This window comes from Primulina huaijiensis, chromosome 8 (genome assembly GCF_012295235.1).
Source record: "Primulina huaijiensis isolate GDHJ02 chromosome 8, ASM1229523v2, whole genome shotgun sequence".
Taxonomy (NCBI): Eukaryota; Viridiplantae; Streptophyta; class Magnoliopsida; order Lamiales; family Gesneriaceae; genus Primulina; species Primulina huaijiensis.
This window is the reverse complement of record NC_133313.1, coordinates 6,156,507-6,212,734: the sequence shown is the minus strand read 5'-3', so window position 1 is coordinate 6,212,734 and position 56,228 is coordinate 6,156,507. Positions and strand designations below refer to the sequence as shown.

Below are 56,228 nucleotides of genomic sequence, written 5' to 3'. Positions count from 1 at the left end.
TTTTGGTTCTATTGTTGAGTTTTGGTTCTATTGTCAAATTTAAGTAAAGATGATTTTATTTGCATGTGTCACGTGTTAGAGTTAAGTCGTAGCAAGCCTGGGAGCGATCCAACTCATCCGGTAAAAATAAGGTTTTAATTATATTACGTGCATAAAAATATAAAATGTTTATTTTTGAGATATATGAGATATGTCTTGTGGCCACCTTACGCTTATGGGTTTGGAAGTCGGTAGGCGCAACCGAGGACCTCTCCACCCGGTGACTTACGACCGGTTTATGATTATGTATGGGTACGGACATCCAGTCCAAGGGCTGTGATTGATCTCTACCGCCCAGTATACTGTGGTTTAGTCTGATCAGGCGCTTACGTTATGTTATGGGCCACTTGCTTAGAAACATTATCTCTACCAGAAAATTATGATATGACATGACAGAGCTCTATTGAGCAAAGCTTTTACGTATGATTTTCAGATATGCACGTAGTTATAATTATTCATGATACGATTTTCACCATGCGCTTTACGATACTATATTTTTACGTTGCATGCGATTTTATGATATATTTACTTGTTATTCACGATATATACATGTTGAGTCTTTAGACTCACTAGACTTGATTGTTGTAGGTACTGATGAGGTCGAGACGGAGGGCGTAGACCAGTGAGCGATCTTGTGGAAANACGTTGGATTATTTTTAAATTGTTGTTTGAAAACAATATTTGCTTCCGCTGTTATTTTAAAGTTAAAATTATTTACATGTTTATTTTATAAATTGGGCAAGTTATTTATTTATTTAGAAAATTTTTAATAATTCCGCAAAATTATGAATACGAAATACGGGCCTTTACACATGCAATATATATATATATATATAAAGAAACGTTAATTCTTCAAAAACCATCAGAAAGAATCGAGAAAAGTTTCTGTGAATGTGTTGAAAATCCTTACGTCTTTTTGTGAAAGATCCGGCCGTCAGAATTTCAATCTGACTTCAGTACTGTGTTCCTATCGACGCAGGCTCCAACTGGACGTAAGTTTTGTTACGTTTTGATATGTTTTGAAATTATGCTATTGTCAGAATTGAATAGGATTCATATATGATGTTCTTGACATGCTAGACATCATAGAATCGAAGTCAGATTAAGAAACAGATTGATTACGGATTTGTTATGATTTTTCAGATTATATTGAGTGGTATTGGACATATTTGGATTATGGTTGTATTATGGATTATATTGGATAATTGTTAAGATTGGTAATTGATATCTGTTGAAATGGTATTGACGGGAATATCGGGATGGTACCGTTATGCCGTTGATTTTGAATTAAATTCAGATTGATCAGATTCGGTATTGAATTGTGAATGGAATATTGATATTGCTATTCTCGATATGTCATTTCAGATTGACAGAGACAATCTTGAGTTCAGAACTTCCGTTTCTTCAGACCGAGACTACAAACGAAAGGTATAAGTCAATGTGGTATTGGGAGATCGACACAAGTAGGATATACTTGTGTTTCCCTAAATCACATACTATTTGTTATTATTTGCATTGATTTGATTTGATATGCTTGTTCTATTGATGTATAGAGAGCATGTGTTAGACGACTATTAGACGAGGGATCTTGTGACAGAAGTACCTGATAGTGGCGAGATCGTCACGGGCACATTGCACGATGTCACAAGATAGTGTATTGGCGATAGTGCCACAGTCTGTGACGGATAGGTCAAGACACTGGATGTTTGGTTATATCGACGTGGATAGAATCGGAGTTTCTTCTATTACTGTTGGTCGATATAGGAATACCAACGTCTGGAAACCGGGATCCCTAGACTAGGATTGAGTCTAGTCTGAGTCGTGGAGTCACGAGTATGATTGATAGTTTGATATTAATTATGTTTGAGATTTTGATATATATCTGATATCTGCTTCATGCTTTATATTAATTATATGATTGCATGTTTCGTTGATTTATACTGGGATTTATTCTCACCGGAGTTATCCGGCTATTGTCGTGTTTGTATGTGTGCATGACAACAGGTCGGACAGGTTCAGGGTCGAGGAGCTGAAGAGAGAGATCGTGATTAGAGTGGAGACTACGGACTTGATCTGAGATAGGGCTGGACACTTGATATTTAGTAGTTGAACCTTAGTTTGTAAATGATTGTATATAGTACAAGACTTGTACTTTACTTTTATACTGATATGTATAGTATAGTGATTCCATTACGTTCCGCATTTGATATTATATTTAAAAAAAAAAAATTTTAGACCCTATTTATTATAATTGATTAATTAGTCCCAATGACGATTAAGAACATGATTAGCGTCCGGGTCCCCACAGATTGGAACCCAACTGAATTCTAGAGGTAAACTGAACTCTGTAGTCTAACTGGTTAATAACCTAACTGATAATCAATATGAAGAATATCGTGAGCTAAAATGTTGATTGATTTAGATTCATCGAAAATCTATCATTCAGGATAAAATATTTCACTTTCTGGCAAATCAGTCTGATAAGTGATTAAGGATCGGTGTCAACTGATAAAGCTTTTCCTTTTCATCAATTAGTGATTAAGGATCAGAGCTGCAGTCATAATTATGCATATATGAAAAAGGACGACGACCTGAAAACAAAGACATCCACAGTAATGAACGGATATATTTGGAACATGTTACCATTATCAATTGAAGGTATAAATAGATCGGTTGACTTGAATCAAGACATAGTTCTGACTTTCAATCATACAAAGAAAACTGATAATCTCTTGATAAATATTTTAAAGCCAAATCGAAAATCAGCATAGTCAGATAATTAATTATCAGATCAGATAAGATCAAAGATCACATTCGTGCTTAAAAGTTTTCGGTACTATTTGTAATTGAAAGTAAAAAGTCTTACTTCTCAAAATTCTTTAGATCAGTGTTTGTAATTACCGAAGTTTATTAGTGCAAGTCTTCCATGAGGAAGAAGGGTGTCGTAGAAATATTGAAATATCCGAACATCCATAAACAATTTCACATTCTATCTACTGCACCCACTTTTATTGAGTCATTTGTTCAACCATTTTCAACAAGACCACTTCCGCACAGGTCAACTGATTGACTTGCTGAAAAACTTATTGACAAAAATCAAATTTTAGTGTTGTTAACCCAAACGAAATATTTTTGGCTAAATTTATTCAACCCCTTTAAATTTTAGCTTCGATCTTAAAAAGTGGTATCAGAGCGATTCATTCTTGTCCCTGAACAAAATATCATTTATTGCATCATTATTAAAATTACAATGTTCTCTAAAGAAGATTTTGATGGTTGGAAGATTAGGATACATGTTCATTTAATTTCTCAAGACAACGATATATGGTTCTTCATCATAGATGGACTAATGAAGATACTGAAAGCAAATACAACTATAGCTATCATTGAAGGTGCTCCTCGAATGCTGGAAAAACCAATGTGCGAATGGACGAATGATGATAAGAGAAAGCAAGTCTTAACAATGTGGCCAAAGATATTCTATACAAAACTCTTGACAAAAACATATTCAGCAAAATCAAAATGTGGAAAACCACAAAAAATCTGAGAAAAATTGATTCAGCTATGTGAAGTAAATGAGCAGGCCAAAGAAAAAAAGCTCTACGTGGCCATACAAAAGCTTAACAATACCAAGATGAAGCATGCAGGCGAAAGAAAAAAAGCTCTACGTGGCCATACAAAAGTTTAACAATACCAAGATGAAGCATGGAGAATCAATGTCTGATTTTGATTGTCATGTCCCGAGACCGAGGCGTCGGTGACATCCGACATTGTTTAACAATTTCATGAAAACAATAAGCATCGTAGCAAATAGCCAAAAATCCGTCTTTTTCATAAATAAATATTGTCTTATACAATGACAATGGAATGGAAATTACATCAATAATGTTGCGAAAGTGAAATACAAAAATTGAAATCCATGATAATTATTGTTATCGGAAAATTCAATCAAAGGTGGGTGTTTACTTTAATTTCCTCTGAAGTCTATGGCACATGCCCTAAAAATATCTTCAAGAGCCTGCATATTTATTCTCAGTTCGTCCATCAGTTTGGGATTGACAATCCATGCTGAGAGTGATCTTGGTACCCATTGCTTCCTGAAAACATTTCCAAAATCGGAAAGAACTTTGGATCTCTATTGGACAAAATGCTTGTCGTAACACTATGTAGTCCTTTTGGCTTAGTGCATCAGCTATCTTCTTAGCCTTAGGTCATTATCTTTCAATAGTTCGATCCACCGTCTTTGCCTCATGTTTTATTCTTTTTGTGTGAACGGTATTTGAGGCTTTGATGATCAATAAATATCTCACATTTGGTACCAAAGAATTTGATTCTATAGATCTTTCGCACAAATACAATTGTGGTTGATTCAATATCATGTGTTGGCTAATTTTTCTCACATGGTTTTAATTTCTTCAATGCATAGGAAAATACTTGCCCCTCTTGAATATGAACATATCACAATCCTCATTTGATGCATCATTGTAATTGTGAAATTCTTGCCTTTTTCGGGAAGTACTAATACTAGCATAGAATTGAGTTTCTTTTTCAGGATTTAAAAAAACTCTTCTCACATTCTTCACTCTAATTGAATTTAGAGTTCTTTTGAGTGAGCTTGGTGAATGGAAGAAAACCTTCAACACATTTTCTTAATAGCCAACTAATCCTAGAAAGTTTTGAACTTCTATTCCAGTTTTCGGTAAATGTCAGTCCATGATTGCCTCCACCTTATTGGTGATCCATTGATATGCCCATTTCAGAGATTATATGACCCAGGAATGTGACTTTTTAGTCAAAATTCACATTAATATTTTATATCTTGAGCTTAATTCCTTCTTTTTCTTCTCTCATTATTGCTAGTTAGACTTCTTTGTCATGCTCCATGGCTTTTTAGATATGAGAAGCAGAAAGGAAGGATTTATGTTCTTTATCCTTGTCATGAAATACGATTTATTCTTGGATTGGAGTTTGGCATTCTTACTCCGACAATCTACCATTGCATGATTCTAGTCCAACCAATCAATTCCCATAGTACACTGAATAAAATCGTCACTGAATATTCGTATCCATGCTTATTTTATTCTATCTTAAAATTATCACGATTAATATCTCAAAACTATTGAATCTTAGAACATAACTCATTATCTGCCTATTGACTTAAGTCCCAATAATTATAACCTAGTTAAAATTTCTTTCAACCTTGTATGGAAGAAACTAATTCCTCGAACAATTCTTCTTTTACTAAATCTTTCTTTAATCAAGACTATGAGCCTATCATGTTTTAATACAAACAAGTTTCGTTGGATGTCTTTCTCCTCAAATCTTTTCCCCCTTTTTTTTTGTACTATAAGATGAGTCAAAACTTATTATGTATGCTACACTTTCTCAACAACCATCAATATCTTACTTTATTTTCATAAGGAAGTGACCTAAAAATAATATAAATTCCTTAATAGAAATTATTTCTTACCTTCATAAGATATTACAAAATCCTACATATTTAAATTTAGCACTTAGCATCCCAAATTTAATATACATACCGTTAATTATTGACACAAAAATCAACTTCTAAATCTGAATATTAAAGCTTATATAATTTTTATCTTATATTTTCATAAATAATTTATTATCCCCGAGTCAAATATTTCATCTTAAGTCAGAAGCTTATCTTCGATAGGTAAATCCCCAAAAATGTAAGTTAACTTATATCATATAGATGTATTCTCAAAAATATAGGTCAACTTATATCTGATTGGTACATCCCCAAAAATATAATTCAACTTATCTTTGTACATTCCCAAAAAAATGTTACATTTCTTTCTTTTCGTATTATATAACCATAATACCAGTCTAGCCTACCTTATCATCTCTCATCATTACTGTTCTTTTTCTACTACATCCATTGGTGCTTCTTCGTCTTCTTCCACGTTTTCCATGACAAGATGCATATAGTTATTTTGTTCTTGCAATCTATCCATAGCGCCATGAAGCTTGGCGATGTAACGTTCTTGCTTGCTAGCAAGGTCTTCATGTTGATGATGAGATCGGTTAGCAAGATTCTTCTCAGTTTCAATCCTCACAATCAACTTTCGATCAGGGGAAAGTAGTCATACCACGTGAGATGGGTTACGTAGTGTTAGGGCGAGCTGGCTCTTTTCTCGATCAAGGGAATGGGTGAGACATTGTATATCATTTTGAAGCAGGTTCTTAATCGCCATGAGTTCTTGTTTCTCTTGTTTTTCTATAGCGAGTAGAGCCTTTTGGGTTGCAATATCTCGTGTTTGGTTTTCAATGGAAAGTTGACGCATGCGAACATGAGGCGTAGCCATTTCCAACACATATCGAATGAAAAAAGGATCAAAGTTTCATTATCAGATAAGCATGATATTTGGATCGAACATAGTGGGATTTTACAAAAGTAGAAAGTTTAGCAATTTTTGCATAGATTGCAAACAGTTGATGAGATTGAATTTCGAGATTCTAGGCAAAAGTATAAGCCATCCAATTATGGTGATAGCTTGAATTTGAAGATTTAAACAAAACGAAAATTTTGTCTATCGTACTTCCAGCCGGATTATGAACATGGCGGCTCTGATACCACTTAAATGTCACGTCTCGAGCCCGAGGCGTCTTTGACATCCGGCATTGTTTAACAATTGTATGAAAACAATAAGCCTCGTAGAAAATAGCCAAAAACCAGTCTTTTTCATAAATAAATATTGTCTTATACAATGACAATGGAATGAAAATTACATCAATAATGTTGTGGAAGCAAAATACAAAAATTGAAATATTGAAAGTACACGAATGATCGTCAGTCCTTCACTCTTGTCACAATCCCCAGAACGTCTCATGTTCCTCATTGTTCAATTGCTCCTCATTCTTATCTGGAGAGATAGGTAAGGGGTGAGTGCTTTGGGAAATACTCAGCAAGTGGGGGTCGATCGATTACCACAAATACATATAAAGATAATTTAAAAGCATCTTTTAACAGACTTTCAAAACTTATCATATCAATCATTAACCGAATCAGACTCGAAAGGTGAAATAGAACTTATCAGAACAATTCAGAACAGAACAGATCAGAACAAACGGAACACTGTTATTCATCTCGTCATCCATGATCAAATTGTCCCCCATATGTTAGTCCTCTAAGGTGTGAGACCAGAACACAGTTTTAGACCCACTGATGGGGGCCAGACAGTACACAGTTTTATACCCACTGATGGGGCCAGACAGAATTTACAATCGTCGTTCCATATCCAACTCGAATCATAACAGTGTATTACAAAATCAGATTCAACATACAGTATTTATCAGAATTGCGAGAGGACTCAGCAGAATCAAAGAACATCGAGACCAGAATTAACATATTGTACATCGATCGAGATTTCAAAAAGGTATCATAGTAATTTTCGAAAATGATCTGACACACATATAAGCATGTCATTATATACTTATACAAATTTTAAAATATAAAGGAATACATAGCAAAAACCCACTTACAAATTTGAAGCTGTGGTTCGAAACTTGCTTGATTCTTGAACGAAAACTTGGCCGAACAAGGACAACTCTTGGGTGTGAATCAGGTATTGTCTTGAGTAGGTTTGGATGAAATTCTTGAGCAGAATAACCCTTGGGGTATCCCTTAGTTTCTACCTGAAACGGACTAGCACAACAGCTCCTTCATTGCTTGAGAGTGGCCGAAATTTGGAGGATTTTTGTGGGAGTTTTTTATGTGTCATTTCTCAACACATGATGGGGTATTTATATGTGAAAAAATGAATTTTCCCATTATCATACATCAACAGAAATTGGCCTTCCAAATTCCCACAAGTGATGGTCCAAATAACCTCCAAATGGTCAAAGTTTATCCAAATCTATTTTTTTGTTTTTTTAATAAACTCATTTTCACGTTTAATCTATTTGTATATTAATTACTTAAAAGCATTATAATTTTATAATTTATAAGATTTTTGTTCGTTTTGATATTTGAAACTTTTTGGAATTTTTGTATGTATCGAAATACCGAACAAAAATTTTAAAATATACACAATAAATTTCGTTGTAGGAAAAAATCCTGATACCCATGGAAATTTTGATACATGACGAAAAATTATTTGGTGTATGATCGATTCAATGTGGTATATCAAATTTTCGAAAAAAACTGTATATCCTGCCAAAAATTTCGTTTTAGGAAAAAATATGTACATATATCATATCAAAATTTCGATAAAAATAAATTTAATATCATTCATATGAATAATTTCGGTACGCTATCGATTTATTATTGTTTTTATTGTTATTAATTATATTTTTTGTTTTTTTAAACTCATTTTCACGTTTTAATCTATTTATATATTAATTATTTAAAAGCATTATAATTTTATTGTTTATTAAGAAATTTGTTCGTTTTGATATTTGAAACTTTTTGGTATTTTTGTATGTATCGAAATACCGAACAAAAATTTAAAAACATACATAATAAATTTTGTTATAGGAAAAAATACCGATATCCTATCAAAATTTCTATACGGAATAAATTTCATATCATTCATATCAACAATTTCGGTACGGTATCGATATAACATCGTCTCTACCTTTATTAATTGCATTTTTTGTTTTTTTTTTATAAACTCCTTTTCACAGTTTAATCTATTTGTATATCAATTATTAAAAGCATTATAATTTATAACGATTTTGTTCGGTATAAAATTTGAAACTTTTCGGTATAAACAATAATTTTAAAATAAAATAATTAAAATCAAGTCTCATGAGGCGGGGTCGGTTAATGACATGCTACATTTAATATAATACCTCAATCATATATCTAAGAATACATATATCAACACACAGAGTAATATTAGTGTTGATAATATTAATGTGGTGAAATCCGAGTCATTAGATTAACAGTTAAGTTAGCTTGAATTAAATACTTTAATCATTATTTTGCTTTCTTTATAGCATATCAAATTTTTTTAAAAAAAATTCGGCAATTTAATTTCACAATAGTTTGGTAAATTTTTTAAAAAACACATAACTTTGATAAATTTTTAAAAAAAACCATGAAAAATTAATAAAAAAATCATATATATATTTATTTATTTATTTATTCAAATATTATTTTATTTTACAGGGAGTTAGAGAACTGTATGGACTCAAAGTATCTACATTTGTTTTGAGTTGTATCGTTGTAATCATGAGTTTATTTATTCAATTATATTTGTAATTCAGTTCTGATTTCGAGAACGAAATCTTTTTAAGGAGTGGAGGATGTAATGACCCGATTCCTTATTTTGAATGAAATATTAATTAAGATATGATTAAAAAGTTGTTAATTAAGCATTATTAAAAAATTAATTAGAGGATCAACATGTCGGGATTCATCGAATTTAAAATGGATCACCCAATCTACTTCATATAACATTATCTCGAGAAATCCAACTATATGAATGAGATTGTAACACGTGACAAATAATATTGTGTACGGATCTTCTGAACTAGTCTGGATGCAGCCTATAAATGGAAGTCGATTTCATTAGGTTTGTTGACCAGTTTCTAGGGCAATTTAGTATCGGGAAGCTTCGGAGCTAGTTTCGATTCGAGGAGGGGTCGGTGAACCGGGAAACATAAATCGAGACATTATCAGCGGGATGAAGACGGGCGTATGTATAATCTTAAAGCCTTAAATAGTGATTTAATGATCATTAGGAAAAACTTTGAAGCATGTTTATTAATTCTGGATCTGACATGATAGTAATTTCAATATGTTGTTATTGTCTAGTTTCAGACGAGTAAACTTTATGTCAAATATGTTTAACTGAGGTACGTGATGTACTGACTAAGATATCCAAGCGTAATATACACAATTATATGTTGCATTTTTTTCTGTTGCATAATAGATGTTTTACTACTTTGATATATTATGCATGACATATCACGTCGATATCTTTTGAGATGCACCTCGTTTTTTGGGGCCGTTCAGCCCTGTTCTGTATTGTGGATGGTTGGGTATCGAGTGCTACATTGTCCGAAAGGACCCTCGGGCTTTGATGACCCTGGACATTGTAGGTCCACGTCTTGATGATAATTGTGAGAGCCAAAACATACCTAGGACAGATTAGAGACTACACACTCACGCGCCTTTAGATTGAGCATGAGATTCTTAATTTGATCCTTGATATCCAAGCATATTGCATTCCACATGCATCGTATCAGTTTGTATACTCATACATTATCGTATTGGGCGATTGCCGCTCACGTCCTTGTTTTGATCTTGGACACCCCATTCCACTGGGCAGGTCTTAGGTTGGATGGTTCGGATGGTCAGGGCAGAAGTCAGAGCAGTTGGGTTTTCTGTGGTGATCAAGTGGAGATTTTATTTGGTTTCTCATATTCTCGTGCATGATTATGATTTCGATTTGGTTGTATTAACGGTTAAGATAGACATTATTGTTCTGTTTTCGTTTGGGTTGTAAGATGATTAAGTTATTTGGTTTCTGATGTTTAATTATTGTTATCAAGTTTAATTATGCATGCTTATTAGTCTTTGTGTTTAGTAGCGGCTTGGGTGAGGACGCTACAAAGTATAAAGTCGATGGAAAAAAACACGAGGCTAGATCCACGATGAAATCTGAATTTATAGAACTAGATAAAGGTGCGGAAGAAGCAGAATGACATCTCAACTTTTTAGAGGATATTCCTTGTTGGACCAGACCAGTGTCTGCAGTAATGATATATTGTGACAGTTAGTCGACAATTGCAAGCACAAAATAATAAGTATAATGGTAAGTCTCGTCATATTTTTTGAATACATAATATTGTACGACAATTGATCTCAAGTAGAGTTATCACTATTAGTTATTTCAAATCAAAGGATAACTTGGTGAATCAGTTTACAAAAGCCTTGACTAGAGATAATATATTGTAGCTTGTCAAGAGAAATGAGTTTAAAACATACAAAGTAAAGTTTTCATAGTGGAACCCAACTATGTTGATTGGAGATCTTAATATCTTGGTTCAACGTGACAACTAAATTATGAGAACTAGTGCTAAAACTTGAAAATTACTTCCTTCTCATTCCTAGATGAAGAGTGATGCTTCCTACAAATGTTGTGAGGATAAATTTTTTACTTTCAATGATTCATTTTCTTGTAAAAGACGGAGTATGATAGGATACCTTAAAAAAAGATCATCTATGTAAGTGTGAAGACATACAACCTCAACGAAACACTTATGAATCCAAGATGTGCTTTATGACTAAAACAACACAACCAAAACAACCAAAAGAAAATGATAGAGAAATCATCATGTAGGTACTATTGTCTAGTTATACACAAACCGCCAAGAAGTTCAAAATATCATGTTCAATTCGTGGCTTAGTAAATTTGATAATACTCTGCTAAGGAATGTTCAAAGCCAAAAGCTACCTATTTCTAATACGATAATTATTCAGTGTAATTTCTCTTTTGACATCACGGTTATTCATGCATTAAGTTCATTCATGTGGGGGATTGTTGGAATGTTTTAAGCTTAACGAATAGAAATTTAAAAAATGAAAAGACGAAGAAAACTCGAACGAAAAAAAAAGTAAAAATGAAACATGCACCTTAAAGCTGCTTGTGAAGAAAAATCAAAAGAAAAAAAAACGGAAATGAAATTTGTGCTTTAAATTCTCATGCAACAAAGGAGGCGTTGGGGTGCCAAAAAAAAGGGCCCAATGCCACATGTATGGCACGGAAAATTCCTGGTCGTAGGCAAGGCGTCAGGGCACCCAAAAGTGGCGCCACCACACCCCATGTGCAAAGGCAAGGCGCTGAGGCACCCATTTTAGGAGACTCAACGATGCAGGTGCGACTTGGGTTTCTGCCTTGGCGAAAAGGGAGGAGCCTACTGGAGTGCTGTTTAGCAACTGATACGAATTTTCATGGATCAATGTATTTCAAATTGTGTGTTTTAATGTTTTTCATCAGATTTTTTGACCAAAAGACACCAAAATGATGAAATAATATGCCCCTACATATTAATAACATTAAATAAATGATCAAATATCATTCAGAATATACTTCTTATGAATTTTTATGAATGCATATTTGAATTCATTTTGTCTGCAATTCATCTATCATAAATAAAGAGAGTTTATACCGTTTTCTGATTATAGAACTTGCGATTTTCTATATTGATATCACAAATAAAGCTATTATATTTTCGGAGAAGATTGTCAACTATCGAAACACCAAGAACGGGACAAATTCTTGACACAGTCTTTCAACATTAACCTCAACATTTTATTGTTGTTCATTGCATTCTTTGAATATTCGTAATCCAAAACTTTATACCAACAAAACTAAGGTACAGTACATGTCAATTTCTGAATGCTGCTCTACGTTTCAACATTCCAAATAAATATTGACCATCATACATACAACTTATTCTCAACAAACTGAAAGGCAACTCAATTTCTGAATGTATATTGAAAATTAAAGCCAAAAATTCAAAACTCTACTCCTTAATTTTATGCCCAACAAAATTTAATCTTTGCCATCTTCCAAATTAGCATCTAAAATTTTACTTCGAGCATTTCTCATAAATATGAGTTTTCTTCATCTCTGCACAAATCCCACCCACCTAAAACAATTAAATTACAAATATGAACAAATAAATTGAAACAATTGAGGTAAGTTTAGTGGATGATATTCAGAGTGGGAAGAGAGAGAGAGTTGGAAAAATCGCTACAATTATTGTGCAAAAGGATTTTGGAAATTAGCTCGCTTCCAACAGACATAGCTCTCATAAGAGACAGAAGCAGAATATAGTAATGTCAAATTCAAAGTCGAAAGTTGCGTTATGATAAAACTTTTGTTAACTACGTGTATAATAAATCTATACTATATATAATTAGGGGTGTTCATCGGTCGGTTCGGTTCGGTTTTCGATTTTTTATTTCGGTTTTTTCGGTTTTCCAAGTATATAATCAGATATCCGAACCATTTTTCTTCAGTTCAGTTCGATTTTTTACCGAAATGGTTCGGTTATTTCGGTTTTAATACAATTATTTAAATTAATAAGATAAATATATTGTAAAATATAATATGCTATCTTTTTACATGATTTCTTAGTAAAATATTTAAATATAAAGTCTAAATGAATTACATAAACAACAATGAACTAAATATTATTCAAAATAATTCATCATTCACTGATATTATCTCAAAAAATATATAATAAAAATAAAATTATTAATTTAATAAAATTTTAGTTTTTTCGGTCGGTTCGGTTTTACATATATAATCCAAAACCGAACCAAATAAATTTCGATTTTAACATTTATATACGAATTATAAAATTCGGTTTTCGGTTCGATTCAGTGTTCGGTTTTTTTGATTTTATCCAAAGTTTGAACACCCCTAGGCATAATAGAAACAAAAATGAACACCAACTTTTCTTCCAATTTTGCTTTTATGTGATACCAATGTCACACTTTTGTTTTTATTTTTAATTTCAACCTTTCAAATGTCACTTTAGTCCCCCGATAATTTATCAAATTTTATTTTAATCCCCCGATAATTAAAAAAAAGGCTGTACACACGCATCTCGTGTGCAGAGTAACTAATATATATCAACTACCAGATTCACACACATAGTTAACAAAATTTTAAATTGAAAATTTTGATTTAATTATGATATTTTATAAAATTAAATATCACACTTGCTTTATTAATATTTTAAATATTATATGATACTCACAAAAATTTTAGGGTCCGCTTCCAGCAAGTGTCACTAGTCCAGACGTAGGTTTTGAAATTACCCTGAGCCTGAAATCACGAATAAGATCGTTAGAAGGGGCCGGGAGGGTGTCCCGGCGTAGCCCCTCTGGCGCTCAAGTCAGAGACTGTGGATATATGGGGGGAGAAGTAAGAGTGCTGCTGAAAACAATATCTTGAATCCTCTAACTGAATACTCAAACCTGGTATTTATAGGAGAATACATGGGCCCTTGATGGGCTTGTCTTCTATTTGGGCTAGGGATGGGCCAGAGGTAGTGGGCTCATCCATGAGGTATCACCAGTCCCCCCACTCGAGTCGAACTGAATCATAGGTTCAAAGTTCGATTAATTGTGTTGTCCTCGGTTTGTCAGGCGTGAGATGTATATTTTCTTCCCACCGCTCGTCAGTCCCCAAAAATTTTGAAACAATTCAAATCGTAATCCTACGCTACATCCTCATTAGTAGTCGTGCCACATGCCCACACCGCAGCGCTTCATTTTGCACAGCCCCGCCCCAACCTCATCTCCACAAGCGCTCACTCTCGCCAACCTGCATAGCCTCCGCGCGGCGCCGCCCTCCTCTACGCATGCCTCGCCTACAGCGCGCAGCCCCCAGTGCGCCACCTCGGTCAGCACACCTCTTTGCCTAGCACACCCAATCGCGCAGCCTCCCCATCGCGTGGCCCCGGCGTGCGGCCTCTGCGCCCAGCACACCCTTCTCCCGTGCGCTAGCACGCCCTACTCGCCCCACTCGTCGAGCACCCGCACGCCTGCGCACGCTCGCCCGGACGCTCGCATGCCTGCTCGCCCCATTCCCTCTGCACGCTCTCCCGTACGCACGCTCGCCCACGAGCGCTCGTCCCCAGTGCATCTCGCCCTACCAGTCGCCCGCCCGCCTGTACACCAGCTCGCCCCACTCGTCGAGCGCCCGCATGCCTGTGCACGCTCGCCCGAACGCTCTCACGCCTGCTCGCCCCACTCCCTCTGCACGCTCGCCCGTACGCACGCTCGCCCACGAGTGCTCGTCCCCAGTGCACCTCGCCCTACCAGTCGCACGTCCGCCAGTACACCAGCTCGCCCGCAAGTGCTAGCCCAGCGCCTCGCCCTATCACACACACCCTCACGTCTGCTCGCCCTCGACATCGCCAAGCGCCTCGCCCTGCTCACCCTCGGCCTCGGCCTCGATCGTAGCGGCAAACATCGTTCGTTATCGTCAAACCAAATAAAATTTTCTAACACGGTATGCCCTCGTTGCCCCCATCTTCAAGGTCCTCTACTAAGCTTTTGAAAGAAAATAATTTCCACTTCCCCGCGCCCTGGAATCCTCTGCTAAAATAGTCCTTAGCAGGAAAAGATAAAAATTTCAACCTCCTTACCCTTTACCTCCTCTACTAAGCGATGCCTTAGCAGGAAAATAAAACTCTCACATCATCATCTCGTAACTCCTCTGCTAAGTCGGACCTTAGCAAGAAAAATAAAAACTTCAACCTCCTCACCCTCTGACTCCTCTGCTAGGCGATGACTCAGCATGAAAATAAAACTCTCACCTCCTCACCTTGTGACTCCTCTGCTAGGGGATGTCTCAGCAGGAAAATAAATTTAATTTCCAACTCCTCATCCTGTGACTCCTCTACTAGGCTCAGTCCAAATAGATAAAATTTAATTTCTACTCATCAACTCTTATCCTCTACTATGCTCAGTCCAAGTAGGTAAATTTAAATTTTCTCATCCACTCTACTCTACTAAGCGATGCCTCAGTAGGAAAAATTTAAAAATTTATTTACTCCACTCTCTACTAGGCGACGTCTTAGAAGGAAATTTTAATTTTTTTCCTTCCCAACCCTGCTCCTCTACTAGGCGATGCCTTAGTAGGAAAAATTTAAAAATTTCTCTACTCCACTCTGCTCCTCTACTAGGCGACACCTTAGTAGGAAAATTTTAATTTTTTCTTTCCGAACTCTGCTCCTCTACTAGGCGATGCCTTAGTAGGAAAAATTTAAAAATTTCTCTACTCTATTCGGCTCCTATACTAGGCGACGCCGTAGTAGGAAAATAAAATTTTTCTCTTTCCGAACTCTGCTCCTCTACTAGGCGATGCCTTAGTAAGAAAATAAAAATTTTCTCCTCAACTCTGCTCCTCTACTAGGCGACGCCTTAGTAGGAAAAATTTAAAAATTTCTCTACTCTAGTCTGCTCCTCTACTAGGCGACGTCTTAGTAGGAAAATAAAAATTTTCTCCTCGACTCTGCTCATCTGCTAGACGATGTCTTAACAGGAAAATAAAAATTTCTCCTTCACAACTCTGCTCCTCTGCTAGGCGATGCCTTAGCAGGAAAATTTAATTTTTTCCCTTCACAACTCTGATCCTCTGCTAGGCGATGCCTTAACAGGAAAAATTTAATTGTTCTCCTTCCCCACTCTGCTCCTCTGCGAGGCGATGCCTTAGCAGGAAAATTTTTATTTTTCCCCTTCACAACTCTGCTTCTCTACTAGGCGATGCCTTAGCATGACTTTACAACTCTGCTCCTCTGCTAGGCGATGCCTTAGCAGGAAAATTTTAATTTTTCCCCTTCACAACTCTGCTAATCTGCTAGGCGATGCCTTAGCAGGAAAATAAAAATTTCTCCTTCACAACTCTGCTTCTCTGCAAGGCGATGCCTTAACAGGAAAATTTTAATTTTTCTCCTTCACAACTCTGCTCCTCTGCTAGGCGATGTCTTAGCAGGAAATTTTAATTTGTATCACCCTCATAATACGACAACATTTTATGAACTGAAAAGAAGAACATGATTTGAATTTCAACTAATTACATAGAAAAATTCGAAGATGACATACATCAACGATAAAATCCAGAATGATATTTCCTGTGGTGGTAAGTATTCCAGGGCATCTTTAAAGCCTTGTCTTGAGCATTCTCCAAGTAATAAGCTCGATAATTAAATTTCTCAATCACTCTAAAAAGACCCTCCTACTCTGAGTCTAACTTTCCCTCTACTCTTCTTGCACCTTCAACAGAACTAAGTCACCCACTTCTTCCTTTCCTAATCATGTTAACCTTTACACAGCTCTTTTTCCCTCCTCCGTCACTACCCCTTCATAACCCCGACGCGCGAATTTTTGGTCCCCGCACAAGACTCCAACTACTTTTCCCACAGGAAACTTAAGCTTCTGATGACAAGTGGAAGCTACGGTTCTGAAATCCTTCAGGGTTGGCCGTCCTAGAATCCATTATACGCTGACGGAATATCCACCACGGTGAAGGCTGTCATTTTTGTTACCCGTCGAGGATTAGTCCCCAAGGATAGGGGAAGAACAATATGACAAGGCGAGATGGCGTGTCCTGCAAACCCATACAGCAGGGTGGATACCGGCTCAAACTCGAATTCTTCCACCTTCATTTGATCCAACGTGCTCTTGAACAAGACGTTTACGGAGCTTCCATTATCAATAAATATCATCGCCATATCATAATTGGCAATGGTGGCCGTCGCCACCAAGACATCGTTATGTGGAGTCACAACGCCTCGGAGGTCTTCCGGCCCAAAGCTGATGACGGGGTCTTGTGGTAAGTCTGCAAACCTAGATATCTCAAAGTTCTCCAACCTTCTCCCATGTGCCTTCCGAGCTCGCCCAGAGTCTCCATCAGTAGCATCCCCCGAGATCATATGAATCATTCCTCTCGTAGGGTGGTTATCCTCATTCATTCTCCTCCTCGGTTCGACGGGCTCCTGAGGGACATTTTGACCTCGACCTTCTTCTCTCTGCTCCCCGATCCTCTGATTTATCCATGGAGAGCCTTGACCACGCTTAAGGGACGAGCGAGACCTCTGTCGACTCCTGGATGAGGATCCTTCTCGTCTATCCTGCGAAGGCAATCTAGCACTGCACTCAACCCTTTGCGACTTTTCCCACCTCCCCTCGGGCTCCCTCACTTCCATAACCTTGTCACGACTCACATCCAGAAGAACATGGGATGAGAATTGTCCTCTGCCCTTAGCCTTATCATCCTCTCTCTCGCCCTCTCTTCTTACCTCCTCTTTACGCTCCCTCAACTCTACTTCCCCCATGCCACTGCTCCATCCTCTTATGCCGCTGGGCATCTTCAAGATTTACATATTTTTCCGTCCGAGATAACAGATCATCATAACTTAATAGAGGTTTCTTCACTAACGATTTAAAGAACTCTGCTCCTCTAAGTCCCTGGTAAAGGCACTTATCATGATGTCAGGAGTGGTCGCTGGTATCTCCAGTGCTGCGTTGTTGAAACGCTGGACAAACTCTCGCAAAGTTTCAGCTTCTTGTTGTTTCACCACGAACAGGCTCAAATCGTTTTTCTGGTGCCTCTTACTGCTAGCGAATCTGTGCAAGAAAGCAGCGGAAAAATCCTCGAAAGATCGTATGGAGTTGGGCTGCAAGGTGTTAAACAATTGCTGGGCTGACCTCACCAACATGCCCAGAAACACCTTGCACCTGACCCCATCTGAATATTGATGTAACAGGACCGCATTCTCAAACCTCTCCAAGTGTTCCTCGGGGTCAGCATGTCCATCGTACTCTTCCACATTCGACTGTCGAAAATTTGGAGGAAGCCCTTCTTCTAAAATGGCTAGTGAAAAAGGACTTCCTCTCTTGGGTGCCGACGCTCTGCTTCCCAACTGCTACCTCAACATCTGTATTTCCTTCCACATTTCTTGCATCTCACTAATCTCCCCACTTTGGTGGGGCCGTGTCACTTCAACCCTGTTCTGGTGGCCCTTAGCATTTTCCTCTCGCTCCTGACGAGTGGCCTGCTCTTCAGCAAAAATAGACTCTTGGTTCTTTTTCATGACCTCCTCTACTGTCTCCGTAATAAATTGCCCAATTGTTCCAGGGTCAAGTTCCCCACGTTCTCATTGGGAGGGGGTTGCTCGGCCTCGGTCTCGTGACGAGGATGTTCTGATATTGTCTCCTGACGAGGTTGTTCGGCTCTTGTCTCTTGACGAAGTTCTTCCTGTCTCGTCTCAAGAAGTGGTTGTTCCATCCTCGTCTCAAGACGCGGTTGTTCATGTCTCATCTCAACATAAGATTGTTCGGGTCCCATATGAGGATGCGACGATGCTGTGTTAGTTCTTCTGCTCCCTCTCCTACCCGCCATCTCTACGTCTCAGCTCAAACTTCCCACAGACGGCGCCAAGTGATACTTACGGAAAATTTTAGGGTCCGCTTCCAGCAAGTGTCACTAGTCCAGACGTAAGTTTTGAAATTACCTTGAGCCTGAAATCACGAATAAGATCGTTAGAAGGGGGCCGGGAGGGTGTCCCGACGTAGCCTCTTCGACGCTCAAGTCAGAGACTGAGGATATATGGAGGGAACAGCTAAGAGTGCTGCTGAAAACAATATCTTGAATTCTCTAACTAAATACTCAAACCTGATATTTATAGGAGAATACATGAGCCCTTAATGGACTTGTCTTCCATTTGGGCTAGGAATGGACCAGGGATAGTAGGCTCATCCATGTGATATCATTATAGATTATAGATTATAATTAACCAATCTATCTAATTTAAGTGTGGAAATATCATTAAGTTTATATGACGTCATTATTTGATTTTGGTAATGTATAATTTCGATATATTTTATTACATTATTATCACATTTAATATTATATATATAAATAAAAGAAATTTAACCTGAAACAAGCAGAGAGGGAGCTTACCCTAGACTGATGAACAAAGAATGTCAGGTGGGCTGAATCGATCTTCTAGCGCTCCTTACAAGAACGCTCTCCCTCCTCAAGAACTTCTTGACGATCTCTGCAGGTATTCATTTTTATGTGCTAATGTATTGTAACATACTGATATCGGAGGCTTTAATTGGTTCGTATTCAAATTTACGGTTTTAGGTCAGTTGATTTTCTGCATTCTCTCTCAATGAAGTAATTGCTCTTAATATTGAGGGTCAACGGGGAAGAAAGTGAGACCTTCAAAGAATTCAAGGAAAATTGTTGTCTTGAAGTATTTGTGGGTTGTTCGGTTCGTTACAATTGTTAGCTTAATTTTGGTAATTTTAGGTGATATTTGTACAGTGCCAAAGATCTTTTTTGGGGAATCATAATTTGGGAAACTAGGTTGAATGGTTTTATAGTTTTTGTTTTCCAATGGGGATTGGAAACCACAAGAAATGTGTTACCTTTTCCTCTTCACGTTGACAATTTCCTTCTACTGCATTGTTGATAGTTGGTAATGATAAAAGAAATTGTGTAGATGGATGTTCAAGCTGTTGGCTGCCAAATTAGATGGTTTGTGCAAATTAACAAGCTTATAGTTTTCTCTTGGCAAACGATCATTCTGGTAAAAGAAACTTGTTGCAAAAACCCTCTTCCATTTTTTTGAGCATACAGAAAATTATTGGCTCAATTTGAGCACCATTTTATTCCTATGGATCACAGATATTTTTAGGAGCTTATAAGATCAACTTAACAATCTCATAATTCATTATACTTTGTCCTTGCCCAATTTGTACTAATTTTTGAATATTTAATTTGCATTTTCTTAAGTTTAAACATTTTCCATTTGTTTGCAGTCGTTTTGTTCTCAACGTCCCTAAGGAAGACCAGCAGTCTTTTGAGAGGATTCTGTTTCTTGTGGAGTATGCTCATTGGTTCTATGAAGATAACTCAGTTGAAAATAATCCATCTTTGAAGTCTTTAACATTGAAGGAATTTACTTCTTTGTGTATCCTTAACCCCTGTCTATTTAGTTGAACATTTTTGTGTTCTTGTTTAATTCGTGTGAGTGGGTTGAGTTGTTATCACTTTGCAAATTCACTTTTCCTGTTTTACCTGTTTTTAGTCCTGGACTTTAATTTGTGTCAAGAATTGTAGTCCTAAAAAATTTAAGCTCCTAATCTTGCTCAAGTGTTCATGAGCTATTAGACATTTTCATTCTTTCCACTGGTTGGGTAATTTTTGCTGCAAAGTTGAAAAAATCAGATCTGTGTTTGATATATTTATAGTTATCATAGAGAGTTCTATTAGATTGTGCTTTTATCTTTTAATCTTGAATGGAGGATCAGTTGTATTGTGAGATGGTTTATATTTGATGATTTCCGTGCTCCTTAATAAGTTGCAGTGTTCAACAATTGTGAAGTTCTGAAACCATATGTTGCTCATATAGATGACATATTTAAAGATTTCACATCATACAAAGTTCGAGTTCCAGTAACGGGAGCCATCATTCTGGATGAAACTTATGAAAGGGTTTGGTCTTTTGCTCGTAATTACTATTCATTATTTGGTCCTTGAGAAGGTGTATTTGGTGAATATGTTGAGCTTTTTTCATGTCGATCGTTTCCCCCTTCTTTCGCTGCGATCTTTCTTAGTTGAATGTTCATATTGTGATGTGTTCACCATTTTGTTCAAATTTTATTTATTTACGTTTATTTGCTCTGTTAACCTAAAGAATTAAGTGGCCGATTAAGAACTAATTCTTGGAAGTCTATTTTCTAGTCTTCGTATAAGGACTGAAAACGAGCTTTTTGCAGTGTTACTCATTGTGCAATTGGATTCTTGTAATAGTATTATTTGTTTATCCCCCCACCCGCAGCGTATAACTTGTTTTAGCTTTTGGTTTATTTTTCATATCACAGTGCATACTGGTGAAAGGATGGAAAGGGACTAGTTGGAGCTTTCCCCGTGGGAAAAAGAACAAAGATGAAGAAGATCACAACTGTGCCATTAGAGAAGTACGCTCATCTTCTCATGTATATTATATGGTCTTGGATTATTGGTAACAGTAATATTTTATACCAGTGCTCTAGGAATTTAATTGTGATTACATTGTAGGCATGTATGCAATATCCTCATTATGGTTAAGAGCGCCATGTTTCCCTGTTCAATTGCATATAATGTCGCAAAGGAGCAAGCGATGGTTTCACTATTTTTTCCCCTTGCACTGTCAAGAATCATCGGTATTTTAATATTTCAAGTCTTATTTTATCATTTCTGATATGCAGGTCCTAGAGGAAACAGGTTTTGATGTCTCCAAACTTTTAAACAAAGACGACTATATTGAAATGATTTTTGGACAACAAAGAGTGCGGCTGTACATAGTGGCTGGAGTGAAAGATGATACATCTTTCGCTCCTCTCACTAAAAAAGAGATAAGTGTATGTCATTCTCCCTACTCGAGAAACTAAACTTTTGTATTCGGTCATCATGGGAATATGGATTGTCAATGTGGTTTTTAGAACAGATTATTTCTTTTCTTTGGCTGTCTTCATGATTGCTCCGCTGACCTTAATTTTGAGGATAATTCGATTCCATCAGCAGCAAAATCAACATTCTATGTTATGAGCAAGCCGGTTGCCCTTTTTGCACTTATATATTCTTGAATTCTCATGTTTCTGAATGTGCAACAAAACTGTTCAAGGCTAGCCATGTTATGTCCTTTTATGATGTTTTACAGGAAATTGCATGGCAGCGGCTTGATGATCTTCAACCAGCAAATGAAGATGTCATATCTCGTGGGATCACCGGCCTGAAGCTATACATGGTTGCTCCTTTTTTGGCGTAAGTACATTGGCATAAGCTATTAATATTTGAACAATCCAATGACATTGTCAATTTTATAATAATGTACGATTATTTTGCAGATCTTTGAAGTCATGGATCTCTTTGCATCCACCTCCTATAGCACCTAGATCAGATAGACCTATAAAAGGTCCTCTCTTCTGCAATTCAATTTCTCTCTCGTAATATTAATTATCTGTGAGGCCGCAACTTCTAAATAGATTCTGGGAAACAAATGTGCTACTGTTTAGAGAATCCTACCCTCCTTTTACTGTGTCCTTACTTGAATGTCCCTTGGTGCTCTGATATGACTAAAACAGCCTTTTCTTGGTTCTGCGACAATTTTATCTCTATGGTGCAGGAATTACGGTTTGGAAAGCAAAAGGCAGTACTACAGTAGAGAACCAGCCAAATAAAGCAGTAGCAGACATGAATCCTTCTGATTCACGACCTGGAAGAAGCTTCAGAAACTTTCAGTTTGATACAGGTCCGATATTTCAAGCGATTGATACCGCATTCTCGTCTTAGATGACGTTACTGTTTGCAACAAGCGTGCATGCACATAATCTTATCTGTTTTGACCGATGAAAAAGATTCATGACCACTAATTAATATGGGCTCATCCCTCATTGGAGTGTGTTGTAGCTATTCTTGCTGTATATTTCGTGTTGGAATGAGTTTTAGAATGTGCATACAGTCAGTACGGAGACGTGCCATATGACAGGTCAAGCCGTGCTTGATTAAACAGAGCTAGCTTTCTTGTGCACCAAATGAAAGGGAAAAAGCGGTGGAAGATTTGCATAGTTAGCCTAATTAAACCTCCGAACGAAAACCAAGATAACATCCGCCACAATCGAATTTATTAGTAAAAATCTAATAAAAACACAGCACGGCACGAAGTACATAAATCGAAATTAATAATGAGAAAAATTTCATTACTTTTCAACAATCCTACACATTAAATCGACAAATTTTTGACAAAAAATGATTTAAACTCAGGTATCTAAATTTTAAATCTCAACACACGACAAGGTAAATTGTTTATATTTTATTTTCTTACATCGTTAAGATTTCAATTTTTATAAGTTCGTTGAATAACTTTTATTTAATAAAAAATGAGATTTTCTTTTTTTTTTTTCACTGCTTTATTTTTATCGTATGTAATAAATAAATAAAAAGTTTTGATACATCTCAAAACAAACACCAAGACTAAGAATTTTGTACGAATATGATAAAAAATCATTACTCTTTAGATACAACAAGAAGAATTTTCTCCATCTCTATTATGTCGAATAATAGGAAGACAAATAATCCTTTCTATAATTATTTGTTGCAAGCATTTATAGTTCTGGGCTTAAGATAAAAATTTCATTCAGTCCTTTATCAATTAAAAAATGTGTTTGCACTCATCAGAGCATGTCTTTTCTAATGTGAAAAATAAGTAAAAATCATTGAACATATAGTACACATATATGAAGTATCAATTATTTCATATCCCATATAAAAACAAGTGTTCATTTTATATAAATCTTTTATCTATATGTATTTTACATTTTATCTCTCTAAAATTAAAAATATAAATAATGATTTTACACTCAATTTGAGTCAACTGCTACCATAAATATATAAATCAATACGTCAATATAATATTTTTATACCTAAAGTTTCTTAAATTAGCGCACCAAAGTTGTTAATTGTTTTGTACTAACACATAAAGTAAGTATTAGCATTAATAATTTTTTCAAAATTATAATCAAAATCTTATTTTTTTGTATCCTTTCCAAAACGATTATTACTCAAATATCATATGCTAGTAAAAAAAATTTTCAATGTTTTGTATCATTTTCGTCATTTAAAAAACATGTGAACCCAGATGTAGAATTTTTTTTTTCAACAAATCAAAAAATTCATAAATAAGGACGATCATAGATAACAATCTACATTTCACATCATGAATCTTGATTAAGAAATAAACATGGTAACGCCTCCCCATACAACGAAACTAACATTATTGATCAGGTTGCCTTCTAGCCGCCTCCTCTAGTAAACCACTTTGCAACAGGCTCTTGTTCTCAAGAATCTATCTAGGCAATTCTTGATTACAATACAATGTAATGATAAACCCCTGTGAAAGAAATAAAAAACCATGACTACGGTGATAGTTTTTAAAAATAATATCAACGCAATGGTGACAAGTGGTAAAATCATGGATAACAATTAACAACTATACTGCATACAGGATTTACATAGGCACTCTTCCCTTTAGTCACGGGACATTCATTCTTCAGATAAAGAGTTATGAGTCCCCTTTAATTATGATTAGCATATACTATTAAAAAAAAATATCATGATGATGCACTATGAGTAAAATACTCAGTAATGAGTAGATAGTTACCAAACTCCAAAGTTACAACGTCAAAGTTGGATCTTCCTGGCACTGTGATGGTACAGCAAGGGGCGAAATCTTTACTGAGATTAATGGCGAGTAGCCTATCTCATAATTAACAAGCACTGACCCGAATATGTTGAACTTTTCTGCACTATTATGAGCAACTTCTGCATCAGAACCCCGCTTAAATATGACTTTTGCTCGACCAGACTCATGGTCAACTTCTGTCTCAGATTCCATCAAAGGCCCAAACCGCCTGAACATTTTATTAAGATTTATTTCAGAAGGGACACGATTTCTCTGCTCAAAGTTCAATATAAGCTCAGCAGGTGAGGATTCTTGCTTCTTTCGTCTAACATTCTCATTTGAATCTGCAATGTTGGTTGGATAGGTCCGGGTGGAAAGCCTCTTTCTAGAATATGGTTTACGGCCAGGTTTCACTGATTTTTCGGTATCAAAGGGCACTACTTGAAGGTTGTTTGCCCCATTCTCGCAATTATGCAACAATTGTTCCTCAGAATAGTTTTGAACAATCCTGTTCGTCCAATAGGAGTCATTGACATCATCAAATTCAAAGTCTTCGGCTGATCCTCCAGCTGATGGAGCAGATCTTTTCTTTCTCCCGCGTCTATTCAAAGCACTTGAACTTCTGAGACCCTTGAAGAAAGTAATGACTGTATTTAGGAAGTTATGCCGTTTCTTAGGATCCTGTGCCACCAGTTGAAGTTGAGATAGCATCTCGTTTAAAGAAGAATCCCTTGAAACATCCATACTTTGCCTTTCAGATTGTTCATATGCCTTCAGAGAACCATCATTTACTGTTTCATCATTGAGGCCCTTCACTGTTGATGTTGATCCTGTTAGTTGGCTGGCTACTCTGCGGATGCATTCGCCAATTTTAAACGAAGGCTTAGGAGTTTGAATGGCTGAAATAGTTACTTTTGCTGCAGGAACAGCTAGCCTTTTCTCTGACCCATCAGCCAGAGGATCAAGTGCTTTCCGTTTTTTACTAGTAGATGAGGAAATCGATTTGCTCACATCTTTAGCAACTAATTCATCTTCATGATCAGGGGAATACACTGCATCACCCATTAATTCTGTCAAGCTTCTCTCCTTCCTAGACTGAAAGCTGTCTTTTGGAATGTACTTGTTTTTGTGGGAAACGACCATATCATCACTAGTTTCTTCTGTGTCATTTTCCAGCAATTCCCCAGATGAGGGGAATACGGTCAGCAGGCGGTAGCCCTTAAAACAACAAAATGCAGACAACTGTGCCCGAGCAATAACATAATCCAATCGATCAATCCCAGAAGAAGCACGAGCTGCTAAATCTCTAACATAGTCAAGAAGTTTATCCGGTTCAAAAGCAGAAGGACGAGCAGATTGATCCACACCAGTTCTTAGACTTGATTCTTCATGTATCCCAGTATTCTCAACAATCTGAGTTTTAATCTTGTCATAAGCATCTTCTGGTACACAAGAACATGCCAAACCCAATTCTACTCGTCTAGCAACCTCTTCCAAGGCACAGTCCACAGCATTTTGAAACGCTTCAGAATTACTTTGCTTGTCGATCTGGGAAAAATGAGACCTGAAAGCCTTCAACACAGATGCATCATTCCAAGCAAAAGTTCGATCTCCAAAATATGCTACCAAATAAGAGTCTTTCTTATAATATTTAACAGCCCTTTCTGATGCATCTGCAGGATCAAATACCTGTCCAGGCCACCAGGGATAGCTCCTAACTTTACCCCAGACCAAATCTGAGAGGGAAAATTTACCCTCATTTTCTGGTGGTGATAGATAGGCTGGCTGGTTCATGCGCAGTGAACTTGCAGACTTTACTGGTTTCTCAATCAAAAACTTTGAATTTTCACTCTCACAAGCAGGCTCTTCAGTTCCGAATGCAGGCTCCTCCCTGTAACCCACTTCCTTTTCTCCATCATATGTTTGGTCAAATTCTATTTCCTCGTCCACATCCACATGTGTAGTTTCAGAAATATGGTCCTCCGTTATATGAACCCCATTATTTTTTCCTGAATTATCATCTGTTTCTCCAGAAATGTTTACCTCAACATTAGAAGTAATCATATCAGAGACATGTTCCTTTGTTACGTTATTGCCATCAATCTCCTCACTGCTTTCACGAGTTCCATCCCCCTCAAAAACTTTCACTTGAGATAATGCAAATTTCTCGTCAATAATTATTTCAGTATCTGATGTGCCGATCAGAGGTTGGTCTGCATACCTCCCAGAATCTGCTTCTACGATTTCCTCATCTCCAACACAACACGAACTTGTTGTATTCGGTAGATTTACTAGATTATCATCAATATCAGGTTGAATCTTATCTTCATTTATTGCAGCAGTATTTACTCCACCATCCATTTGAGTTGGTTCGTTTGAGAATAGATGGTCTTTCTGGACTACTCCAGTTTCTATGTCTCTGTTAATCTTCAGGCATTCCTTCTTGTTTGCAAAGCTCAAATCTCCATCAATGAAATTCAATACGTTGTCAGAGTCCATGAGAACAGCTTCCTGTTTTTCAGTGGCAGCAGTGTGTTTACAAGAAGATTCTACAACAGCATTTGAAATACCATCGATCCCATGTGTTACATCACACTCCGCACAATCAAAATCTTCAATACAAACTTGATTATTATCTTGATCATTAGGTACAAGGGCATCTGAATTAAGAATCAGGTTCTCGGTTTCTGTGGCAATAGCTTTTCCTTCATTGGCCTCTTTTCCTCCATGGGCATTAGTGCTTGCACTTTCTGCATTAGCTCTCAAAATTTCACCTTTCAACCTACCACTAGATGCAACTTCTTCACTAGAAAATGGAGCTGCAACATCTGGAACTGATTCAGAGAGATTCAAATCCACAGAATGACAAGGATCAATATCACCATAATCAACGGCATCAACTGCACTGGAATTAGATAAACCAACTTCGTCGACAACACAGTCTCCACCATTAGAGTTGAGAGAAAAATAAAAAGGTGCAACTTGGTCACATGCTCCGGTATTAGTTGTATCATTCACCATAACAGAATCAGCATCCAAGGAATCCGGACAAGGAGCAGAATCATTGACAGGGTACAAAACCTTAACGTTGCCTAAATCACTTTTTCCTTCAACAAGAGCTTCTTCCACTGGAGTTCTCAAAACTTCAGGTGTTACGAGGTCAGAACTATTACCATCATCAACTATTTCTCCTTTAACCACCTTCTCATCAATCACCACGGGAGAAGTTCTCACTATAACTTCCTCAGACTGTTCAGTAATGGTGTCCAGTGTCACTAAGGACAACATACCTAATTTGGTAGCAGATTCACCATGCTCAGCTTCTAGATTTTCAGCAACATGTTTTGGTTCATCCACCATGAGCACCACCTTGCTTTCCTCCAACTCACTTCCGCCTCCTTCATGCAATGCATCCACAGTCCCTCGAAAATCTTGATTCTCGGACGTATTACCCTCCAAATCCCCAGCTTCTCCGGCTACCGAGACACCTTCTTTTAGACCACTGACACCATCGACAAAAACATCAGACCCAACAATTTCCACCATCACTTCTTCTCCATCCCCCTCCTCGTAGGAGTCGTCAGTCTGTTTCTCACTTTCACTAACTTCCCTTACGGTTTCACTGGCTAAGTTAACAAGAACAGGTGACCCTGAAACAGCAGCACTACATACTAGGCCAACACCACCTTTCTCATCCCCCATAACCAAAATATCTGAACAAGCAAAATTTCTACTTTTTCAAAAAGAACTCAACCTCAGAAAAAATTGGAAAGATCCACACAACCCTAATGGTAGAAAAACATAAATCCACCAACAACGCATTTGAAACATATGTACCGTCCAGAAAATTCCATGTGTGAATATTATTGGAAAAACAAGTAGTGTATTGGTCTTGAAATTTAAAAGAAAAAAAAAAGTACCTTCTTGAGGACGTTCTTCTGGCAAATCAAAAGCTGGGATTTCTGAGGGTTGAGAGAGAGAAGAGGTACAGTAAATAATCCACTCTTGGGCACGATGAGTTAAATTTGAGTGTACAAAAGATACGATAAAATAATAAGCCTCCAACATGACGAGTCCTCGTCCTTTTCCTGGTGAGTTTTAAATGCGACTTTGAATGTCCCTATGCGACTCTAAAATTTTTCATTCGATTAAATTGATTTGAAATTTATATATTTCGATAATAATTTTATTGTTAAACATTTACACCTTACTTATATATTAGTTATAATGATAAAGTAAAATGAATTTCAAATGACTCTATTGTTGGTGGAACTTGAAATCCATCATAATTAACATGAAACACCACGTAATCATTGCATTGAGTGAATTTGAATTTATGATCTTGTTTCTCTAAACTACAAAAATATATTTGAATACATTTGAAATTCATGATATCCATCAATCCAAATACAACATTTGATTTACTTAATTACAAGAGTTTGTAAGACGGACCTCTAACCATATAAAACTCATTAAAAATATCAATTTATATCAAAAATATTATTTTCATAATAATTATGGATCTGATCAATTCGTGTCAGGTTGGTAGGTCGTGTCTGATTTTGACACCCCTACTCCTCCCACTGCTTCGGTGATTATCGCAGGCCAATTGATCGGAGAACCGGGTAGTCAATTAAGAAAATAAGATAGCAAAAATTATAGCACTAATATCCCCTCTAATTTGGAAATTTTGAATTCAGGGCTTTGTTGCTTTCTAAATTCATTCTCTTGTTACATACGCATTGTTCTCGATTATTGCACTAAAATTAGATTATATTTTCTCCTAAAACATAATTAATGCACATGGATCTTACATGTTTTTTTTCCTTATGTTTTTTTTATTACCTTTTTCTCGTTTAAACTTAGACAAAAATTTGTGTGATACGGTCTCGCGAGTCGTATTTTGTGAGAGAGATATCTTATTTAGGTCATCAATGAAAAAATACTACTTTTTATGCTAAGAGTATGACTTTTTATTGTGAATATCGGTAGAGTTGACCAGTTTCACAGATAAAGATTTGTGAGACCGTCTCATAAGAGACCTACTCTTAAACTCATCTCACTCCCCATGCCTAAAAAAAATTCTTCAAATCTTCCCTAAATTTTAATTTCAATCTAAGGGATTGTTTGCAAAAAATTATGCTTGTAGAAAAGTGATTAAATTTTTAGATTACGATGAAATGAGGAAAAAAATAAGTTAGTAAGGTTTGAAATTGAAAGCCAAAAGCTATTTATTTATTTATTTATTTTTATAAAAGTAATTTATTTTGTAAATAAGTGATTCTCACTCTAGCTCTTTAATAAAATACCAAAAATAACCCTATTGGATAACACATTTATATTGGGCTTTTTAACCGTTTACCGCATATTTCGTAATACTTTAATAAAATAACGTAAAACAAAAAATTTTGACAAACTAACGTGTCACGCCTCTTGAAAAGGCGTGACTTAAATTTTTTTTTTTAAATTACAAGTCACACCATCACAGATGGCGTGACTTGTTTAATTTTTTTTTAAAAAAAAGCAAGTCACGCCATCTGTGATGGCGTGTTTGCTTAATAATTATATTTTTTAAACCGTGACTTGAAATTTTCTTTTTTTTAAAAAAAATAAAATAATATGAGTTGCTTTAATTATTTCACTGTCTCATCACATTTATTAAAAACAAAGACTACAACAAGCACATGCAATATTAAAGCTGCATAATAATTTCTGGTTAAAGGCTGAAAAATCACGTGATTGAAAAGCTGTAAAACCATGTGCATGTGTTTTTTTGGTTTTGGAAGCATCCTCCCACTTTGCCTATATATTAAAAAGAGTTGTGTTTTAAGTTTTTCTCACTTTCATCTCTCGAGTAAGTTCTCTTCTCTTAAATTTTTTATATAATTTTTTTGTTGGATTGACTCAAATTTTGAGTTAATTTTAATTTTTTTGCAGGTAAATTTTGATTCAACCGTTAATCTAAGGTATGTATATTAATATAATTATTTATGTTAAATATTAAATTTATAGAAAAAATTATTATTTATATTAAAATATAATTTGTATGTTATGCTGATTTATTTTTGTTCTTTTAATTATAAGTATTATTTGTTTTTGTAATTAATATTAATTTTTTAAAAAATATTTAAAAATCATGTAATATGATGAGCTTGTCATTATTAATATGAAATTTTTAAAATTTAATCTAATTAATATTTTTTTAAAGCAAATAACGCCAATTAATTAGACATGATTTGTTTAAATTTTTTGTAAAAAATATATATAAAGGCAAGTCACGTCAATTTTCTGGACGTGACTTGCTTAATTTTAAATATATATATATATATACATAAAAGCAAGTCACGCCGATTAAATAGGCGTGACTTGCTTAATTTTTTAAAAAAAATTTAAAACCAAGTCACGCTCATTGATCGGGCGTGAATTGCTTAATTTTTTTTTTTAAAAAAATAAATTTTAAAAAAAAAATTTCAAACCAAGTCACGCCCATTGATCGGACGTGACTTGCTTAATTTAAAAAAATATATATATAAAATCAAGTCACGCCAATTAACTCGGCGTGACTTGCTTAATTTAAAAAAAAAAATTTTAAAGCATCTCACGCCAATGTACTGGGCGTGACTTGCTTATTTTTTTAAAAATAATTTTAAAGCAAGTTACGCCACTTAATTAAGCGTTTCTTATTTAATTTTTTTTAATAAATAAGTCATGCCAATTGAATAGGCGTGACTGGATTAAAAAAAATGAAAAACCATCTTTCGTAAAGAATTACATGCATCTTTATTCATTATTGACATATGTTTGTTTCAATTATTTTTTAAATTTTACCAAAAAATAGTTAAAAAATTTTTAATTGTAATTCGGGTGTTAGAGTGATATAATTTTTTTAATTATTTTTTTAAAAATAGATTCTTATTAATTATTGACATATATTTGATTATAAAATTTTTTTAACTTGAATAATTACTTTTAAATAAATACGATATCCGTTAATTATGAGTAACGATAATGTTATATGTTTATTTTGTTGATTATTGTTAATTTTTATAATGTTTTTATAATCACATGTTAAGATAAAACTAATTTTAAATATAATATGTTTTGTATTTAGATTTTTGTCAAACTTGTTTGTCTTAAAAAAACCGTGATTTTTGTTAATTTTTTTAAATAATAATAATAAAAAAAATTTCTTAAATTTTTTAATAAAAAACATATTTTAATAAAATATATTCTCCAATGTTATTATTAACTACATTAATGTTAGATTCAATTAATTGTTTAAGATAGATTCGAAAATTTAAATCTGTGTATGTATTTAAATTTTTATTTTTAAAATAACTTGGTATTTTCAAAACTCTGTAAGTATATTATTTTTAGTTTATTTATTATTTTTTACTTGTAGTTAATGTTTTATATTATAATTCTTTTGATAATTGATATTGTAGTTGTATTTTTGTTTATACAATACTGTGATAGATAATAATAATAATATATTCTTATTATTGATTATAGGATGTCGTTACATGCTGAACCTGTTGATCCTACTGTTCTTTATCAGCAACAAACACATATATCTAATTTTATTATGCCTAACAACTTGGATAACACCCTAAGAGTGCGTCGATCTGATAATTTAATTTGGGAATTGTGGAAAAGTGGTATACTACACCATCGTGTCCGATCATGTCTAAACGAAATGGGCTTTTATGGCATACTCTTATGTGGTGATTGTGTTTATGATAATCATTTGATAACCGCTCGTGTGGAACGATGGGTCCGAGAAACTCATACTTTCCACCTACGAATTGGCGAGGCCACAATCACGCTACAAGATGTTGTGTTAATTTGGGGGCTAAATGTTGATGGTGATCCAATCATCGGGACTGATGTATCTTGCAAGTTTAATGTATGGCAGGATTATTGTTATGATTGGTTAGATTTTATGCCACTTCAGGCAGACTTCAGATCCAATAGTTTAAAATTGACTACTCTGTACTTACACTGTACACAAACAATAATTGATGAAAACAGTACAGACATAGAAGTGGCACAATACTCCCGATGTGTTGCGATGTTGGTTATCGGTGGGTGTATGTTACCTGATTCTGAAGGTTGTGCGGTCAAACTGTTGTACTTGTATTTCCTGCAAGATATGCGTAAGGTTCGTAGTTATAGTTGGGCAAGTGCTGTACTTTCATATTTATATCACGAATTGTGTTCCGCATCTGTGTCAGGAAAACAAGAAATCGCAGGCCTTTTATACATATTGCAGGTATATTTATTACAATTTTTATTTCAATATATACTCTTTTTATATACATTTATTAAACTCAGTTGTTTTGTAGATTTGGGCATGGTCAAGAATAATTCCCTTATGTCCTGACCGCTTAGGATACAACCTCATCGCTCGACCTGAAAATGAAAACGGTGATAATATTCTTCCAATTCCACCATACAGAGCAAGGTAATAAATGCAACATATGATATAAAATTGATAACGTCATCTTTATTTTATAGTATTACGAATATAATGTGCATACAGATGGAAAAATGTATTCACTTGGACACATACACCTACACATTCTGTGCGAATGATTCGTGATGTACTTGACAAGATGAGAGATTTTCAGGTGTTTACCTTACATAAAATATAAATTTCGTATATGTCATATATTATCGGTTGGGTACATGATTCGTTTTTTCATTATTTGTAGTTCAAATGGCTTGTTTACGACCTCGAAGCTGTGGATGTTTTGTCATTACCCTTAGAATGTAGACATCCCACTCTCTGGCGAAGTGTGTGCCCATTGATATGTTTTCAGATTGTGGAGATGCATCGCCCAAATCGAGTTCTTCGGCAATTTGGTATGTCACAAAACATTCCAATATCAGCACTTGATGGAGATCATTTACATGAATACTCAAGACGAGGACGTAAAAATTACGATTGGGTCAAACATCATAGACTGATGGTGGATGCGTGGGAAAATCGTCGTAATCTGATTGTTGAGAGTGATTTGGTTGAAAATTATAGCATGAGATATGATTATGAGACATGGTATGATTCTATAACTCGACGTTTCATATCTCCTATTGAGCCTCAACAAATCGATTACGGTTATCAGCCCGGAGATGCATATTTCATACGTATTGTGGTAAGTGCTTGTTAAACAATATATTTTCAACACTTTGCATTATTATATTACAATTTATTATGCATGTGTTTCATAAGTTTTTTTAATATATTTTATATTAGAGAGATGATGCATCAATTTTAAAAAATTTGTTTGGAGGACTCAATGTTGACGATCAACGGCGTGAAGCACTAGCCGAAGTTGTTAAAAATACTATCCAGACTGGTGAGTTACTGTATGAAATGGCCGTCAGAACACCCGAGCAACAACATCATCATGATAAGTCTTCAAACAGAAGGCGACGACCGAGAGTTGATGATGTAGACGATGAACCATCATTCTCAACTCCTGACTGGCGAGAAAGCATGAGTACACAATCTCCCACGACTCTTTCTTGGCCTCACACCTCACATGGTACATGTTTTTATTATCTAATTACTTTGTTTAAATTCACATTCATGTTCTTATAATAATAATAATAATTTATTTCACCTTTAGTTGATGATCTTTCGCATGGTACGACTACACAGTTGCCCGTAACTCTCGGTTGGGCTCCCACTTCACATGGTACATTTTAAAATATCAACGCAATTGCTTTACATTATCGAAGTATATGTTTATATTCACCTCCACGTTCTTATTCAACATCATATTTTTTTAACTTTCAGGAGAGGGTACTTCGCATGGAGATTCTGTATTTCGAGCTCCACTGCATTCATATAGTGTGCCTTCCTCGTATGCTAATTGGCCAAATCAGGATTCTTTTAATGTTTCTTTTGGGTTACGTACTTCGCGAATGGATAATGAATTTCAAACTCCACAGCAGGCTTACGAACCTTCTTTTACGGGACTCTTATTTGACGGTCATCTCCAGCAGTACGAAGAAATCCGCCCAAATTATAACGTATCACCAATTTCATACTTGGGATATTCTCATCCTCAATCGTCAAGTCAGGTTCCCCCGAACATTGATATGAACGTGTCTGCCAACGTTCGAATCAATGTTAATGAAGAAGAAGATGTAGAAGAAGAAGTTGAAGCCCCACAGTTGGTGCGCAAAAGTAAACGAATCCCAAAGCCACGGGATTGTGGGACTGGACATCGTTTGGGTAGGAAGAAAAAATAAAATATTTGAATGTATAAGTTATGTGCATTGAGTACAAGTAAATCTACTTTTTTTGAGTTTTAAATAATTGATTTGTTTTTTTTACTAACGGCGTTAGATTGTGATGCTATAATAAATAAGATAAATATGTGTTATATATTATACGATAAATATATATTTGTTGATACACAATCTATAATTACTAAACAATGGTGAAGGTATAAAATAAAATACAGAACGAGATGACTTTACACAACAAATAACATATATATACCTAAATTAAAACAACATATGACATACGATCCAATTAAAACAAACAAACTAATCGATTAACATATAAGAATTAGCAAGATACAAGGAAAAACATACAATTACAATTGTAACACATTGAATTTCATATTGTTCCTTCAAACCTGCAACCAATGAACACGTAAACACTTAAATAATAGATTATTTTCTCATGATGATTGAAATATAAAAATAAAAGATAAAAAATTTACCTTTACATGTTCTGATTACGACGTTGTTGTGATGAGATTTCTCGCTGGATGCGTTGCCTTTCTCGTGTAGAAGGCTGGTCCATCTCATTTCTGATTCTTGTAGTTCGGTCTCTCCCTTTTCTCCGTCTTTGACGCCTATTCGGGTTGTGACACAATTCGAATGTTGGTTCATCCAAATATTCCTCATCAGCAATCGGACGAAATCTTCCCTCGTACGTGTCTACGTATTCACTCATTCGAAACCAACGTTGTACAAATTGTGTAGGATCTAATCCATACCATTTGGCGGTACATATTGCATGTGAACACGGAATTCCAAAGATAGTCCATTTTCCGCATGAGCATTCATTAAGATTGAGGGTCACAACCTGTACACGTTCACCCCGACCTTGTCGCCCTCCCGTAACAACAGATGCCGATTGGTCTCTAATCTCGGTACGAACAACAGTGTGTTCACTAGATCTCGAAGACCATTTATCATACAGTCGAAAGGCGTAATCAGGCCAAGGCTGATTGCTCTGAATCATACGTTGACTTCGTGTGATACGATCGATGAAATACTGCACACAACGATTGAATGTCAACTGAACTAACGCTGATACAGGAAGTCGACGAGCACCCTTCAGAATAGAATTAAGACACTCTGACATGTTGGTCGTAATAACACCACGTCGCCATCCCCCATCATGAGCAAGAGTCCATTTGTGTTTATCAATTTCAGAGAGATAAACAAAAGCTCTCGATTCGAGATTTTTAATTTCATCCATGATGGCATCAAATTTACGTATTTGATGTTGTGTGCCTGCTTTCCAACATAGATCTTTTAGGTGCACATTTTTGAAATGTGTATTGAAATTAGAACATACGTGTCTAAGACAAAAACGATGTACGCCACGTGGATGTCTAAAATCGGGTATCTCCTCAACAACATTAATGATTCCACGATGTCTATCGGAGATAAGGCACACACCTGTTGATCCTCGAACCACATGCTTGCATAGAAGTTCCAAAAACCATTTCCAGGAGTCGTATGTTTCCTCATCGACTATGGCAAATGCTAAGGGTAAGATTTGGTTGTTTCCATCTAAACCCACAGCTATAAGCATCTTGTGCTTATACTTCGTGTATAAATGAGTACCATCAATACTAATTATTTTTCGACAATGTGCGCCATCTATACATGGTCGGAAGGCCCAAAACACGTAATTTAACACCTTCAATTCAGAATTGTATCTCGGTAAATGGTTCCACTCTACAATAGTGCTTGGATTGTACTTCACAAGGGCACCCATGTACCTTGGCAAAAGACATACTGAACTCTCCCATGTACCATATACATTTTCCACCGCCTGCTTTAAACTGTACCATGCCTTACCATATGAGATTTGATACTTATATCGATCTTTGACAAGTTGGATAACATATTTAATCTCACACGAAGGATCACACCGAACAATACCGGCAAGTGTTTTTGCAATCATATTTTTGTCCAAGTTATGGCGGTCTAACCCCACCTGGCTAGACATACATGTATGTGGACCACCATATTTCGTGATCTTGAAATACCCCAATTTTGATTTTAACGATGCACGAAGAACCCACGTACAGTTGATATTTGAATATTTATTTATACAACGAACTTTCCACAAAGTCTTTGTACTCTCCACAACTTGATATTCACGTCGAGCAACTCTAACCGAAAAGTCCTTAACTGCTGCTATCAAATGCTTTTTATCTTTAAAAATCATGTTCGTGCAAAGTTCTCCTCTATCTGCGTTGTAATAACTCAAATTCGATGCAGATGGAATTCCAACAGAATCAGGGCATTGCTCATCATATATTGGACTAAAGAATTGAGGTACGTCATATAAGGATACACCGACAGGCGGGACAGATAATGGGAATGCATCGGGTCGGTGTTCAAGATTTGAAATGACTTCAAAAGGATATGCATACATATGATCACCGGTGTCGGTTTGAGATGGACCAATATCAGCAAATGTGGTATTTTCGTCTTCATGCTCATCTTCATCTGTTTCACTTGCAGTTGTATCAGGTTTAGTACATATTTCAGTGGCGTGAAGGTGAACATCTATTGACAACTCATGTGATCTTTGTTCATCAGGTACGACATGTGTCAATACATGAGTCGATGCACACTCGGTGAACAATCGAAACCTGCATGATTCGTGTCAACCGAGTACCATCCTCTTGCACCAGAATCCCCTCCTCGTGTGGAAATAGGCCAGTTAACATTTTCTTCTACGGTGCCAGTAATATACCGATCCAATCCCCCAGTCCAATCATCCGAATTAAATTGATTTTCATCGATTGGTTCGAAAAAAGCATTAGCGGAAGTACCGACTTCATCATTAAATCCCATCGAATTGAACCCTTCAGTTATACATGGAATGTATGATTCAGGAACCTCAACATATACATTATTCTCGACGAAATCCGTTTCGATATACAATTCGATACATCGCATTTCGTTAATAGAATCTAGCATAAATTGTAAATTGTTGTCATCATTGATGTCAAGATGCATTTCTACACAATGTGACTTATCCATGTAGAAATATTTTGTTGACAATTTTAAGTTAAATTTTGATTTCTCAATATTTGTCAGACGGTACACTACTTCCTTCAACTCATGAAAATTAATAGATCTTGGTATTCGTGTTGCCCTCAACGCAGTTGTACTATATTTTACAGTGTGATGTACTATAATAACTTTGCCAACTACGAATAAAAGCACCGGCACACTGTCCATTCCTATAAAATAAAATTCAATAGATCACACAGAACAAAAATGTGATAACAAATTTTTTATATTACAATTGAATAGTAAAATCATTTTAATGTACAAATTTTTTATAACCATTTTTTATAATAATAATATTTATATTAATTATGTACATTAAATAAACGGTCATATAAAATACGAATAAAATTAACAATAAAATCATAATACTTATTTTTATTTAATAAAATAAGAACAAAAAAATATTTTTAATAATAGCTTTTTTATTATTTTGTAAAAAATATCAACTGTAATACATAATTTTTTTATAGCATGCCTAAATAAAACAAAAACAACAACAATAATAATTACATTTATAAAAATAATTGTTACTCTAAAATAAAAAATCTTAAATTTTATTTGTATTTTACAAGTTAATAATAATACAAATAATAATAAAATAATAAGTTTTCACAATATGCTTATGAAATAGAGTAATAATAAAATAAATTAATTACGCAAATTATTTTGTGTACAATACATTAAGAAAAAATTTATGTAACTTGTATAAAATAAATTAACTAATACTTAAACCTAAATAAAACAACAACATCAATACTAATTATAAATATAATTATTATTATTATTTTCTAAAAAAACGTTAATTACTATTGTAAATTACAAAAATTATAGTTCTTAGTTATATCTTATAAGTCAATAATACTACAAATAATAATTTTTATAATAATAATTTTTCATACTACGCATGTCAAATAAATTAATAAAAAATAAAATTAATTGTAAAATTTATTTGTAGGTAAGCAGTTAAGAACAAAATTAGCAATAATCAAAACTTTACCTGCAAAAAAAATCACAAATAAAGAATTTAACAATTTCGATCAAACTACAAAATTTAATTTGGAGTATGAGTACCTTATCTCGGAGGAAGAAGAAACTGATATTGAATAGCTTCAACAATTAAATATATTCAACACTGCAAGAAAATGTATCACTTCAATCGGCCGAAACAATTTGAAGAACGCTTCAAAAATTTTCAGACCAACGAAGAATGATAAGAACAAATGTTCTGTAGTAAATTTTCAATATTCGGTCAAAAACACGCCATTTAACAGGGCGTGTTAATTGATTGATCGCAAATTATTTTCAGTTGGTCGTGACATCCCATCACTCTGGCGTGACTAAAATAAATAAAGTGAATAAAAAAAAAAGAAGTCCGATGGCGTGACTAAAATAAATAAAGTGAATAAAAAAAAAAAAGAAGTCCCGCCATCCAAGATGGCGTGACTTGATTTTTCAAGTCACGCCATCTTGGATGGCGGACTTTTTCATCAAAAATCTTTCACACCAATCAGATTGGCGTGATACGGTATATTGTTAAACTTCTGTTGCTTGCGTTATTTATTCAATTTCTTTTTTTTTTTTCACGGTAAACGGTTAAAAAGCCCCATTTATATTTTGATAATAATTGGGCTTTTGTTTTCTCCATTTAAGCTTTTATTAATTTTGCTAGTGGGTGGAAATGGTGGTATTCACTAGTTTTTTTTATTTCTTTTTATTTTCAGCATTTTGGGGATGATTTATTTTTGTTTTTTTATGTAATATATAATTTGATAAGGATTAAAAAAAATCATGTTTATAAACCAAATATATTTGAACTGATAAATTCGTATACCATGTCCTATAACATCTTCCAAAAAGTTTCTTTGGCAGTGGAATTATAGAGAAGTAGGCAGAAATTATTTTTAATCTTTTAAAAATAAAATTTAAATAAACTATATATAAAATTGCATTTTATCTTATAATTTTTTTTTAAATATGAAATAACATCATTAAGTTTGTATTAACATCATTAAGTAATATTACTAACTCATTAAATATAACGTGATATTTATATTAAAATAAATAACAGATGATGAACAAGTATTGAAAGTGGCAATTCCCAACAATGAACAAAAACATTCCACAGTGAAGTTATGTAACTCAAAACTCGATGAAAGCTGCAAAATCCGTCATTCATTATGCTAAAATAATCCAAATAAAATATCAACATAAAGTAACGAACTATGTTAAACATCATGTTGTGACTATATTTTAATTAGGCTCAAAATTAGTGAAGCCCAAATCCCAGAAGAAATAGGTGAGAACATTGGATAAGAACCAATCAGTAATTTGAATAAATTAAAGGGCATACAAACAAGAAGATATCATGGAAAGATAATTAGCAAAATCATGGGGTAGTAGGAGAGTGAAAAGAACCACCCAAAAAAATCAGAAGAAAAGAAGAAGTTTTGCAGAAATAAAACAACTCATCACTCAGCTCAAAATTCTACAAATTTTCTGCAAATATTTCATAGCCTTAGTCTCAAAAATTCAGCATTATTTAGCTTTTAGCGTGTCCAATTCCAAATTTCAATATATATATTTTTTCATGTTTTAAGGAATTCATATAGTTTCTAAAACTCAATTTCATGATGGTGATTTGTTTTCATCAATTTCCATTGTCTTTTTCACTAATTCACTTAATTTTGGTGCATATTAGTTTAGGAGATTAGAACTAACGATCAAGTTTTTTTTATTCATTTTTGTTTGATTTGTAGAAGTTAGATTTTTGCATTTTTTTTACACAAACTGATGCATCTTTGAACCTACAAGCCCGCATCACAGAAATATTGTGCAAATAATTTTTAGCACGCCTGGTGGAACCCAAGATATGCCATCAAAGACGAAGAAATTTTGAGGAGAGTTGAAGTTCCACCAAACTTTGAAGAAGGTATTGTTGAAAAAATTGTACAGAAAGTTTCCGTTCAAGATATAGTTGAATAGATTGAAGACCAACATCATGACCATGGTACATTCAAGGGAATGCAAAAACCTCAAAACAAAGCAAGAAAAATAAAAGAAGCGTCAAAGCTTCTGGCGACACTTACCGCCCAACTTTAACACTCCTCGATCATGAGGACATATACACACTACCTCACACAAGTGAAGATGTTATCGCACAAAGAAATTCATTCATAAAAGGAGATCAAAAAGCTACTGGCAAGGAGGTGAATCAAGGAGTGACCAACCCAATAATCCAGAAACAGGTTCAGGAAGTTCAAAGGCAGGTGATATTCACCACCCTGAAATTCTACTCCCCAATCAAGAGGAAGGGTTCATACCGCCGTAGAAAAGGGAGAAAGTTCTTTGTGAGACAAATCAATCACATGTGCAAAGGAACAGAAATGAAAATACTGATCAACCTATTAACCTTTGTGCACGTAGTGAATAATCCTGGATACTGACCTGGAGAGTTTGAAAATGGGGTCGTCTGCATCTACCAGGGAGTAAATGTCGGTGCAAAAGCCCGGGGGCCACAACAAACCAATGAGGAGTTGAAAGATATAAAATATTGTAAGTACCATCGTGCATTTAACCACACTACTAAGAATTGTTGGTCTTTCTAGAATATATTTTTGGGAAAAAATGAAATAAAGAAGTATTGGATCCCAAAAAACCAAATGTTTGAAGTTACTAGGAGAAATAATGATGAAAGGGTGAGATTTGTGCACCACAAGTCTTCAAAAAATATTGGTCAGTCCGCGGTCTTTGGGCCGAGGAACCGATATTTCTCGAGAAGGTCAATGGACAAAAATCAGTGGTTTCAATTCAAGAAAAGCAGAACTTAGAAGGAAATCTACTGAACGTGGTAGACAATAATACATGAGAAAAGTTCAGTCCAAGAAGGCTGATAGTGACCAGGTAACGAGAATTTGATTTGTGCTTCCTGCTAGGAGGAAGTTTGGTGAAGCTTGGAGTGTGGCCCAGTACAAAAATTTTATTAGGCCACTCACTAGGACAAAAAAAAAAAGAAATTAAGGGAACAAGATTTTTCTAGGAGGGAGGAGCTTGGCAAGATGAAATCAAGTCTAAATTTGGTAGATCAGCTACTGAGGATAAAACTAGTGATGAAGATAATGAATCAATTGGCGAAGAAGATGTGAAAGAACGCAAAACACTTGACTTTTGTGTGAAAAAGTTTTATATCTCAGTGGATTGTGAACTTGCATACCTAGAATCTTGTTTGCTGGTCTCAAGTCCTTCATATCAAATTCTCTAACCAACTGTGCCTTCAATCCTTGGACATGATCTTTGTTGGGGCCTGCTACCAACATGTCTTCCACATACAACAGCAAAATGATGTAATCATCACTACACCTCCTGAAATATGTATAAGGATCTGCACTCAGTCTGTTGTATCCAATGCTCATGATATAAGAATCAAATCTCTTGTACCAACACCTCGGCATCTGTTTGAGACTGTACAGAGATTTGTTCAACGTGCAAACCAAGTTCTTTTTGCCTTTTTCCGCAAAACCTTCTAGCTGGAGCATATAGATTTCTTCTTCAAGATCTCCATGAAGTAACGCCGTTTTCACATCTAGCTGTTCTAGTTGTAGGTCAAACACTGCACACAATGTCAATACTATTATGACTGTTGTAAACCGAACCACAAGAGAAAATATCTCATTAAAGTCAATGCTTTCTTTCTGAGCATATCTTTTTACCACTAATCTAGCACGATACCGCTCCACTTGGTTATTACCATCACGCTTGATCCTATAGACCCATCTGTTACCAATGGCTTTCCTCCCTCGTGGTAGTGTAACAAGATCTCAAGTTTTATTTTTGTCTAATGTATTCAATTCTTCTTGCATTTCTATCATCCACAAAGATACCTCCGAGCTTTGAGTAGCTTCGTGGAAACTCGATGGCTCACCATCCTCTGATAAGAAACAATATGCAATATTGCCTTCAGTGACATAATCTGAAAGCCAACCTGGTGGTCTTCTGTCTCGAGTTGACTGCCTCACATTGGAAACCTCATACTTAACATGTTCTTGTTCTTCGTTTCCTAGTACCGCTTCACAAGAATTTTGATCTTCGGAAGTCTTATTTTTCACCCGAAATATAGTAGTTTCTGAATTCAGCTTGCCTTTGTCTCCTTTTACTTTATTTTTCTCGAAGATAACATCCCTGCTGATGACAAGCTTGTGGATAATGGAATCTCACAAGCGAAACCCCTTAACTCCATCAGCATATCCCAAGAAGATACATTTTTTGGATTTCAAATCAACTTCGATCTTTCTTGCTCATTGTACAGAACGTACACATGACTTCCAAATGTATGCAAATGAGAATAATCTATCGGCTTCTCGGTCCACATCTCCATCGGAGTCTTCAGATCAATCGCCACTGAATGAGAATGATTGATAATATAACAAGCGATTTTGACTGCTTCAGCCCAAAATGATTTATGTAGACCCGCGGTCCTCAACATAGCTCTTGTTTTGTCCAGCAAGGTTATATTCATCCGCTCCGCCAGTCCATTCTGTTGATGTGTGTAAGCCGTCGTGAATTATATTTTGATGCCCTCATGTTGACAATATGCATCAAATTCTTCATTGGTATATTCTCCTCCATTGTCAGCCCTCAAATACTTGATTTTCTTTTCAGAATCAAGTTCAACCCGCTCTTTGAAATATTTGAAGATCTGGAAAACATATAATTTCTTCTTGATTGGATACACCCAACATCTCCTAGAGAAGTCATCAATGAACGAGATAAAGTATCTCGCTCCTCCTAAGGATACAACCGGTGATTGCCAAACATCCGAATGAATATGCTCTAGTATGCTTTTGCTTTTGACAGTAGAAGTGCCAAACTTTAATCTGTGTTGTTTACTGGTAACACAATGCTCAAAAAAAGACATTGACACTTTTGTAAGTTCTGACATCAGCTTCCGTTCTGAGAGAATTTTCAACCCTCGTTCTGACATATGCCCGAGCTTTCTATGTCATAACATTGTTAATTCTTCCTCTGAACCAATTGATGAAACAACTAGTTCCGCCTCTTTGTGTGTTTCTCTCAAAAGTACATACAGATTTGCAGCAACCTTTTCCGCTTTCATAACCATAAGCGCACCCTTCACAATTTTCATGATCTTGTTCTCGATACGAGTTTTGCACCCGATGTCATCCAATTGTCCCAAGGACAAAAGATTATTCGTCAGTCTTTTTACATGTCGTACCTCCTGTATGGTGCGAATGGTTCCATCAAACATTTTAATTTTGATAGTACCGACCCCAGCAATTTCCAAGGCATAATCATTTCCCATGAATATCGATCCTCCTGAGACTGGTTCATAATGATCAAACCATTCTCTCCGAGACATCATGTGCCACATCGCTCCAGAATCCATAATCCATGTGTCAAAAAAATTTTTCCTGCCTTCTGCAACTGTTGCTGCTTCGCTGAATAATATTTCACCACCGCCTGATGTACTGGCCACATTTCCTTGAGAACTTTTCTCGATACTCGTACACTCTTTTTTGAAGTGCCCTTCACCGCCACATTTAAAGCAGTAAATATTTTTCTTCTTACTTTTTATCTTTAGCTCCCACTGGAGTCACGGTCCATAAATCTTCCTCTTATCAACGGCAAAGCCTCTGCCTTTTTCGAAGTTACCAATCTATCTTCCTTATTCTTGTGTCGGCTTTCTTCACCGAGAACAATAGTGAAAACATCGTCAAATTTTAGAAAGCCCGTAAGAATATTGTTGGTTATGTTGATGATAAGTTGATCATATGAATCTGGTAGAGTTTGAAATAAATGCTTCGCACATTCATTTTCCCCTATTTTATGCCCCATGGAAGTGAGTTGGACAAATAGAGTATTTAGTGTGTTGATATGGTCGGTCATCGATGAGGATTTCTCCATCCGAAGAGTATAAAGCCTTCTCTTTAGGAAAATCATGTTGTGTAACGACTTGATCTCATACATCTTGGTCAGAGTATCCCAGATAAATTTTGTTGTTTTTATCTCAGAGATACTTGACAATACTTCGTTCTCTATAGCTAAGTGTAAATTGGCAACATCATTATTGTAACGCCTCAGATTCGACGACTGTCCTCACTGTACCAAGACGGGTCTTTCCAGCGTGCTTATGTCGTCACTCACACGCACCCTAAGAAACTTCCCAGGAGGTCACACATCTCAAAATTGCCCCAAGTTAACCACGCTTAACTTTGGAGTTCTTATGTGATGAGCTACCGAAAAGAAGATGCACCTTCTTGATATGAGTAGTACATATCAAATCTTTTAAGCCCACCTCAACTGCACAATCTCATACCTAAACAGTTTCGGAATCTCTCTTCTTCTGGTGTAAGATCGGTTCATTCATGTTTCCTCTGCCTAGAAGCCTGCCAGGAGCCGCTCATTGTACGTGCAACCTCACGGCACCGACGATCACCCTCCGCCCTCTTCGGCCCCGGGCCTCACAATACCTCCCCAAGTCTCGAACCCATGACCTCCTGGCATAAGTACATTGTAAAACAAGAATGAAAAATTATTTTAATGGCTTAATTAAATGCTAGCATGATATTTATTATATGATTAAATGTTTTATTGCATTATTAAATGAGAAGATGACATGATTACATGAAATTTAAGGATTTTACCCGAATATTCGATAATAAGCACGGAAAAGAGACCGGGGACGATCAAGACAAGAATAATTATTTTTCATTAAATAATGGCAATACTTCCTAATATGAATAAAAATTATTTAATTTTTCTAAAAATGTTTGAGTTCGAATTATTTTACGAGTCTGGCTCGATTTTTCCCGGGAAGCCGGTTTTGGGCAAACAAAGATCAAAAATATTATTTTATGGAAATTAATTTTATAAACTTTTATGTTTTAATTAATTAAGTATTATTGGGCCCAATTTAATGATTTAAAAAAGAACCAATTACCTTTAAGCTTGCGAGCCCAAAACCAAAGCCTATTTAACTCGTTAATTAAATTATAAATAAGTGTCCTACGTCTTCTAAACCTCACAATTCATCACCATCAGAAGCCGTGTAACACACACAAACTTTTCAGATTTTCGAAAATAAGAGGAAGGAAGAAGGCTTGTGTTCTTCGTCGTCCAACGTCGCACCCTCGCCAAAGATCATATATTCGAGCGTTATGAATGTAAAGGCACATTTTCTAAACCATTTTAAACATCATAAAAATCATATTATGCATTATTTAATTGTTTATGCATGAAAAAAAATAGGAGTTTGAATATTTTTACGGTAGATCATATAATTTCAAAAACACGAAGATTTTACGGTTATATGAAGAACGTTATGAACCCAACAGACATGCTACCAATACATGATAAAATATAAATGAAATATGGTTAAAAACGATAAAGAAGTAAAAGGAAAAAGCTGGAAAACCGTGGGAGAAAAATACAGAAAGGAGTCGTGGGTTGGTTTGGATTGTACAAATTCAAGGGACTTGGCTAGGGTGCATGGGGCTCGACCAAGTCTCAAGGAGGGCTCTTACTGGTCGTGGTTAGGTCCTAGGAAGAGTCATATGAGGGCCTGGGGGCGAGCCTTGGGTTGGGGAAGAGTCCACGTGATGAGGGACTCTCCTCCAAAGCATGCACGACTGGTGTTTCGGGAGTAGGGGATTTGTGGCTGGCTTGGGGGCCAGCCAGGGTGGTCCAGGGATGGTTAGGAAGGGCTGGGCTCGGTGGTGGCCTGGGTAGAATAATTATTTAGGATAAACCCATGTCATTAAAATTAAGAAAAAGATAAAATCGAGAATTTTTACGCCCAGGGACAAAACGAAAATTTTACACTTAGAAAAATACGAAAAAGCTTGGCAGCGTTCCGAAGGATCATAATGCATATTAAATGATATTTTATGATTTAAAATGATGATTTTGATGATAATATGTTATTTTACGATTTATTGTAAAACTATGTAATTTATACTGTTTAAAATGATATTTTTGGAAAAGTATGCTATTTTATAATTTTAAAAGAAAAAGAAAAATATTTTGAGGGATGTGAATTGACTGTGACATATGATATATGATTTTTCGGGGATACGTTTATGTGAGGACAATGAACTTATAATTTTGTGGGGATGACATGAGGACCAAGGCCCCAGAGAGACCCCATATACGGGCCAAGGCCCCAGAGGGACCCCGTTGACGGGCCAAGGCCCCAGAGAGACCCCGTGTATGGGACAAGGTACCAGAGAGACCACGACGATCGTATTTCCACGGTGGAGCCTAGTGCACACCCCCATGGACCATGTGGAGCTGAAGACTGATCAGTCGACCGAAGGATAAAAGCTAGTCACTTTCAAGGATCAAACTTCACCCAAAATGATATATGATTGAAATCTTTATGATTAAAATGATTTTATGATATATGTATTATGATGATGATTAAAGTTAATTTTTAAATGATTTTTAAAGGATTTATTTTTGCTTAAAGTTATTTTAAAATGATTTTACGATTTATAATTTAATTATGCTAAAATAATTTTAAATTGTTTATTTATGTTCAAAAGCTATTTTAAATAAAAATATGATTTTAATGCATGTGAATGTATATGTATTATTTGCTATCCATGTTTAGAATGTGTTGAGTCTTTAGACTCACTAGGTTTGTATGATGCATGATTTGATGATTTATGGGAGGCGCTGACGATTGAATGGATCGAGTGCATCAATACACATCCGATGACCTTTATGTTTGCGCACTATCTTGATAGATAAATAATTTAAAGATTTATGTTAAAGATTTTTATTAGAGATATTTTTATGCTTTGTTTTATTGTTAGTTGATCTTTTTAAAGGTCGATTTAGGATTTTGGTTAGTTGATGATTTATGATTTATTTTATGCACTTGAGATTTCAATTGTTAATTTATTATGATTGTTAGAAATGTTAAGTTATTTTATTTAGTTAGTATTCTCGACTTTATGATTTATGATTAGAAAACAAAAGTATAGGTCGTTTCAATTGTCATTCATTTCATTCCACTTTCCATCGTCTGTAATTTCCACCGGTCTATCTTCAATAGCCGCCAATCAATTCTCTTTTCTTAAAACTGCTTGTATCTTTATTTTCCATAACATAAAATTGTTTCCATTGAACTTTGTTCTCATATCTTCCCGCCATTATGTCTACAACAATTTAGTATACTGGACAAAACAATCTCGCCTTAATAAAAAAATCTTTAAAAAACTTTTATGATGTGGAAGATCAGTCTAGGCTGCAACCACAGAACATAATCAGAATTTTAAGAAATTTTAAACCAAGGCTCTGATACCACTTGTTGGTCTCACTTTCGGAAATTTGAGATAATAAATATGAAAATAAAGAATAAACTGGACACCGAGATTTACGCGAAAAAACCTTAAAATTATTAGTGTAAAAACCACGGGCAAGATGAAAAGAATGCCACTATAATATTTATGGTGTACAATCACTCACTGTGTTTTCAAATAGAACAAACACACTCTCTCTTAATATAGGATAACAAAACACCTCACAAATATTATAGAATTACACACTCAAAAAAGAAGAGATGCTCAAAAGAAGAGCGAAAGGAAGAGATGATAAGAATGAAGATAATTATGGATTGGGCAGCGTGGGTTGAATCTTGCAACAGAACTCGTGCACATGATCGAAATTGATTGGGCGATTTCTTCGTGTTAAGTATTCCGGAATGCAAGTCGATTATGTATTATTCCGAATCTCTCAAGCCGGAGTACTACAGAGCAGGTGTGGAAAGCACCATTAGCTTACTAGTTCTGATTAGATGTAGTTCTGATTAGATGTTGATGTGGGCTTCGATGGGTACAAGAACTTGTTCAGTGTTGTGACAGTGATACGAAATCATTTAGATGATATGGTGGGAGCTAAAACCATTGTATATAAGGCATTCAATTTCAGTCGAAAGAGCTGAGCTAATCGCTATTCGATTCGGCTTTGATTTCTGTTTAAATATTGTGTACATAATGACTTTCTTATTTGGTTTACTGATGAGATAATCTCACGGGTCGTATTTTGTGAGACAGATATTTTTATTTGGGTCATCGATGAAAAAATATTACTTTTTATGCTAAGAGTATTAATTTTTATTGTGAATATCGGCAGAGTTAACCTGTCTTATAAATAAAAAATCATGAGACCATCTCACAAAAAACCTATTCACCACATAATGGTTTTGGTGTCTAAAAAATATGAGAAAAACCATTGAAAAAATACGAAGTTTATCTTTTATACAAATGTGTGGCATGGGAAGGAGATAGCCTCCCTTCCATACATATCATTCGTTTATACTACCACAGACCTCCAAAATTTGCAGAGCAGAGCAGCCATGGCCAACATGATAATGGCCTCCTCCAAAGCCTTTGTCAACAGCATCTCCCCCATCCCCACCCCAAAACTCACTCCTCTTCCCAAAATACCCCTGCCCGCATCCCCTAAACCCCTTCAACTCCCCTCCTCTCTCAAGTCTGTCCCTTCCCTCCTCGCCGCCGCTGCCTCCTTCACGCTCGCCAACGTGCCTCCCTCACTGGCCGAGGAAATGGAAAAGTCCCAGCTTTTCGACTTCAACCTGACACTCCCTACCATAGCTGCGGAATTCTTGATCCTGATGTTCGCCTTGGACAAGGTATACTACAGTCCTCTGGGGAAATTCATGGATGAGAGAGACGCCGCCATCAGAGAGAAGCTGAGCAGCGTTAAAGATACTTCCGCGGAGGTGAAGGCGCTGGAGGAGAAAGCTGCGGCGGTGATGAAGGCGGCGAGGGCGGAAATATCCGCCGCCCTTAACAAGATGAAGAAGGAGACTCAGCTTGAGGTGGAGCAGAAGCTGGTAGAGGGGAGGAAGAAAGTGGAGCTAGAGCTGCAAGAGGCGCTGGCCAGCTTGGAGAAGCAGAAGGAAGACACCATCAAAGCTCTTGATTCCCAAATTGCTGCACTTAGCGACGAAATTGTCAAGAAGGTCCTCCCTGTTTCTTGAATTGCCTTACCAAAAACAAAAAGTGATCTTGACCGTGGAGGATTGTAATGAATGTATCTTTTATAGTTAATTTGATCTTTTCCTTTTTGTTTATATTGATTAATGTTCAAAGATGTCCAAGATTTCCCTTCCCTATTATTGGTCGATGACAAAACATTGTAGACTTATGATATTCGTTATTTAGTACTTTTAATCAAAGTTTTCTTCAGCAAGTTCTTGAGTTAGCTTATGCTAGCAGCTGTAGATAGTTGGAGCCTATCCTGACTCCAGAAAAGATAGGGGAATCAAAGAGAAGAAATTGGGCAACTTTTCTGAATGTTTAATGTTGCCGTTTGTAAGCTAGATCATATAACCAAGAATTGTACTAGTGGATTGAAGAAACTAAGGTAGCTACTGGTGACAAACTTTTTAGGTGCATTGGGCACAGCTATGTCAGCGGTTGGACTATATCAGTGTATAGTCTATGGTAGTGATTAAAGTTCAGTTACTCTTTTATGAACTTAGAATTAGAATTGTTATACAGCACTTGAAAGTAGCAGCTATCTTCTTCTTCATCTGCATATTTAAGAACTGCACTTTTTCTTCATTTACTTGTTTGGAACTACTAGTTTATGTTGGCATTATAAAAGATGAAGAAGATTATATTTACAACGATTATGTACCACAGAAATAGGCTGATTTTCTTTCATCCATAAATCAAGAAAAACTGAAAGTCAATGTTATCGTTGCAAACAAGTAAAGCATGGATCAACTCTTTTCTTAATTTCTTGAGAAATTTGGAACAAGGGTTCTGCCAAATTTTTTGAAAAACATCAATATTGAGTAGAGAATACAATTGAGATCACACCTTTTCTTTTCTATTTGAACTTCTATTCCATGTTCACCAACATCTATCTGATCCTTATATTTAGTCGTCTGAGCCATACGGAAAGTAGAATCATATGAAACACATCAAACCCCTGGGCTGGCTGGTTCAAAACAAAGTGTCTACTCACTGCAAGCAATATCTCTTTCTGTCCTGGAATTTCCATAATATCGACCTGTATAGAGAAAGCTTCCCACCTTAGTGATCAGATGATATAACAGGGATGAATTCAGCATGAATGGCCTCCAAGATCCTTGGGCTAGCTACTTCATATCCACTAGGACACAAGCAAAATTTGGACCTTAACATAAAGTCATAATAATCTCGATCTTCATGAAGGTAAAATAAATATTATTATGAAATTTTGGAATAAAATTTGAAACCCCGGCTCTCAAAAAATATGAAATTTCGGAATACAAAAGAGTTTTTTTTAAAAAAATTGTTTGTCACTTTAGTAAATTTATTTATTTTTTGTATTTTTTAAATAAAACTGTCAAAAGAAATAAATAATGAACTTAATATATGCATGTGTCGTATATATCATTCCCCGCTTTTTCGTTCCCTCCCTGTGAAATTTAACACTCTTCAACCGAAGTGCTCATTCATGCAACACAAATACAAAGCATAAACGTAGAGAAATGGCGAATAACGATGGATTCATTCCATTGTCCGCAGTTATTGTAGCATCAATCGCAATTGTTTTTTTCCTCGTTGATAAAACAATTCATCAGTTCGGGTCGTTCGATTAGGCTCAAGACTCAGGAAATTTGAAGGTATATACAAAACAACCTTCCTTTTGCAACAACTTCGATGCGCTTTCGTATATCGTTGGTACTACTTGATCGGACTTTTTATGAATTGGCGATGGTGATTGGACTTTTACTTGGCTATGTAATTGCAGGGGAGAGCAGATATTACTGATTTGGTGCTAGGACTAGCCAAAGCTAGATCAGCAATCAGAAAGCAGCTAGTTCCATCACACAAGTATTGGCATACTCTACACCAAAATTTACTGACATCCGGAGGCATTTTATCAGTGAGTAGTTCTGGTTTTCATTCTCTATTAGAAGCATCCAAAAATAAATATCACTTACTACATAAAACATTACAGTACCAAGATTCGACTAGTTCGAGGACTAAAAGATCAGAAAACAAGTTAGAAATGTGACGAAATTACTTTTTTTCCCATACTACTGAATTTTTAATGTATTGCCACTTATATTTCATGCGTTTAAGTATCAAGATTTGAGTTTACTGTGGAGGATACATCCACCCAACACTTGACTGTAAGAGTTTATGATAACGAAGGAGTTCAAGCTTCTGAATTCATTGGTTGTGATCGAATGGCACTAAGTGATCTTGACCCTTGTAAGTGAAAGATGTATGGTTGAAATTGGTAAAAGATGTTGAGTTTCCGAAAGACCAGAAAAACAGCGGAGAGGTAGAGATCGATGCTAGAAAATTTATCGTTTGAAGATGAGAAAGATAACCATGTAGTGTTTATATCCACAATACTCGTTGAGATTTCTGTTCATGTAGGTTCATCTGGAGCTCTTGTATATTCCCCTTATGCTCCAAGAGCTCATATTTGAATCCTTATGACCCCGATCAGATCGACTTCATTGGAAAAAGCTCTTAAACAAGGAAGTGGTGATGGAGGAGAGAGTTTGAAAAAGGATGTTATCATGCAAGGAGTTGTTTCAGTGATATCTGCAGAAGACTTGCCGGCTACCGATATAAAATGGGAAAATCTGATCCTTTTGTTGTGTTGATCATGAAGAAGTCTGGACATATATACAAGACCAGGGTGCGTAGTACTTTAGATACTCGGAATATATAACAAATTGGTATTCGTCTTATTTTTCATATATTCTTGATGGTATTCAGGTCACACCTTGAATCTAGCTTGGAATCAAACATTTGATTTTGTTGTGGAAAATGGGCTTCATGAGCTACTAATCTCGGAGGTATATGATCATGTCACATTTGGGAAGGTAGACCGATCACTTAACTAGATATGTTTCGACTCGTTCCATCTCCGATATGTACGTGTATACATGTCCATGTATGTGATTGATCGATATATGCCGGATAAAGTGGCGCGATGCGTGATGACGCTTACGAGGGCTGTATTAGAAGGAGAATTCACGGACAACTTCCCCATTGATGGCGCTAAATCAGTAAGCTAGCTTGAATCTACAACTCAAATGGACATCTTCATTCCAACCATATGTTCTAGTGTAGCTACGTCTCACACTCTGGAATTTTTTGTTCGAGTCATGTTGAAAGAGAAAGAAAAGTTGTAAAATTATAGTGCTGTTGTGAAAAAGTAAAAATTTACGGTAAAAAGTAAAAATCTCAAACTCTCAAAATTATCACACTACACACTTTATAATATTTTTCTCTCAACTCAATTGTGTTTTTCTTCACAAATGAGAGATCTATTTATAGAAAATTTTTACAAATAATCCAAAAATAAATTACATCATTACCTTCATCATCACACACAAATTTTAATATTCAACACCTAATTTTACCTAATATTCAACATTCAAATATTCAACATTCAAATATTCAATACACACATTTTAAATATTATTTTTCAACACTCCCCCTTGTGATGATGATCATAATGATTGTCTTCATTACGTGTTTTTATACTGCCTCGTTAAAAACCTTACTAGGAAAAACCCATTGGGATAAAAACCATAATAAGGGAAAAAGAGTGCAGTCACGTAAACTCCCCCTCATGTTGACACGAACAATTCTTCACAAATTTCGTAGATTGCGCATCCCAATATTATATATGTGCTTTCTGAATATTGTCGTAGGAAGTGCCTTTGTGAAGAGATCTGATGAGTTTTCACTTGATTGAATGTGACGAACATCAATACATTTATTCTTCTCAAGCTCCTTGGTGAATGCGAAGAACTTAGGAGGAATATGTTTAGTTCTGTCGCTTTTTATGTATCCTTCTTTCATTTGAGCAACACATGCAGCATTATCTTCATATAGTATCACAGGCTTCTCGTCGAATGATAATCCGCATGAGATTTGGATATGTTGAGTCATTGATTTTAACCACACACATTCACGGCTTGCTTCATGTAGTGCAATAATCTCGGCATGATTTGATGAAGTTGTTACAAGTGTTTGTTTCTGTGAACGCCAAGAAATTGCAGTGCCTCCACGAGTAAATACATATCCAGTTTGAGAACGTGCTTTGTGTGGATCAGATAAGTATCCAGCATCGGCATAACCAATTATACTTGGATTAGCATCTTTTGAATACAAAAGTCCCAAGTCTGTCGTTCCTCGTAGATAACGGAATATATGTTTAATTCCGTTCCAATGTCTCTTTGTTGGATATGTGCTAAATCTTGCCAATAAATTTACGGCAAAAGATATATCAGGCCTTGTACAATTTGTAAGATACATAAGGGCACCGATAGCACTTAGATATGGTACTTCTGGACCAAGAATATCTTCATCATCTTCACATGGACGGAATGGATCCTTTTCTATGTTTAATGATCTAACAACCATTGGAGTACTTAAAGGATTTGATTTGTCCATATTAAAACGTTTAAGGATCTTTTCTGTATAATTTGTCTGGTGAACAAATATTCCACATTCTTTTTGTTCAATTTGTAAACCCAGACAATACTTGGTTTTTCCAAGATCCTTCATTTCAAATTCTTCTTTCAAGTATGACACAACTTCTTGAATTTCCTTATTTGTTCCAATGATGTTTAAATCATCAACATATACAGCAATAATTACGCATCCGGATGTTGTTTTCTTAATGAAAACACAAGGGCATATTGAATTATTTACATATCCCTTTTTCATCAAGTGATCACTTAGCCTATTATACCACATTCTGCCGGATTGCTTCAACCCATATAATGATCTTAGTAATTTCACAGAATAACATTCTCTGGGTTTTGAACTTTGTGCTTCAGGCATCTTAAATCCTTCAGGGATTTTCATATATATATTACTATCAAGTGATCCATATAAGTAGGCTGTAACAACATCCATAAGACGCATTTCTAAATTTTCAGATACTGCCAAGCTAATCAAATACCGAAACGTAATTGCATCCATCACAGGAGAATACGTTTCTTCATAATCAATTCCAGGCCTTTGAGAAAAACCTTGTGCAACAAGTCGAGCTTTATATCTTACTATTTCATTTTTCTCATTTCGCTTTCGAATAAAAACCCATTTGTATCCAACAGGTTTTACACCTTCAGGTGTAAGGACTGTAGGTCCAAAAACATTACGTTTATTTAGCGAATCCAATTCAATTTGGATGGCATCTTTCCATTTTATCCAATCCTACCGATTTTTACATTCACCAAAAGATTTTGGTTCATGATCTTAATTATCATTTATGATGTCGATTGCCACATTATAAGAAAATATATCATCAATTTCTTCTATATCTTTTCGGTTCCATATTTTTCCAGTATTAATATAATTAATAGAGATTTCATGATTCTCGTCAGTTTGTGGTTCTGACATAACATTTTCATCATCATGTGTTTCTTCAGGAACAACATTCTCTATTTTCATCATGTGTTTCTTCAGGAACATCATTCTCTATTTTGTGATCTTTGTGTTTCTCTATTAATTTTCTTTTTCGAGGATTTTTATCCTTGGAACCGACTGGCCTTCCAGGCTTCAGGCGTTTTTCGACATCATGACTTTGTTCAATTTGTTTCTTTAGAATTTCAATTCGAGCAGGAGCATTTACAGCATGTATATATGATTTAGTTACCCCTTTTGTATCTGTAAATGCATCTGGTATTTGATTTGCTATTCTTTGCAAGTGCACAATTTGCTGTACATCTTTTTCACATTGTTGTGTTCTTGGATCCAGATGTAACAATGATGATACATACCATGTAATTTCTTTTTCGGTATGTTTCTTGTCTCCCCCTAACATTGGGAAGATTTCCTCATTAAAATGACAATCAGCAAAACGTGCTGTGAACACGTCGCCTGTATGAGGTTCAAGATATCGAATGATTGATGGACTATCATAACCGATATAAATACCAATCTTTCTTTGAGGTCCCATTTTCTTTCGTTGAGGTGGTGCAATAGGCACATACACCATACATCCAAAAATTCTCAGATGAGAAATGTCTGGTTCTTTACCAAATGCAAGCTGCAATGGGGAGTATTTATGATATGCACTTGGTCTGATGCGAATTAATG

General features: G+C 35.6%; 4 protein-coding genes and 1 long non-coding RNA gene across 5 annotated transcripts; 4 read left to right on the top strand and 1 right to left on the bottom strand.

Annotated features, from left to right (window-relative positions):
* The first annotated feature begins 19,460 nt into the window (after window positions 1-19,460).
* LOC140982204 (mRNA-decapping enzyme subunit 2-like) lies at window positions 19,461-23,055 on the top strand. The gene is made up of 8 exons (XM_073448626.1): window positions 19,461-19,602; window positions 20,366-20,517; window positions 20,914-21,041; window positions 21,431-21,526; window positions 21,797-21,949; window positions 22,249-22,352; window positions 22,436-22,503; window positions 22,714-23,055. The coding sequence occupies exons 1-8, from the start codon at window positions 19,520-19,522 to the stop codon at window positions 22,878-22,880; spliced, it is 951 nt and encodes a 316-aa protein (XP_073304727.1). The 5' UTR covers window positions 19,461-19,519; the 3' UTR covers window positions 22,881-23,055.
* Window positions 23,056-24,274: 1,219 nt separating this feature from the next.
* Window positions 24,275-28,816, bottom strand: LOC140982591 (uncharacterized). Its single transcript, XM_073449159.1, has 3 exons — window positions 28,689-28,816; window positions 24,748-28,481; window positions 24,275-24,477 (listed from the first exon to the last, which is right to left on the bottom strand). The coding sequence occupies exon 2, from the start codon at window positions 28,468-28,470 to the stop codon at window positions 24,760-24,762; it is 3,711 nt and encodes a 1,236-aa protein (XP_073305260.1). The 5' UTR covers window positions 28,471-28,481; window positions 28,689-28,816; the 3' UTR covers window positions 24,275-24,477; window positions 24,748-24,759.
* Window positions 28,817-33,133: 4,317 nt separating this feature from the next.
* On the top strand, window positions 33,134-37,942 carry LOC140982202 (uncharacterized). The gene is made up of 5 exons (XM_073448625.1): window positions 33,134-33,923; window positions 34,025-34,316; window positions 34,401-34,469; window positions 34,571-34,624; window positions 37,806-37,942. Exons 1-5 carry the CDS (start codon window positions 33,600-33,602, stop codon window positions 37,826-37,828), a joined length of 762 nt encoding a protein of 253 aa, XP_073304726.1. The 5' UTR covers window positions 33,134-33,599; the 3' UTR covers window positions 37,829-37,942.
* Window positions 37,943-49,396: 11,454 nt separating this feature from the next.
* On the top strand, window positions 49,397-50,247 carry LOC140983304 (ATP synthase subunit b', chloroplastic). Its single transcript, XM_073450291.1, has one exon. The coding sequence runs from the start codon at window positions 49,487-49,489 to the stop codon at window positions 50,132-50,134; it is 648 nt and encodes a 215-aa protein (XP_073306392.1). The 5' UTR covers window positions 49,397-49,486; the 3' UTR covers window positions 50,135-50,247.
* Window positions 50,248-51,662: 1,415 nt separating this feature from the next.
* Window positions 51,663-53,166, top strand: LOC140983305 (uncharacterized). Its single transcript, XR_012176406.1, has 3 exons — window positions 51,663-52,035; window positions 52,236-52,813; window positions 52,887-53,166. It is a non-coding gene; the product is annotated as an uncharacterized lncRNA (long non-coding RNA).
* Window positions 53,167-56,228: the final 3,062 nt, after the last annotated feature.

Bases quoted from the DNA above. Each gene is read 5' to 3' on its own strand.
- LOC140982204 (XM_073448626.1), top strand. From the start codon at position 19,520: ATGTCAGGTGGGCTGAATCGATCTTCTAGCGCTCCTTACAAGAACGCT. The intron at 21,042-21,430 runs GTTTGGTCTTTT...TTCATATCACAG, and splicing joins TGGATGAAACTTATGAAAGG to TGCATACTGGTGAAAGGATG. The intron at 22,504-22,713 runs GTCCTCTCTTCT...TCTATGGTGCAG, and splicing joins ATCAGATAGACCTATAAAAG to GAATTACGGTTTGGAAAGCA.
- LOC140982202 (XM_073448625.1), top strand. From the start codon at position 33,600: ATGCATCGCCCAAATCGAGTTCTTCGGCAATTTGGTATGTCACAAAAC. The intron at 34,317-34,400 runs GTACATGTTTTT...TTTCACCTTTAG, and splicing joins TTGGCCTCACACCTCACATG to TTGATGATCTTTCGCATGGT. The intron at 34,470-34,570 runs GTACATTTTAAA...TTTAACTTTCAG, and splicing joins TTGGGCTCCCACTTCACATG to GAGAGGGTACTTCGCATGGA.
- LOC140983304 (XM_073450291.1), top strand. From the start codon at position 49,487: ATGGCCAACATGATAATGGCCTCCTCCAAAGCCTTTGTCAACAGCATC.
- LOC140982591 (XM_073449159.1), bottom strand. From the start codon at position 28,470: ATGGGGGATGAGAAAGGTGGTGTTGGCCTAGTATGTAGTGCTGCTGTT.